The following is a 72,089-nucleotide window of genomic DNA, read 5'->3' on the forward strand; positions in this document are numbered from 1 at the left end:
TCCACGTTCCGTTTCTTTCCATTCCATAACAGTCCATAATCCATTCCATTCCATTCCATTCCATTCCACATTCCATTCCACATTCCATTACCTACCATTCCACATTCTTTTCCATTCCATTCCACATCCCATTCCATTCCATTCCATTCCACATTCCATTCCACATTCCATTACCTTACATACCACATTTTTTTCCATTCCATTCTACATTCCATTCCACGTTGCATTCCACATTCTTTTTCACGTTCCATTCCATTCCATTCCATTCCAGATTCGATTCCATTACATTCAACATTCTATTCCACGTTCCATTCCATTCTTCGCTGCATTCCACATTCCATTCCATTGCATTCCACTTTCCACTCCATTCCATTCCACATCCCATTCCACTCCATTGCACATTACATTCCACATTCTATGCCACCTTGCCTTTCACATTCCATTCCATTCCATTACAAATTCCATTCCATTCCATTCCACGTTCCATTCCACTTTCCAATCAATTCCATTCCACAGTCCATTCCATTGCATTCCACGTTTCATTCCACGTTCCATTCCATATTCCATTCCACATTCCATTCCACGTTCCATTCCACATTCCAATCCATTCCATTACACAGTCCATTCCATTGCATTCCACGTTTCATTCCACGTTCCATTCCATATTCCATTCCACATTCCATACCACGTTCCATGCTATTCCATTCCACATTCCATTCCACTTTCCATTCCATTACATTTCACATTCCATTCCAGATACCATTTCCCATGACATTCCACGTTCCACGCCACATTCCATTTCACGTTGCCTTTCACGATCCATTCGAAGTTCCATTCCATTGCAATCCACGTTCCATTCCACGTTCCATTCCATTTCATTCCTCTTTCCATTCCACATTCCATTCCTTTCCATTCCAGATTCTATTCCACATTCCATTCCATGCCATTCCACATTCATTTCCTTTCCATTCCACATTCCATTCCATTACATTCCATTCCACATTCCATTCCAAATTCCATTCCACATTCCATTCCATTCCATTCCACATTCCATTAAATTCCATTTCACATTCCACATCATTCCATTCCACATTCCTTTCCGTTCCATTCCACGTTACATTACACATTCATTTCAACCTTCCATTCCACATTCCATTCCCTTCCATTCAAAATTCCATTCCATTCCATTCCACATTCCATTCCACATTCCATTACATTGCATTCCATTCCACATTCCATTCCGCTTTACATTCTATTTCATTCCGCATTCCATTCCACATTTCATTCCATATTGCATTCCACATTCCCTTTCTGATTCCATTCCATTCCATTCCACATTCCATTCCACTTTCCATTCCATTCCATTCCACATCCGATACCACATTCCATTCCGCATTCCATTCCATTCCATTCCCCGTTGCATTCCATTCCATTCCACATTCCATTCCACGTTCCATTCCATTCCATTCCACGTTCCATTCTACTTTCCATTAGATGTTCCATTCCATTTCATTCCACGTTCCATTCTACATTGCATTAGTTGTTCCATTCCACGTTCCTTACCACGTTCCGTTTCTTTCCATTCCGTAACAGTCCATATTCCTTTCCATTCCATTCCATTCCACATTCCATTCCACATTCCATTACCTTCCATTCCACATTCTTTTCCATTCCATTCCACATCCCATTCCATTCCATTCCATTCCACATTCCATTCCACATTCCATTACCTTCCATTCCACATTCTTTTCCATTCCATTCCACTTTCCATTCCACGTTGCATTCCACGTTCTTTTTCGCGTTCCATTCCATTCCATTCCATTCCAGGTTCCATTCCATTCCATTCAACATTCTATTCCACATTCCATTCCATTCTTCGTTGCATTCCACATTCCATTCCATTGCATTCCACATTCCACTCTATTCCATTCCACAGCCCATTCCACTCCATTCCACATTACATTCCACATGCCATACCACCTTGCGTTTCACATTCCATTCCGTTCCATTACAAATTCCATTCCATTCCATTCCAAGTTCCATTCCACATTCCAATCCATTCCTTTACACAGTCCATTCCATTGCATTCCACGTTTCATTCCACGTTCCATTCCATATTCCATTCCACATTCCATTCCACGTTCCATTCTATTCCATTCCACATTCCATTCCACTTTCCATTACATTACATTTCACATTCCATTCCAGATTTCATTGCCCATGACCTTCCATGTTCCATGCCACATTCCATTTCACGTTGCATTCCACGTTCCATTCGAAGTTCCATTCCATTGCAATCCACGTTCCATTCCACGTTCCATTCGATTTCATTCCACTTTCCATTCCACTTTCGATTCCACATTCCATTCCTTTCCATTCCACATTCTATTCCACATTGCATTCCATGCCATTCCACATTCATTTCCATTCCATTCCACATTCTATTCCATTCCATTCAATTCCATTCCACATTGTAATCCACATTCCATACCATATTCTATGCCATTCCTTTAAACATTCCATTCCACATTCCATTCCACAGTCCATTCCATTCCATTCCACTTTCCATTCCACATTCCATTCCACATTCCGTCCCATTCCATTCCACGTTCCATTGCACTTTCGATTTCGTTCCATCCCAAGTTCCATTTCACATTCCATTGCACATTCCATTCCACACACCATTCCACATTCTGTTCCACGTTTCGTTCCATTCCATTGCAGGTTCCATTCCACATTCCATTCCGTTCCATTCCATTCCACTTTGCATTCCACTTTCCTTTTCACGTTCCATTCCACGTTCCATTCCATTCCATTCCACGTTCCATTCCTCTTTGCATTCCATTCCACGTTCCATTTCACATTCCATTCTACATTCCATTCCACATTGCACTCCGTTCCATTCCATGTGCTACTCCACTTTCCATTCCACATTCCATTCCATATTCCATTCCATTCCATTCCACATTCCATACCGTTCCATTCTATTCCATTCCACATTCCATTCCATTCCATACCATATTCTATTCCACATTACATTCCATTCCATTCCACATTGCATTCATCATTCCATTCCATTCCATTGCACCTTCCTTTCAATTTCACTCCACTTTCCATTCAATGTTCCATTCCATTCCATTCCACCTTTCATTCCACATTCAATTCAATGCTGCATTCCACATTACATTCCACGTTCTATTCCACGTTCCATTCCAAGTTCCATTCCACTTTCCTTTCACTTCCATTCCACGTTCCATTGCACATTCCTTTCCATTCCCATTCACGTTCTTTTCCACATTCCATTCCACGTTCCATTCCACATTCCATTCCGTTTCATTCCAAATTCCGTTCCATTCCGTTCCACATTCCAGTCCATATTGCCTTGCATTGCATTCCACATTCCCTTCCACATTCCATTCCACATTAAATTCCAATCCATTCCATATTCCATTTCACGTTCTGTTGCACAGTCCATTGTGCATTCCATTCCACGTTCCATTCCATTCCATTCCACATTCCACTCCGCTTTCCATTCCTTTCCATTCCACTTACCTTAACACATTCCATTGCACATTCCAATGCAAGGTCCATTCCACATTCCATTCCACGTTCCATTCCATGTTCTATTCCAACTTCCATTCCATTTCATTCCACGTTCCATTCAACATTCCATTCCATCCAATTCCACGTTCAATTTCATTCCATTCCACGATGCATTCAACATTCCATTCCACAATCCATTCTGTTCCATTCCATTCCATTCCACATTCCATTCCACATTCCTTTCCGTTCCATTCCACATTCCTTTCCACATTCCATTCCACATTCAATTCCATTCCATTCCCTTCCATTCCATTCCACTTTCCATTCCACATTCCTTTCCACATTCCATTCCATTCTGTTCCATTCCACTTTCCATTCCACCTCCCATTCCATTCCACATTACATTCCAGACTCCATTACATACCATTCCACACTCCATTCCACATTCCTTTCCATTCCATTCCATGTTCCATTCCACTTTCCATTCCACATTCAATTCCATATTTCATTCCACATTCCATTCCTTTCCATTCAATTCCACATTCCTTTCCACAATCCATTCCATTGCATTCCACATTCCATTCCACATTCCATTCCACTTTCCATTCCATAATCCATTCCACAGTCCATTCCATTGCATTCCACATTGCATTCCACATTCCATTCCTTTCCATTCCGCATTCCACTCCACATTCCATTCCATTCCATTCAACACTGCATTCAACTTTCCATTCCATTCCATTCAACATTCCATTCCACATTGCATTCCACATACCCTTTTTCATTACATTCCATTCCATTCCACATTCCATTCCACATTCCAATCCAATCTATTCCACAACCCATACCACATTGCATTCCACATTCCATTCCTTTCCATTCTACCTTCCATAGTACATTCCATTCCATTCCATTCCATGTTCCATTCCATTACATTCCATATTCCATTTCTCATTCCATTACACGTTCCATTCCATTCCATTCCACGTTCCATTCCATTCCATTCCACGTTCCATTCTACTTTCCATTAGACGTTCCATTCCATTCCATTCCACTTTCCATTCTACTTTCCATTTGAGGTTCCATTGCACGTTCCATTCCACGTTCCATTCCAATCCATTCCACGTTCCATTCCAATCCATTCCACGTTAGATTCCATATTCCATTCCATTCCATTCCACATTCCGTTCCATTCCATTCACCTTTCCATTCCATTTCATTCCACGTTCCATTCCACCTTCCATTCCACATTCCATTCCATGTTGCATTCCATTCCGCATTGCATTCCATTCCATTCCACGTTCCATTTCATTCCATTCCACCTTCCATTCCACATTCATTTTCACATTCCATTCCAGCTTCCATTCCATTCCATTCCATTCCATTCCACTTTCCATTCCACTCCATTCCACTTTACATTCCATTCAATTCAACATTCCATTGAATTCCATTCAATTCCATTCCACATACCATTCCATACCATTCAGCATTCCTATTCATTCCATTCCACATTCGATTCCATTCCATTCCCCCTTCCATTCCTTTCCATTCCACATTCCATTCCATTCCATTCCACATTCCAGACCATTCCATTCCATTCCACTTTCCATTCCACATTCCATTTGATTCCATTCCACATTCCTTTGCATTCCATTCTATTCCACTTTCCATTCCACATTCCATTTGATTCCATTCCACATTCCTTTGCATTCCATTCCACATACCATTCCATTCCATTCCATTTTCCATTCCTTTCCATTCCATTCCTATCCATTACACATTCCATTCTTCTTTCCATACCCTTCCATTCCACATTCCATTCCATTCCATTCCACATTCCATTCCGCGTTCCATTCCACGATCTATTCCACGTTCCATTCCATTCGATTCCAGTCCATTCCATTCCATTCCATTCGTTTCAATCCCATTCCGTTCGATTCCATTCCATTCCATTCTGGATTCCTTTCCTTTCCATTCCATATTATATTCGACATTCCTTTCCAATCTATTCCTCGTTCCATTCCATTTCATTCCACATTCCGTTCCATTTCATTGTACGTTCCATTCCTTTCCATTCCACATTACATTCAACTTTCCTTTCCACGTTTCATTCCACATTCCATTCCACCATCCATTGTACGTTCCATTCCATTCCATTCCACGTTCCATTCCACGTTCCACTAGACATTCCATTTCACGATCCATTCCACATTCCATGCCATTCCATTCCACGTTCCATTCCATGTTCCATTCCATAACAGTCCATATTCCATTCCATTCCATTCCATTCCTTTTCACATTCCATTCCACATTCCATTACCTTCCATTCCACATTCTTTTCCATTCCATTCCACATCCCATTCCATTCCATTCCATTCCACATTCCATTCCGCATTCCATTACCTTCCATTGCACATTCTTTTCCATTCCATTCCACATTCCATTCCATATTGCATTCCACGTTCTTTTTCACGTTCCATTCCATTCCATTCCATTGCATTCCAGATTCCATTCCATTCCAATGCACATTGTATTCCACATTCCGTTCCATTCTACGTTGCATTCCACATTCCATTCCATTGCATTTCACATTCCACTCCATTCCATTCCACATCTCATTCCACTCCATTCCAAGTTACATTCCACATTACATACCACTTTACATTTTACATTCCGTTCCATTCCATTACAAATTCCATTCCATTCCATTCAACGTTCCATTCCACCTTCCATTCCACTATCCATTCCATTCCATTACTCAATCCATTCCATTGCATTCCACGTTTCATTCCACGTTGCGTTCCATATTCCATTCCACATTCCAGTCCACGTTCCATTCTATTCCTTTCCACATTGCATTCCACTTTCCATTCCATTACATTTCACATTGCATTCCAGATTCCATTGCCCATGGCATTTAACTTTCCATGCCACATTCTATTTCACGTTGCATTCCATGTTCCATTCGAAGTTCCATTCCATTGCAATCCACGTTCCATTCCACCTTCCATTCCATTTCATTCCACTTTCCATTCCACATTCGATTCCACATTCCATTCCTTTCCATTCCACATTCTATTCCACATTCCATTCCATTCCATTCCACATTGATTTCCATTCCATTCCTCATTCCATTGCATTCCATTCCATTCCACATCCCATTCCACATTCCATTCCACATTGCATTCCACATTCGGTTTCACATTCCATTCCATATTCCATTCCAAATTCCTCTGAACGTTCCATTCCATTCCATTCCATGTTCCTTTCCGCTTTCCATTCCATGCCATTCCACTTTCTATTCCACATTCCATTCCACATTCCATTCCACATTCCATTCGGTTCCATTCCACATTCCATTACATTCCATCCCACATTCCATTCCACATTCCATTCCATTCCATTCCACATTCCATTCCATTCCATTCCATATTCCATTCCACAATCCGTTCTTTTCCATTCCACTTTCCATTCCACATTGCCTTGTATTCCATTCCACATTCCATTCCACATTCCATTCCATTCCATTCCACATCATATACCACATTCCATTCCACATTGCATTCCATTCCATTGCACATTCCATACCACATTCCATTCCATTCCATTCCACGTTCCATTCTATTACATTCCACATTCCATTCTACATTCCTTTCCACGTTCTTTTCCATTCCATTCCACTTTCCATTCCATTCCATTACACAATCCATTCCATTGCATTCCACGTTTCATCCCACGTTCCATTCCATATTCCATTCCACATTCCAGTCCACGTTCCATTCTATTCCATTCCACATTCCATTCCACATTCCATTCCATGTTCCATTACATAACAGTCCATATTCCATTCCATTCCATTCCATTCCTTTTCACATTCCATTCCACATTCCATTACCTTCCATTCCACATTCTTTTCCATTCCATTCCACATCCCATTCCATTCCTTTCCATTCCACATTCCATTCCGCATTCCATTACCTTCCATTCCACATTCTTTTCCATTCCATTCCACATTCCATTCCACGTTGCATTCCACATTCTTTTTCACGTTCCATTCCATTCCATTCCATTCCAGATTCCATTCCATTCCATTCCTCTTTCTATTCCACATTCCTTTCCATTCTACGTTGCATTCCACATTCCATTCCATTTCATTCCACATTCCAATCCATTCCATTCCACATCCCATTCCACTCCATTCCTAGTTACATTCCACATTCCATATCACTTTGCGTTTTACATTCCGTTCCATTCCATTACAAATTCCTTTCCATTCCATTCAACGTTCCATTCCACCTTCCATTCCACTTTCCATTCCATTCCATTACACAATCCATTCCATTGCATTCCACGTTGCATTCCACGTTCCATTCCATATTCCATTCCACATTCAAGTCCACGTTCCATTCTATTCCATTCCACATTCCATTCCACTTTCCATTCCATTACATTTCACATTGAATTCCAGATTCCATTGCCCATGGCATTCCACGTTCCATGCCACATTCCGTTTCACGTTGCATTCCACGTTCCATTCGAAGTTCCATTCCATTGGAATCCACGTTCCATTCCACGTTCCATTCCATTACATTCCACTTTCCATTCCACTTTCCATTCCACATTCGATTCCACATTCCATTCCTTTCCATTCCACATTCTATTCCACATTCCATTCCATTCCATTCCACATTGATTTCCATTCCATTCCTCATTCCATTGCATTCCATTCCATTCCACATTGATTTCCATTCCATTCCTCATTCCATTGCATTCCATTACATTCCACAATCCATTCCACATTCCATTCCACGTTGCATTCCACATTCCGTTTCACATTCCATTCCACATTCCATTCCAAATTCCTCTGAACGTTCCTTTCCATTCCATTCCACGTTCCTTTCCACATTCCATTCCATGACATTCCACTTTCTATTCCCCATTCCTTTCCACATTCCATTCCACATTCCATTCCTTTCCATTCCACATTCCATTACGTTCCATCCCACATTCCATTCCACATTCCATTACATTCCATTTCATATTCCATTCCACAATCCGTTCATTTCCATTCCACTTTCCATTCCACATTGCCATGTATTCCATTCCACATTCCATTCCACATTCCATTCCATTCCATTCCACATTCCATTCCATTCCATTCCACATTTCATTACACATTCCATTCCATTCCATTCCACATCATATACCACATTCCATTCCACATTGCATTCCATTCCATTGCACATTCCATACCACATTCCATTCCATTCCATTCCACGTTCCATTCTATTACATTCCACATTCCATTCTACATTCCATTCCACGTTCCTTTCCATTCCATTCCAATACACAATCCATTCCATTGCATTCCACGTTTCATTCCACATTCCATTTCATATTCCATTCCACATTCCAGTCCACGTTCCATTCTATTCCATTCCACATTCCATTCCTCTTTCCATTACATTACATTTCACATTGCATTCCAGATTCCATTACCCATGGCATTCCACGTTCCATGCCACATTCCATTTCACATTGCATTCCACGTTCCATTCGAAGTTCCATTCCATTGCAATCCACGTTCCATTCCACTTTCCATTCCATTTCATTCCACTTTCCATTCCACATTCGATTCGACATTCCATTTCTTTCCATTCCACATTCTATTCCACATTCCATTCCATTCCATTCCACATTGATTTCCATTCCATTCCTCGATGCACTCCACATTCCGTTTCACATTCCATTCCACATTCCATTCCAAATTCCTCTGTACGTTCCATTCCATTCCATTCCACGATCCTTTCCACATTCCATTCCATGACATTCCACTTTCTATTCCACATTCCATTCCACATTCCATTCCACATTCCATCCCGTTCCATTCCACATTCCATTACATTCCATCCCACATTCCATTCCACATTCCATTCCACATTCCATTACATTCCATTCCATATTCCATTCCACAATCCATTCCATTCCATTCCACATTCCATTCCACATTGCCTTGTATTCCATTCCACATTCCATTCCATTCCATTCCACATTCCATTCCATTCCATTCCACATTTCATTACACATTCCATTCCATTCCATTCCACATCACATAGCACATTCCCTTCCACATTCCATTCCATTCCGTTCCACATTCCAGACCATTCCATTCCATTCCACTTTCCATTCCACATTCCATTTGATTCCATTCCACATTCCTTTGCATTCCATTCCACATACCATTCCATTCCATTCCATTTTCCATTCCTTTCCATTCCATTCCAATCCATTACACATTCCATTCTACTTTCCATTCCCTTCCATTCCACATTCCATTCCATTCCATTCCATATTCCATTCCGCTTTCCATTCCACGATCCATTCCACGTTCCGTTCCATTCCATTCCATTCCATTCCATTCCATTCAATCCCATTCTGTTCAATTCCATACCATTCCATTCTGGATTCCTTTCCTTTCCATTCCACATTATGTTCGACATTCCTTTCCATTCTATTCCTCGTTACATTCCGTTTCATTCCACATTCCGTTCCATTTCATTGTACGTTCCATTCCTTTCCATTCCACATTACATTCCACTTTCCTTTCCACGTTTCATTCCACATTCCATTCCACGTTCCATTGTATGTTCCATTCCATTTCATTCCACGTTCCGTTCCACGTTCCACTCCACATTCCATTTCAAGATCCATTCCACATTCCATGCCATTCCATTCCACGTTCCATTCCATGTTCCATTCCATAACAGTCCATATTCCATTCCATTCCATTCCTTTTCACATTCCATTGCACATTCCATTACCTTCCATTCCACATTCTTTTCCATTCCATTCCACATCCCATTCCATTCCATTCCATTCCACATTCCATTTCGCATTCCATTACCTTCCATTCCACATTCTTTTCCATTCCATTCCACATTCCATTCCACGTTGCATTCCACGTTCTTTTTCACGTTCCATTCCTTTCCATTCCATTCCAGATTCCATTCCATTCCATTCCATTCCACATTCTATTCCACATTCCATTCCATTCTACGTTGCATTCCACATTCCATTCCATTGCATTCCACATTCCACTCCATTCCATTCCACAGCCCATTCCACTCCATTTCAAGTTACATTCCACATTCCATACCACTTTGCGTTTTACATTCCGTTCCATTCCATTACAAATTCCATTCCATTCCATTCAACGTTCCATTCCACCTTCCATTCCACTTTCCATTCCATTCCATTACACAACCCATTCCATTGCATTCCACGTTTCATTCCACGTTCCATTCCATGTTCCATTCCACATTCAAGTCCATGTTCCATTCTACTCCATTCCACATTCCATTCCACTTTCCATTCCATTACATTTCACATTGCATTCCAGATTCCTTTGCCCATGGCATTCCACGTTCCATGCCTCATTCCGTTTCACGTTGCTTTCCACTTTCCATTCGAAGTTCCATTCCATTGCAATCCACGTTCCATTCCATTTCATTCCACTTTCCATTCCACATTCGATTCCATATTCCATTCCTTTCCATTCCACATTCTATTCCACATTCCATTCCATTCCATTCCACATTGATTTCCATTCCATTCCTCATTCCATTGCATTCCATTCCATTCCACATTCCATTCCACGTTGCATTCCACATTCCGTTTCACATTCCATTCCACATTCCTTTCCAAATTCCTCTGAACGTTCCATTCCATTCCATTCCACGTTCCTTTCCACATTCCATTCCATGCCATTCCACTTTCTATTCCACATTCCATTCCACATTCCATTCCACATTCCATTCAGTTCCATTCCACATTCCATTACGTTCCATCCCACATTACATTCCACATTCCATTACATTCCATTCCATATTCCATTCCACAATCCTTTCCATTCCATTCCACTTTCTATTCCACTTTGCCTTGTATTCCATTCCACATACCATTCCACATTCCATTCCATTCCATTCCACATTCCATTCCATTCCATTCCACATTTCATTACACATTCCATTCCATTCCATTCCACATCACATACCACATTCCATTCCACATTCCATTCCATTCCATTGCACATTCCATACCACATTCCATTCCATTCCATTCCACGTTCCATTCTATTACATTCCACATTCCATTCCACATTCCATTCCACGTTCCATTCTATTCCATTCCACTTTCCATTCTACATTCCATTAGACGTTCCATTCCATTCCATTCCACCATCCATTCTACGTTCTATTAGAGGTTCCATTCCAAGTTCCTTTCCACGTTCCATTCCATTCCATTCCACGTTACTTTCCATATTCCATTCCATTCCATTCAACATTCCATTCCATTCCATTCAACATTCCATTCCATTGCATTCCACGTTCCATTCCATATTCCATTCCACATTCAAGTCCACGTTCCATTCTATTCCATTCCATATTCCATTCCACTTTCCATTCCATTACATTTCACATTCCATTCCAGATTCCATTGCCCATGACATTCCATGATCCATGCCACATTCCGTTTCATGTTGCTTTCCACGTTCCATTCGAAGTTCCATTCCATTGCAATCCACGTTCCATTCCATTTCATTCCACTTTCCATTCCACATTCGATTCCACATTCCATTCCTTTCCATTCCACATTCTATTCCACATTCCATTCCATTCCATTCCACATTGATTTCCATTCCATTCATCATTCCATTGCATTCCATTCCATTCCACATTCCATTCCACATTCCATTCCACGATGCATTCCACATTCCGTTTCACATTCCATTCCAAATTCCTCTGAACGTTCCATTCCATTCCATTCCACGTTCCTTTCCACATTCCATTCCATGACATTCCACTTTCTAATCCACATTCCTTTCCACATTCCATTCCACATTCCATTCCATTCCATTCCACATTCCATTACGTTCCATCCCACATTCCATTCCACATTCCATTCCGTATTCCATTCCCCATTCCGTTCCATTCCATTCCACTTTCCATTTCACATTGCCTTGTATTCCATTCCACATTCCATTCCACATTCCATTCCATTCCATTCTATTCCACATTCCATTCCATTCCATTCCACATTTCATTACACATTCCATTCCATTCCATTCCACATCATATACCACATTCCATTCCACATTACATTCCATTCCATTACACATTCCATAACACATTCCATTCCATTCCATTCCACGTTCCATTCTATTACATTCCACGTTCCATTCTACATTCCATTCCGCGTTCCTTTCCATTCCATTCCACTTTCCATTCCATTCCATTACACAATCCATTCCATTGCATTCCACGTTTCATTCCACATTCCATTCCATATTCCATTCCACATTCCAGTCTATGTTCCATTCTATTCCATTCCACATTCCATTCCACTTTCCATTCCATTACATTTCACATTGCAATCCAGATTCCATTGCCCATGGCATTCCACGTTCCATGCCACATTCCATTTCACGTTGCATTCCACGTTCCATTCGAAGTTCCATTCCATTGCAATCCACGTTCCATTCCACTTTCCATTCCATTTCATTCCACTTTCCATTCCACATTCGATTCCACATTCCATTCCTTTCCATTCCACATTCTATTCAACATTCCATTCCATTCCATTCCACATTGATTTCCATTCCATTCCTCATTCCATTCCACGTTGCATTCCACATTCCGTTTCACATTCCATTCCACATTCCATTCCAAATTCCTCTGAACGTTCCATTCCATTCCATTCCACGATCCTTTCCACATTCCATTCCATGACATTCCACTTTCTATTCCACATTCCATTCCACATTCCATTCCACATTCCATTCCGTTCCATTCCACATTCCATTACTTTCCATCCCACATTCCATTCCGTTCCATTCCACATTCCATTACTTTCCATCCCACATTCCATTCCACATTCCATTACATTCCATTCCATATTCCTTTCCACAATCCATTCCATTCCATTCCACTTTCCATTCCACATTGCCTTGTATTCCATTCCACATTCCATTCCATTCCATTCCACATTCCATTCCATTCCATTCCACATTTCATTACACATTCCATTCCATTCCATTCCACATCTCATACCACATTCCATTCCACATTCCATTCCATTCCTTTCCACATTCCAGACCATTCCATTCCATTCCACATTCCATTACACATTCCATTTGATTCCATTCCACATTCCTTTGCATTCCATTCCACATACCATTCCATTCCATTCCCTTTTCCATTCCTTTCCATTCCATTCTAATCCATTACACATTCCATTCTACTTTCCATTCCCTTCCATTCCACATTTCATTCCATTCCATTCCACATTCCATTCCGCTTTCCATTCCACGATCCATTCCACATTGCATTCCATTCCATTCCATTCCATTCCATTCCATTCAGTCCCATTCCGTTCGATTCCATTCCATTCCATTCTGGATTCCTTTCCTTTCCATTCCATATTATGTTCGACATTCCTTTCCATTCTATTCCTCGTTACATTCCGTTTCATTCCACATTCCGTTCCATTTCATTGTACGTTCCATTCCTTTCCATTCCACATTACATTCCACTTTCCTTTCCACGTTTCATTCCACATTCCATTCCACGTTCCATTGTATGTTCCATTCCATTCCATTCCACGATCCATTCCACGTTCCAATACACATTCCATTTCAAGATCCATTCCACATTCCATGACATTCCTTTCCACGTTCCATTCCATGTTCCATTCCATAACAGTCCATATTCCATTCCATTCCATTCCATTCCTTTTCACATTCCATTCCACATTCCATTACCTTCCATTCCACATTCTTTTCCTATCCATTCCACATCCCATTCCATTCCATTCCATTCCACATTCCATTCCGCATTGCATTACCTTCCATTCCACATTCTTTTCCATTCCATTCCACATTCCATTCCACGTTGCATTCCACGTTCTTTTTCACGTTCCATTCCATTCCATTCCATTCCAGATTCCATTCCATTCCATTCCATTTTCTATTCCACATTCCATTCCATTCTACGTTGCATTCCACATTCCATTCCATTGCATTCCACATTCCACTCCATTCCATTCCACAGCCCATTCCACTCCATTCCAAGTTGCATTCCACATTCCATACCACTTTGCGTTTTGCATTCCGTTCCATTCCATTACAAATTCCATTCCATTCCATTAAACGTTCCATTCCACCTTCCATTCCACTTTCCATTCTATTCCATTACACAATCCATTCCATTGCATTCCACGTTTCATTCCACGTTCCATTCCATATTCCATTCCACATTCAAGTCCACGTTCCATTCTATTCCATTCCACATTCCATTCCACTTTCCATTCCATTACATTTCACATTGCATTCCAGATTCCATTGCCCCTGGCATTCCACGTTCCATGCCACATTCCGTTTCACGTTGCATTCCACGTTCCATTCGAAGTTCCATTCCATTGCAATCCACCTTCCATTCCACGTTCCATTCCATTTCATTCCACTTTCCATTCCACATTCGATTCCACATTCCATTCCTTTCCATTCCACATTCTATTCCACATTCCATTCCATTCCATTCCACATTGATTTCCATTCCATTCCTCATTCCATTGCATTCCATTCCATTCCACATTCCATTCCACATTCCATTCCACGTTCCATTCTATTCCATTCCACTTTCCATTCTACATTCCATTAGACGTTCCATTCCATTCCATTCCACCTTCCATTCTACGTTCTATTAGAAGTTCCATTGCAAGTTCCTTTCCACGTTCCATTCCATTCCATTGCACGTTACTTTCCATATTCCATACCATTCCATTCAACATTCCCTTCCATTCCATTCAACATTCCATTCCATTGCATTCCACATTCCATTCCATATTCCTTTCCATTCCATTCCACATTCCATTCTATTGCATTCCACGTTCCATTCCACGTTCCATTCCACGTTCGATTCCATGTTCCATTCCACGTTCCATTTCATTCCATTCCACGTTCCATTTCATTCCATTCCACGTTCCATTCTACTTTCCATTCCCTTCCAATACATGCTCCATTCCACATTCCATTACTCATTCCATTCCACGTTCCTTTCCACATTACATTCCAAGTTCCCTTCCACCTTCCGTTCCACACTGCATTGCATGTTACATTCCTTTCCATTCCACGTTCCATTCAACATTCCATTCCGTTCAAAATTCCATTCCATTGCATTCCACGTTGCATTCCACGTTCCATTCCACATTGCATTCCATGTTCCATTCCACATTCCATTCCATTCCTTTCCATGTTCCACTCTACTTTCCATTCCTTTACATTACACGTTCCATTCCACATTCCATTGCACATTCCATTCCACGTTCCTTTCCACATTCCATTCCAAGTTCCCTTCCACCTTCTTTTCCACGTTACATTCCATTCCATTCCACGTTTCATTCCACATTCCATTCCATCCCATTCAACGTTCCTATCCATTCCATTCCACGTTCCATTCCACATTCCATTCCAAACTCCATTCCACAATGCATTCCGTACCATTCCATTCCATTCCACTTTCCATTCTACATTCCATTCCACATTAAATTCCACATTCCTTTCCTTTCCATTTCACATTCCATTCCATATTCCTTTCCACTTTCCATTCCACATTGCAGTCCATTCCATTCAATTCCCTTCCACGTTGTATTCCACATTTCATACCATATTCTATGCCATTCCTTTCCACATTCCATTCCACATTCCATTCCACAGTCCATTCCATTCCATTCCACTTTCCATTCCACATTCCATTCCACATTCCTTTCCATTCCATTCCACATTCCATTGCACTTTCCATTCCATTCCATCCCACGTTCCATTCCACATTCCATTGCACATTCCATTCCACATTACATTCCACATTCTGTTTCACGTTCCATTCCATTCCATTGCAGGTTCCATTCCACATTCCATTCCATTCCATTCCACTTTGCATTCCACTTTCCTTTTCACGTTCCATTCCACGTTCCATTCCATGTTCCATTCCATTCCATGTTCCATTCCATTCCATTCCACGTTCCATTCCTCTTTGCATTCCATTCCATGTTCCATTTCACATTCCTTTCTACATTACATTCTACACTGCACTCCGTTCCATTCCATGTGCTCCTCCACGTTCCATTCCACATTCCATTCCATATTCCATTCCATTCCACATTCCCTTCTGCATTCCATTGCATTCCATTCCACATTCCATTCAACATTCCAATCCATTCCATTCCACATTCCTTTCCATTCCATTCCATTCCTCATTCCCTTCCGCATTCCATTCCATTCCATTCCACATTCCATTCCACATTCCTTTGCATTCCATTCCACATTCCATTCAACATTCCAATCCATTCCATTCCACATTCCATTCCATTCCATTACACATTCCTTTCCACATTCCATTCCACGTTCCATTCCATACCATTCAACTCTCCATTCCACCTTCCATTCCACTTTCCATTCCACGTTCTATTCCACTCCATTCCACGTTCTATTCCATGTTGCACTCCACATTTCATTCTACATTTCATTAAATTTTCCATTCCACATTCCATTCTATTCCATTACACGTTCCATTCCATATTCCATTCCACATTCCATTCCACATTCCATTCCACTTTCCGTTCTATTCCATTCCACATTCCATTCCACTTTCCATTCCATTACATTTCACATTCCATTCCAGATTACATTGCCCATGGTATTCCGCGTTCCATGCCACATTCCATTTCACGTTGCATTCCACGTTCCATTCGAGGTTCCATTCCATTGCAATCCACGTTCCATTCCACGTTCCATTCCATTTCATTTCACATTCCATTCCACATTTGATTCCACATTCCATTCCTTTCCATTCCACATTCTTTTCCACATTCCATTCCTTTCCATTCCACATTCATTTCCATAGCATTCCACATTCCATTCCATTAAATTCCATTCCACATTCCATTCCACATTCCATTCCACGTTGCATTCCACATTCTCTTTCACATTCCATTCCACGTTCCATTACAAATTCCATTACGTTCCATCCCACATTCCATTCCACACTCCATTACATTCCATTCAATATTCCATTCCACAATCCATTCCATTCCATTCCGCATTCCATTCATCAGTGACTTGTATTCCATTCCTCATTCCATTCCACATTCCATTCCACATTCCATTCCAAACAATTCCCCGTTAAATTCCAAGTTCCATTCCATTCCATTCCATTCCACATTCCTTTCCCCATTCCATTCCACGTTGCATTCCACATACCATTGCACATTCCATTCCACGTTCCATTCCTCATTCCATTCCATGTTCCATTAAATGTTCCATTCCATTCCATTCCTCGTTACTTTCCATATTCCATTCCACGTTGCATTCCATATCACAATCCATTTCATTTCACATTCCATTCCATTCCTTTCCACATTCCATTCCATTCCATTCCATGTTCCATTCCACGTTGCATTCCACGTTCCATTGCACATACTTTTCTATGTTCCATTCCATTCCATTCCACGTTACATTACATTCCATTCCTTTCCATTCCACATTCCATACCAATCCATTCCACATTCCATTTCACATTCCATTCCAAATACCATTCCATTCCATTCCACTTTCCATTCTATTCCATTCCACATTCCAATCAATTACACATTCCATTCCACATTCCATTCCCTTCCATTCCACATTCCATTCCATTCCACATTCCATTCCACGTTCCATTGCAATTTCCATTCCACATTCCATTCCATTCCATTCTATTCCTTTTGATTACATTACACGCTCCATTCCACATTCCTTTCCCTTCTATTCCACATTCATTTCCATTCCATTCCACATCGCATTCCACGTTCCATTCCATGTTCCATTCCTCGTTTCATTCCATTCCTTTCTATTCCTTTCCATTCTGGATTCCTTTCCCTTCCATTCTACTTCATAACCTTCATTCCATTCCATTCCATTGCACATTCCATTCCATTGCATTCCACATTCCATTCCTTTCCATTCCACATTCCTTTTCACAATCCATTCCACGTTCCTTTCTGCTTTACACTCCATTTCATTCCACGTTCCATTCCACGTTACATTGCACATTCCATTCAACGTTTCATTCCACGTTCCATTCCATTCCATTCCACGTTCCATTCCAAGGTCCATTCCACGTTCCATTCCATTCCATTTCACTTTCCATCCACCTTCCATTCCATAACATTCCACATTCCATTCATTTCCATTCCATTCCACATTCCATTCCACATTCCATTACCTTCCATTCCACATCCTCTTCCGTTCCATTCCACATTCCATTCCATTTCATTCCACATTTGATTCCACATTCCATTAACTTCCATTCCATATTCTTTTCCATTCAATTCAACATTCCAATCTAGGTTTCATTCCACGTTGCATTTCGCGTTCCATCACATTCCATTCCATTCCATTCCGGATTCCATTCCATTCCATTCCACATTCTTTCACACATTCCATTCCATTCCATTCCACATTTCATCACGTGTTACATTCCATTCGATACCACTTTACACTCCATTCCATTCCACATTCCATTCCATTCCATTCCATTTCAGATTACCTTCCACATTCCATTCAGCCATCCATTCCACATTCTATTCCATTCCATTCCAAATTCCATTCCATACCATTCTACCTTCTATTCTACATTCCATTCCACATATCATTCCATTCCATTCCACATTGCATTCCATTCCATTCCACGTTCCATTCCACGTTCTATTCCAGATTCCATTCCACAGTCCATTGCAGGTTCCATTCCATTCCATTCAACATTCCATTCCACTTTCCATTGAATTACATTCCACGTTCCATTGTACATTTCATTGCCTATGCTATTCCACGTCACATGCCACATTGCATTTCAGGTTCCATTCCACGTTCCATTCCAAGTTCCATTCCATTCCATTCCACGTTCCATTCCACATTCCATTCCATTCCATTCCACATTGCATTCCACTTTCCATTCCACATTCCATTCTGTTCCCTTCCACTTTCAATTCCACATTCCATTCCATTCCATTCCACTTTCCACTCCCCATTTCATTCCATTCCATTCCACATTCCATTCCATTCCATTCCTCATTCCATTACACTTTCCATTGCACACTGCATTCCACATTCCATTACTCCTTCAATTCCACATTCCATTCCAAGTTTCATTCCACGTTCCATTCCATTTCATTCCACGTTCCATTGCACATTCCGTTCCATTCCACTGTCTATTCCACATTCCATTCCACAATCCATTTCGTGTTCCATTCCGTTCCATTCCACATTCCATTACATTACATTCCACATTCCATTGCATTGAATTCCACATTCCATTCCACATTGCCTTGCATTCCGTTCCACGTTTCATTCCACATTCCGTTCCATATTCAATTCCGATCCATTCCACTTTCAATTTCACGTTTCATTCCACATTCCATTCCACATACCAATCCATTCCACTCCACGTTCCACTCCACTTTCCATTCGTTTCCATTCCACGTTCCATTCCGCATTCCTTTATACATTCCATTCCACGTTCCATTCCATGATCCATTCCCCGTTCCATTGCATTCCATTCCACCTTCCATTCCAAATTCCATTCCATCACATTCCACATTCCATTCCATTCGTTTATGCGATCCATTCCACTTTCCATTCCACATTCCATTCCACAATCCATTCCTTTCCATTCCATTGCATTCCACGTTCCATTGCACATTCCATTCCACATTCCATTGCACATTCCATTGCACATTCCATTCCGTTTTGTTCCACATTCCATTCCATTCTATTCCAGATTCCATTCCACATTCCTTTCCACATTCCATTCTATTGCATTCTATTCCACATTCCATTCCACATTCCATTCTATTCCATTTCAGATTGCATTGCATTGTAGTCCTCATTCCATTCGACATTCTTTTCCATTCTATTTAAACATTCCATTCCATTTCATTCGACATTCCATTCCACCTTCCATTCTATTCCACATTCCATTCCACAGTCCATTCCATTCTATTCCACATTCCATTCCACATTCCATTCAATTCCATTGCATTCCATTCCACATTGCATTCCACATTCCATTCCATTCCATTCCACTTTCCATTCCATCTTCCCTTCCATTCCATTCCACATTCCATTCCATTTCATTCCACGTTCCATTCCATGCTCCATTCCACGTTCCATTCCACGTTCGAAGCCACGATCCATTCCACATTCCATTCCATCCCATTGCACATTAAATTCCACATTCCGTTCCACGTTCCATTCCAAGTTCCATTCCCTGTTCCACTCCACGTTCCCTTCCCATCCATTCCACTATACATTCCATGTTGTATTTCACATTCCATTCCATTCCATTCCACCTTCCATTCCACAATCCATTCCATTCTATTCCACCTTCCATTCCACATTCCATTCCATTCTGTTACACGTTCAATTCCATTCCATTCCCGGTTCCATTCCACATTCCATTCCACATTAAATTGCACATTCCATTCAACTTTCCATTCCACTCTCCATTCCATTCCATTCCACATTCTATTCTATTCCATTCAACATTCCATTCCACATTCCATTCATTCCATTCCACATTCAGTTCCACATTCCATTCCATTCGATTCCATTCCACATTGCATTCCATTCCATTCCACTTTCATTTCCATTCCGTTCCACATTCCATTCTTCATTCCATTCCATTTAATTCTACATTCCATTCCACATTGCATTGAATTCCATTCCACATTCCACTCCATTCCACCTTCCATTCCACGTTACATTCCACGTTCCATTTGACGTTCCATTCCACTTTCCATTCCATTCCTCTCCTAGTTCCATTCCATTCCATTCCACATTCCATTCCATTCCATTGCGCTCCACCCCATTCCAATCCATTCCACATTCCATTCAATTCCATTCAACATTCCATTCCATTCCATTCCATTCCACATTCCATACCTTTCCATTCCTTTCCACATGCCTCGCCTTTCCATTCCAAATTCCATTCCTATCCTTTCCACATTCCATTCCATTCCATTCCATTCCTTATACCATTCATTTCCATTCCACTTTCCTTTCCATTCTGTTCCACATTCCATTCCATTCCATTTCATTCCATTGCACATTTCATAAAATTCCATTCCATTCCACATTCCAATACTTTCCATTCCACATTCCATTCCATTCCATTTCACATTCCATTCCATTCCAGTCCACATTCCATTCCACTCCATTCCACTTTCCATTTGACGTTGTATTCTATTCCTGTACAAATTCCATACCACATTCCTTTCAATTCCCTTCCACATTCCATTCCATTAAATTCCATTTTCCATTCCACGTTCCATTCCACATTCCATTCCACTTTCCATTCCATTCCATTCCACTTAGCATTCCATTTTCCATTCCATTAAATTCCACTTTCCATTCCACATTCCATTCCCCTTTCTATTCCAAGTTCTATTCTACATTCAATTCCACGTTCCATTCCACATACCATTCCACGTTCCATTTCATTCCATTCCATTCCATATTTCTTTCCACATTCCATTCCACTCCTTTCCAATTTCGGTTCCACAATGCAATACATATTCAATTCCTTTCCTTTCCACATTGCATTTCAGTTTCCATTCCACATTCCATTCCTCAGTACATTCCACTATCCATTCCGCATTTCATTCCATTCCAGTCCATTCCACATTCCATTCCTGATTTCATTCCAAATTCCATTCCTCATTCCGTTCCATTCCTTTCCACATTCCTTTCCACATTCCTTTCCTTTCCATTCCATTCCATATTACAATCCACATTCTATTCCACATTCCATTCCACATTCTATTCCATTCCTTTCCACATTCCTTTCCCCATTCCATTCCATTCCTTTCCACATTCCATTCCATTCCATTCCACATTCCCTTCCACATTCCATTGCATTCCATTCAACTTTCCATTGCATTCCACATTCCATTCCACATTCCATTCCATTCCATTCCACGTTGCATTCCACATTCCACTGCACATTCCATTCCATTCTAATCCATTCCACATTCTATTCCACATTTCATTCCACATTACATTCTTCATTCCATTCCACATTCCGTTCCACATTCCATTCCACATTCCATTCTACATTTCATATCCACAGTCCATTCCTCTTTCCATTCCATTCCCTTCCACATTCCATTCCACAATCCATTGCATTCCACGTTCCATTCCATTCCACATTCCATTCCTCATTCCATTCCATTCCATCCGTTCCACTTTCCATTCCACTCCATTCCATCCCACATAACGTTCGAAAGCCTTGCACATTGCATCCCATTCCATTCCTTTCAATTCCGTTCCATTCCATTCCACGTTCCGTTACGTTCCATTCCATTCCAGATTCCGTTCCTTTCCATTTCATACCACTTTCCATTCCATTCCATTCCACTTTCCGTCCCATTACACATTCCATTCCACATTCCATTTCATTCCATTTCACATTCGTTTCCATTCCACATTCCATTCCACATTCCATTCCATTCCATTCCATTCTATCCCACATTCCATTCCATTCCATTTCACTGGAATGTGGAATGGATTGTTGAATGGAAGGGAAAGGAATGTGGAATTTAATGCAATGGAATGGAAGGTGGACTGGAATGGAATGGAATGTGGAGTGGAATGGAATGGAAACTGGAATGTAATGGAATGGAATGTGGAATGGAATGGAATGGAATGTGGAATTTAATGTTGAATTCAACGTGGAAAGAAATGGAATGGCATGTGGAATAGAATGCAGAATTCAATGGTGTTGAAAGGAATGGAATGTGGAATGGAACGTGGAATGGAACATTGAGTGGAACGTGGAATGGAATGTGGAATTCAATGGAATGGATTTTGGAGTTGAATGGAGTGGAATGGAATGGAAGGTGACGTGGAATGCCATGGAATAGAAAGTGGAATGCAACGTGGAATGGAACTTCTAATCGAAAGTGGAATGGAACGTGGAATGGAACGGAAAGGAAAGAGGAATGGAATGTGGAATGGAATGTGGAATATACTGGAATGGATTGTGGAATGGAACGTGGAATGGAATGGAATGGAATGTGGATTGGAAAGTGAATAGAATGGAATGTGGAATGGAAAGTGGAATGGAATGTGGAAAGGAAAAAGGAATGGAATGTACAATGAAATGTGGAATGGAAAGTGGAAGGGAATGGAATAGAAAGTGGAATGGAACGTGGAATTGAACGTGGAATGGAATGTACAATGGAACATGGAATGGAACTTTGAATGGAATGGAATGGAATGTGGAATGGAATGTGGAATGCAATGGAATTTAATGTGGAAGGGAATGCAATGGAATTGAGTGGAATGTGGAATGGAATGTGCAATGGAATATACAATGGAATGGAATGGAGTGTGTAATGGAAAGCGGAATGGAATGGAAGGTGGAATGGAATGTCAAATGAAATGGAATGATATGTTTAAATGGAATGGAATGGAATGTCGAATGAAATGAGGACTACAAAGCAAGGCAATCTGAAATGCAATAGAATGAAATGTGGAATAGAATGTGGAATGGAATGTGGAATGGAATGTGGATTGGAATGCAATGGAATGGAATGTGGTATGGAATGTGGAAAGGAATGTGGAATGGAATGTGGAATAGAATGGAAAGCAATGTGCAATGGAATGTGGAATGGAAAGTGGAATGGAATGTGGAATGGAATGTGGAATGCAGTGGAATGGAATGCAAAGTTTTGTGGAATGGATTGTGGAATGGAAAGTTGAATGGATCGTATAAAGGTACGGAATGGAATGTGGAATGTTATGGAATAGAATATGGAATGGAAGGTGGAATGGAATGCAATGGAATGTGGAATGGAACACGGAATGGAACGTGGAATGGAATGTACAGTGGAATGTGGAATGCAACGTCGAATGGAAACGAATGGAAAGTGGAGTGGAACGTGGAGAGGAATGGAATGGTACATGGAATTGAAAGTGGAATGGATCGTATAAAGATATGGAATGGAATATGGAATGTGATGGAATGGAATGTGGAATGGAAGGTGGAATGGAATGCAATGGAACGTGGAATGGAACATGGAATGGAACGTGGAATGGAATGTACAATGGAATGTGGAATGGAATGCATTGGAATTTCAAATGGAATGTGGAATGGAATGTGGAATAGACAGTGGAATGGAATGGAATGTGCAATGGAACGTGGAAGGAAATGGAATGGAACGTGGAATGAAACATGGAATGGAATGTGGAATTGAAGGAGTAATGGAATGTGGAATGCAGCATGGAATGGAAAGTGGAATGGAATGTGGAATGGATTGGAATGGAATGTTGAATGGATTCTGGAAAGTAATGGAATGGAATGGAATGCAATGGAATGTGGAATGGAATGAAATGTAATGTGGAATGGAATGCAATGGAACGGAATTGAATGTGGAATGGAATGGAATGGAATTTGGAAATGGAATGGAATGAATGAGGAATGGATTGGATTGGATAGTGGAATGGAATGTGAAATGGAAAAGAATGGAATGTGGAATGGAATGGAATGGAATGGAATGTGGAATGGAATACAATGGAATGTGATATGGAACGTGGAATGGAACGTAATCTTATGTGGAATGGAATGTCAAATGGAATGGAATGGAACGTGGAGTAAAATTTGGAATGGAATGGAATGGAATGTGGAAAAGAATTGAATGGAATATAACGTGGAACAGAATTGAATGAAATATGGAATGGAATGCGGAATGGAATGGAATGTGGAATGTAAATTAATGGAATGGAATGTGAAAAAGAGTGCAATGAAGATTGTAATAGAATGGAATGTGGAATGGCCTGGAATGTGAAATGGGATGGAATGATAAGTGGAATAGATGGAATGGAACGGAATGTGGAACAGAAAGTGGAAGTGAACGTAGAATGCAATGGAATGGAACATGGAATTGAATGTAATGTAATGTGGAATGAAATGGAATGGAAAGTGGAATGGAATGGAAGGGAATGTGGAACGCAATGTAGTGCAATGGAATGTGGAATTGAATGGAATGGAATGAAATGGAATGTGGCAATTGAATGTGGAACGGAATATAGTGTGGAATGCAATGGAATGGAATGGAATGTGGAATAGGATTTAATGGAATGGAATGTGGAAAGGAATGTGGAATGGAGTGGAATGGATTGTGGAATGCTTTGGAGTGGAATGGAATGGAATGGAATGTGCAGTGGTGTGTGGAATGGAATGGAATGGAATATGGAAAGGAATGGAATGGAATAGAACGTGGAATGGAGTGGAATGGAATGGAAGGTGGAACGGAACGTGGAATGGAAAGGAATGGAATTGAATGTGCAATGGAATGGAATGGAATGGATAGTTTAATGGAATAGAATATGGGTTGTAATGGATTGGAATGTGGAAAGGAATGGAATGGAATTAGGAATGGAAAGGAATGTGAAATGGAATGGAATCTAATGTGGAATGGAATGGAATGGAATGTGGAATGGAATGGAATGGAAAGTGAGACGGAACGTGGAGTAGAAACTGGAATGGAATGGAATGGAAAGTGGAATGAAATGTGGAATGGAATGTGGAATGTACTGGAACAGAATGTGGAATGGAACGTGGAATGGAAAGGAATGGAATGTGGAAAGGAACTTGGAATGAAATTTACAATGGAATGTGGAATGGAATGTGGAATGGAATGGAATGGAAAATGGAATGGAAAGTGGAATGGAATGGAATGGAACGTGGAAAGGAATGTGGAATGGACTGTCGAATGGAACGTGGAATGGAACATGGAATGGAATGGAATGGAATGTGGAATGGAACGTGGAATGGAATGGAATGGAATGTGGAATGGGGTGGATTGAAATGTGGAATTGAATGCGATGGAATGAGAATTGAATGGATTGGAATGTGGAAGGGAATGTGGATTGGAATGTGGAATGGAATGTGGAGTGTAATGTGGAATGGAATGGAATGGAATGTTGAATGGAATGTGGATTGGAATGCAAAGGAATGTGGAATGGAATGTGGAATGGAATGGAATGGAATGTGGAATGCAATGGAATGGAATGTGGAATAGAATGTGGAAAAGAATATGGAATGGAATGGAATGGATTGTTGAATGGAATGTGGAATGGAATGGAAAGGAATGTGGAAGGCAATGTGGAATGGAATGTGGAATGGAATGGAATGGAATGTGGAATGGAATGTGGAATGGAATGGAATGGAATGTGGGAAGGAATCTGGAATGGAATGCAATGGAATGTGGAATGGAAAGTGGAATAGAAAGTGGAATGGAATGGAATGGAATGGAATGGAATGTGGAATGGAATGGTATGGAATGTAGAATGGAATGTGGAGTGGCATGTGAAATTGAATGGAATGGAACGTGGAATGGAATGTGGAATGGAATGTGGAATGGAACGTACTATGGAATGGAATGGAATGTGGAATAGAACGTGGAATGGATCGTAGAATGGAGTGGAATGGAATGTGGAATATAACGTGGAATGGATCGTAGAATGGAGTGGAATGGAATGTGGAATGGAATGTGGAATGGAATGTGGAATGCATCGTGGAATGGAATGGAATGGAATGTGGTATGGAAAGAAGAATGGAATGGGATGGAAGGGAATGTGGAATGGAACGTGGAAAGAATGCGGAATGCATCGTGGAATGGAATAGAATTGAATGTGTAATGGAACGTGGAAAGGAATGGAACGGAATGTGGAATGGAACGGAATTTGGAATGAAACGTGGAATGGAACGTGGAATTGAATGGGTAATGGAACGTGGAATGGAATGGAATGGAAAGTGGGGTGGAAAGTGGAATGGAATGTGGAATGGATTGTGGAAGGGAACGAAGAATGGAATGGAAAGGAAAGTGGAATGGAGCATGGAATGGAATGTGTAATGGAATGTGGGATTGAAAGTAATGGAATGTTGAATGGAAAGGAATGGAATGGAATGTGGAATGAAATGTTGAAAGGAACGTGGAATGGAATGTGGAATACAACCGATGGAAAGTGGAATGGAATCAGAAATAGAAAATAGAATGGAATGGAATGGAATGTGGAATGGAATGTGAAATCGAATGAGGAATGGAATGCGTAATGCAACGTAATGGAATGTGGAATGGAATATGAAATGGAAAATAGAATGGAATGGAATGGAATGCGGAATGGAATGTGAAATCGAATGTGGAATGGAATGCGGAAAGCAACATAATGGAATGTGGAATGGAATGTGGAATGGAATCTGGAAAGTAAAGTGTAGTAGAATGGAATGGAATGTGGAATGGAAAGTGGAATGGAATGGAATGGAATGTGGAATGGAACTTGGAATGGAACGTGGAATGGAACGTGGAATGAATGTGGAATGGAACGTGGAATGAAATATGGAATAGAATGTGGAACGGAACATGGAATGGAATGCAATGGTACACGGAATGGAACATGGAATGGATTCCAACAGAACGTGGAATAGAATCTAGAATGGATCATGGAAAGGAAATTGGAATGGAATGGAATGGAACATGGATTTGAATGTGCAACGGAATGTGGGATAGAAAGTGGAATGGAATGTGCAATGGAAAGTTCAATGGAAAGGAATGGAATTTGGAAAGGAATGGAATGGAATGTGGAATGAAATGGAATGGAATGTGGACTGGAATGGTATGGAATGGAATGGAATGTGGAATGCATGATGGAATGCAACGTGCAATGGAATGGAATGGAACATCGAATGGAAAGTGAAATGGAATGTGTAATGGAAGGTGGAATAAAAGGTGGAATGTAATGGAATAGAAGGTGGAATGGAATGTGAAATGGTATGTGGAATGGAATGGAATGGAAAGTGGAATGGAATGTGGAAGGGAATGTTTAATGGAATGTGGAAAATAATATGGAATGCAATGGAAAGTAACGAGGAATGGAATTTGAAATGGAATGGAATGGAATGTGGTAGGGAATGAGGAATGGAATGTGTAATGTAATGTGGAATGGAATGGAATGTGGAATGGAACATGGAAAGGAATGTGGAATTTAAAGGAAAGGAATGTCGAATTCAATGTGGATTGGAATGGAATGGAATGTGGAATGGAATGTGGAATGGAATGGAATGGAATGTGGAATGCAATGGAAATTAAAGTGGACTGGAATGCGATGTGGAAAGGAATGTGCAATAGAATGTGGAATGCAATGGAAAGGAATGTGGAAAGGAATCTGGAAAGGAACGGAAATGAAGGTGGAATGGAACGTGCAAAAGAATGTGGAATGGAATGTGGAATGAAAGGTGGAATTGAATCGAATGGAATGAGGAGTGGAATGTGGAATAGAATATGGATGGAATATGGAGTGGCATGTGGAATTCAACGGAATGAAACGTGGAATGGAATGTGGAATGCAATATGGAATGAGAAGTGTTATGGAATGGAATGGAATGTGGAATGGAATGGAATGCAATGAGGAATGGATCTTGGAATGGAAAGTGGAATGGAAAGTGGAATGGAATGGAATGTGGAATGGAAAGTAGAACTGAATGAAATGGAATGTGGAAGGGAACGTGGAATGGAATGTGGAATGGATCGTGGAATGGAATGAAATGGATAGTGTAATGAATCGTGGAATGGAATGGAATGGAACATGAAATGGAACGTGGAATGGAACGTGGAATGGAATTTGGAATGGAATGTGGAATGGAATGTGCAAAGGAATGTGGAATGGAACGTGGAATGGACTGGAAAGTGGAATGGAACATGGAAAGGAACGGAAAGTATCGTGCAATGGAATGTGGAATGGAATGGAATGGAATGTGGAATGGAATGTGGAATGGAATGCGGAATGGAATGTGCAATGCAATAGAATGGAATGAAATGTGGAATGCAATGTGGAAAGGAATGTGGAATGGAATGTGGAATACAACGCAATGGAATGTGGAATGGAATGTGGAATGGAAAATAGAATGGAATGTAATGGATTGTGGAATGGAATGTGGAATGCAACAAAATGGAATGTGGAATGGAAAGTGGAATGGAATGGAATGGAATCTGTAATGGAATGGAATGTACTAGAAGGTGGAATAGAATGGAATGGAATTTGAAATGGAATGGAATGGAACGTGGAATGGAATGTGGAATGGAATGGAGTGGATTGAGGAATGGAACGGAAAGGAATGTGGAATGGAATGGAATGGAATGTGTGATGGAATGTGGAATGGAATGGAATGGATTGTGGAATGGAAAGTGTAATGGAATAGAATGGAATCTGCAATGGAAGGTGGAATGTAATGGAATGGAATGTAGAATGGAACTTGGAAGGAAAGGTATAAAAGAAAGTGGAATGGAATGTGGAATGGATCGTGAAAGGAATGTGGAATTTACTTTGGAATGGAACGTGGAAAGCAATGGAATGGAACGTAGAATAGAACATGGAATGGAATGGAACGGAACATGGAATGGAATGCGGAATGGATCATGGAATGGAAAATGGAATGGAATGGAATGCAACGTGGGTTAGAATGTGGAACGCAATCTGGAATAGAAAGTGGAATGGAATGTGGACTGGAATATGGAAGGAAGTGGAATGGAATGTGGAATGGAATGGAATGGAATGTGGACTGGAATGGTATGGAATGGAATGGAATGTGGAATGGAATTTGGAATGGTATGGAATGTAACGTCCAATGGAAATTGGAATGGAATGAGAAATTTAAGGTGGAATGAAACATGGAATGGAATGGAATGGAATAGAAGGTGGAATGGGGTGTGGAACAGAATGTGGAATAGAATGGAAAGGAATGTGAAAAGGAATGTAATCCAATGTTGAATGGAATATATAATGGAATGGATTCGAATGTGGAATGGAATGTTTAATGGAATGGAATGGAATGTGGAAGGGACAGTGGAAAGGAACGTGGAATGTAATGTTGAATGGAATTTAATGGAATGTGCAATGGAATGTTGAATGGCATGTGGAATGTAATGTTGAATGGAATGGAATGTTTAATGTAATGGAATGGAATGTGGAATGGAAAGTGGAAAGGAATGTGCAATGTAAAGTGAAATGGAATGGAATGGAATGTGGAATGGAATGGAATGGAAAGTGGAATGGAATGGAATGGAATGTGGAATGGAATGTGGAATGTAATTTGGAATGGAATGGAATGGAATGTGGAAGGGAATGTGGAATGGAATGTGGAATGTAATGTGGATTGCAATGGAATGTAACTTGGAATAAAATGTGGAATGGAATGTGGAATGGAACAAGGAATGCAACGATGAATGGAATGGAATGGATCGTTTAACGGAATGGAATGGAACGTGGAATGGAATGTGGAATGGAATGGAATGGAATATGGAAGGGAATGGAAAGGAATGTGAAATTGAAAGAATGCAACGTGGAATGGAACATAGAATTCGATGTTGAATGGAACCTGGAATGGAATGTGCAATGGAATGGAACGGAATCTGGAATGGAATGGAATGGAGTGAAATGTGGAATGGAATGGAATGGAATGGAATGTGGAATGCAATATATTGGATTGTGGAATGGAATGGAAGGGAATGGACTGCAATGGAATGGAATTTAATGTGGAATGGAATGGAAAGGAATGTGGAAATGAATGGAATGGAATGTGGAATGGAATGGATTGGAATGTGGAACGGAATGGAATGGAACGTGGAATGGATTGTGGAATGGAATGTGGAATGGATGGATTAATGTAATGTAATGGAATGTGGAATAGAATGGAATGGAATGGAATGGAATGCGGAATGGAATGTGGAATGGACCGTGGAATGGAATGGAATGGAATGTGCAATGGAATGGAATTGAACATGTAATGGAATGGAATGGAATGGAATGGAAAGTGAAATAGAATGTGGAACGGAATGTGAAAAAGTATGTGGAATGGAATGTGGAACGGAATGAAATGGAATGAGGAATGGAATGGAATGGAAAGTGGAATGGAATGGAATGAAACGTGAAATGGAACGTGGAATGGATCATGGAGAGGAAAGAGGAATGGAATGTGGAATGGAATGTGTAATGGAGTGCAATTGAATGAGAATGGAATGTGGAATGAAATGAAACGGAATGTGGAATGGAATGTTAAATGGAATGAAATGGAACGTGGAAAGTAAAGGAATGGAATGTAATGTGGAATGAAATGGAATGGAATGGAATGAAATGCGGAATGGAATATGGAATGGAATGTGGAATGGAATGTGGAATGGACTGTGGAATGAAATGTGGAATAGAATGGAATGGAATGTGGAATAGAAAGTGGAATGTAATAGATTAGAATGTGGAATGGAATGTGGAATGGATTGTGGAATGGAATGTGGAATGGAATGTGGAATAGAATGTTGAATGGACTTTAATGGAAAGTGGAATGGACTTTAATGGAATGTGGAATGGAAACTGGAATGGAATGTGGAATGGATTGTATAATGCAATGTGGAATGGAACGGTATAGAAGGTGGAATGGTATGTGTAATTTACTGCGTAATGGAACTTGGAATGAAATGCAATGTAATGTCGAATACAACGCGGAATGGAATGGAATGGGACGTGGAATGGTAAGTGGAAAGGAACATCTAATGGAATGGAATGGAATGGATTGTGGAATGGAATGTGGAATGGGAAGTGAAATGGAATTGAATGGAAAGTGGAATGGAACGCGGAATGGAACGTGGAAAGGAATGTGGAATTGAATGTGTTATGGAATGTGGAATGGAATGTACAATGGAATGGAACGGAACGTGGAATGGAATGTGGAATTCAGTGCGGAATGGAACGTGCAAAGGAATTTAATATAATATGTAATGGAACGTGCAATGGAACGTGAAATTGAATGGAATGGAATGTGGAATGGATTGTGAATTGGAATGCAACGGGATGTGGAATGTAATCTGGAATGAAATGCAAAGGAATGAGAATGGAATGTGGAATGGAATGTGGAATGGAATGGAATGAATTGTGGAATGAAATGTGGATTTGAATGGAATGGAATTTGGAATGGAATGGACTGGAATGTGGAATGGAATGTGGAACAGGATTTAATGAAAAGTGGAATGGAACATCGAATGGAATGGAATGGAATGGAATGTGGAATGGAAGGGAATTGAATGTGGAATGTAAAGCGAAGTGGAATGTGGAATGGAATGGAATCAAATGTGGAATGGAAAGTGGAATGGAATGGAATGGAATTGAATGGAATGTGGAATGAAATGTGGAATGAAATGTGGAATGGAAAGTGGAAAGAAATGCAATGGAATGAGAAGGGAATGTTGAATGGGATGTGGAATGGAATGTGGAATGGAATTTGGAATGGACTGCGGAATTAAATGTGGAATGAAACGTGGAATGGAATGTGGAATGGAATGGAATGAAATGGAATGTGGAATGGATTGTGAATTGGAATGCAATGTAATGTAGAACGGAATGTGGAATGAAATGCAAAGGAATGAGAATGGATTGTGGAATGGAATGTGCAATGGATCGTGGAATGGAGTGGAATGGAATGTGGAATGGAAAATGGAATGGTATGTGGAATGGATGGTGGAACGGAATGGAATGTGGAATGGAATGTGCAATGGAATATGGAATGGAACGTGGAATGGAATGAAATGGAAAGTGGGGTGGAACGTGGAATGGAACGGAAAGGAAGGTGGAATGGAATGTGCAACGAAATGTGTAACGGAACGTGGAATGGAACGGAAAGGAACGCGGAATGGAATGTTGAATGGAATGTGGAATGGAAAGTGGAAAGGAATGGAATCGAATGCGGAATGGAATGTAGAAAGGAATGTGGAAGGCAACGTGGAACAGAACGGAATGGAATGTGTAATGGATTGTGGAATGGAAAATAGAATGGAATGTGGAATGGAAAGTGAAATGGAACGTGGAATGGAATGTGGAATGGAATGTGGAATGGACAGTGTAATGGAATGGAATGGAATGTGGAATGGAACGTGGAATGGAATGTGGAATGGAACGTGGAATGGAACTTGTAATGAAACGTGGAATGGAACGCGGAAAGGAATATGAAAGGGAAAGTGGAATGGAAGGCGGAATGGAATGTGAAATGGAACGTGGAATGGAATGCAATGGAATGCGGAATGGAACATGGAATGGAACGGAATGGAACGTGGAATGGAATGTGGAAAGCATCATGGAAAGGGAAGTGGAATGAAGAGGAATGGCATGTGGATTTGAATGTGGAACGGAATTTGGAATAGAAATTGGAATGGAATGTGGAATGGAATGTTCAATGGAAAGGAATGGAATGTGGAAAGTAATGGAATGCAAAGTGGAATGTTTTGGTATGGAAGGGAATGGAATGTGGAATGGAAGTTGGAATGGAACGAGGAATGGAAATGAATGGAATGTCGAATGGAAAGTGGAATGGAACGTGTAATGGAAGGTGGAAAGAATCACGGAATGGAATGGAATAGAAGGTGGAAAGGAATGTAGAATGGAATGTGGAATGGAATGGAATGGAAAGTGGAAAAGAATGTAATGAAATGTGGAATGGAATGTGGAATGGAATGGAATGCAATGTGGATTGCAATGGAAAGGAATGTGAAACGGAATGGAATGGAATGTGGAATGGAATGTGGAATAGAATGTGGAATGCAATGGAATGAAATGTTGAATGGAATGTGGAATGAAATGGAATGGAATGTGGAAGGGAATGTGGAATGGAATGTGGAATTGAATGGAATGAAATGTTGAATGGAATGTGGAATGGAATGGAATGGAATGTGGAAGGGAATGTGGAATGGAATGTGGGATGGAATGGAATGGAATGTGGAATGGAATGTGGAATGGAATGGAATGGAATGTGGAAAGGAACCTGGAATGGAATGGAAGGGAATGTGGAATGGAATGTGGAAAAGAATGTGGAATGGAATGGAATGGAATGCGGAATAGAATGTGGTATGGAATGTGGACTGGAATATGGAATGGAATGTGGACTGGAATATGGAATAAAATGTGGAATGGAATGTGGAATGGAATGTGGGGTGGCAGGTGGAAATCAATGGAATGGAGCGTGGAATGGAACGTGGAATGGTATATGGAATGGAACATGTTATGGAATGGAAGGTAATCTGGAATGGAACATGGAATGGAATGTGGAATGGAAAGGAATGCAATGTCGAAAGGAACGTGGAATGGAAAGTGGAATGGAACGTGGAATGGAATGGAATGGAATGTTGAATGGAACGTAGAATGGAATGGGATGGAATATGGAATGAAACGTGGAATGGAATGTGGAATGGATCATGGAATGGAATGGAATGGATAGTGTAATGGAACGAGGAATGGAATGGAATGGATCATGGAATGGAACATGGAATGGAACGTGGAATGGAATGTGGAATGGAATGTGGAATGGAATGTGGAATGGGACGTGGAATGGAATGGAAAGGAACGTGAAATGGAATGTGGAAAGTTATGTGGAAAGGAACGTGGAATTGAATGGAATGGAATGTGGAATGGAATATGGAATGGAGTGGATTGGAATGATATGAGGAATGGAATGTGGAAAGGAATGTGGAAAGGAATGTGTAACAGAAGGGAATGGAAAGTGGAATGGAATGTGGAAAGGAAAATGTAATGGAATAAAATGGAATGTGGAATGGAATGTGAAATGGAATGTGGAATGGAATGTGGAATGGAACATAATGGAATTTGTAACGGAATGTGGAAAGGAATGTGGAATGGAAAGAGTAATGGAATGGAATGGAATGTGCAATGGAACGTATAATGGAATGGAATGGAATGTGCAATGGAACGTGGAATGGAATGGAATGGAACATGGAATGGAATGTGGAATTTAATGTGGAATGGAAAGTGGAATGGAATGGAACGGAACGTGGAATAGAACATGGAATGGAATGGAACATGGAATGGAAAGTAAAATGGATCGTGGAATGGAAAGGAATGGAACACGGATTTGAATGTCGAACAGAATGTGGAATAGAAAGGGGAATGGAATATGGAATGGAATGTAGAATGGAAGGGAATGGAATATGCAAAGTAATGGAATGGAATGTGGAATAGAATGGAATGGAATGTGGAATAGAATGGAATGGAATGGAATGTGGACTGGAATGGTTTGTAATGGAATGGAATGTTGAATGGAAGTTGGAATGGTATGGAATGCAACATCCAATGCAAATTGGAGTGCAACGTGGAAAGGAAGGTGGAATGAAACGTGGAATGAAATAGAATAGAAGGTGGAATGGAATGTGGAATGCAATGTGCAATGGAATGGAATGGAATGCGGAAAGGAATGTAATGAAATGTATAATGGCATGTGGAATGGAATGGAATGGAATAGGAATGGGAATGTGGAATGGAATGTGCAATGTAATGTAGAAAGGAATGGAATGGAATGTGGAATAGAATGTGGAATGGAATGGAATGGAATGCTGAAGGGAATTTGAAATGGAATGAGGAATGTAATGTGGAATGGAACGTGGAATGGAATGTGGAATGGAATGGAATGGAATGGAATGAGGAAGGCTATGTGGAATGGAATCTGGAACGCAGTGTGGAATGGAATGGAATGGAATGTGGAATGGAATGTAGAATGGAATGGAATGGAATGTCTAATGGAAAGTGAAATGGAATGGAATGGATTGTGGAATGCAATGTGGAATAGAATGTGGAATTGAATGGATTAGAATTTAGAATGGAATGTGGAATGGAAAGAAATGGAATGTGGAATGGAATGTGCAATGTTATGTGGAGTGGAAAGTGAAATGGAATGGAATGGAAAGTTGAGTGGAACGTGCAATGGAATGTAAAGAAACGTGGAAAGGAATGTGGAATGGAATTTGGAATGGAACGTGGAATGGAATGTAAAGGAACGTGGAATGGAATGAGGAATGGAATCTGGAATGGAACGTGGAATGGAATGGAATGGAATGTGGAATGGAATGTGGAATGGAATGTGGAAAGTAATGTGGAATGGAATGGAATGGAAAGGAATGTGGAATGGAATGTGGAAAGGAATGTGTTATGAAATGTGGAATAGAACAGAATGGAATATCGAATACAATGTTAAGTGGAATGTGGAATGGAATGGAATGAAATGTGGAATGGAACGTGAAATGGAATGTGGAATGGAATGGAACGGAACGTGGAATTGAGTGTGGAATTCAGTGCGGAATGGAACGTGTGAAAGGAGTGGAATAGAATATATAATGGAACGTGCAATGGAACGTGAAATTGAATGGAATGGAATGTAGAATGCATTGTGAATTGGAATGCAATGGGATGTGGAATGTAATGTGGAATGAAATGCAAAGGAATGAGAATGGAATGTGGAATGGAATCTGGAATGGAATGGAATGAATTGTGGAATGAAAAGTGGATTTGAATGGAATGGAATTTGTTATGGAATGGACTGGAATGTGGAATGGAATGTGGAACAGGATTTAATGGAAAGTGGAATGGAACATTGAATGGAATGGAATGGAATGGAATGTGGAATGGAAAGCGAAGTGGAATGTGGAATGGAATGGAATGAAATGTGCAATGGAAAGTGGAATGGAATGGAATGGAATTGAATGGAATGTGGAATGAAATGTGGAATGGAAAGTGGAAAGAAATGCAATGGAATGAGAAGGGAATGGTGAATGGGATGTGGAATGGAATGTGGAATGGAATTTGGAATGGACTGAGGAATTAAATGTGGAATGAAACGTGGAATGGAATGTGGAATGGAATGGAATGAAATGGAATGTGGAATGGATTGTGAATTGGAATGCAATGGAACGTAGAATGGAATGTGGAATGAAATGCAATGGAATGAGAATGGAATGTGGAATGGAATGTGGAATGGAATGAAATGGAATGTGGAATGGAATGTGGAATGGATTGTGGAATGGAGTGGAATGGAATGTGGAATGGAACGTGGAATGGAATGTGCAATGGATCGTGGAATGGAATGTGGAATGGAATGTGGAATGGATTGTGGAATGGAATGTGTAATGGATCGTGGAATGGAATGTGGAATGGAATGTGCAATGGAATGTGGAATGAAACGTGGAATGCAATGAAATGGAAAGTGGGGTGGAACGTGGAATGGAACGGACTGGAATGTGGAATGGAATGTGCAACGAAATGTGTAACGGAACGTGGAATGGAATGGAAAGGAATGCGGAACGGAATGTGGAATGGAACGTGGAATGGAATGGAATGGATTGTGTAATGGAATGTAGAAAGGAATGTGGAATGCAATGTGGAATAGAACGGAATGGAATGTGTAATGGAATGTGGAATGGAAAATAGAATGGAATGTAATGGAATGTGGAATGGAAAGTGAAATGGAATGTGGAATGGAATGTGGAATGGAACGTAACAGAATGTGGAATGCAATGTGGAATGGAATGTGGAATGGAAAGTGTAATGGAATGGAATGGAATGTGGAATGGAACGTGGAATGGAATGTGGAATGGAACGTGGAATGGAACTTGTAATGAAACATGGAATGGAACGTGGAATGGAATATGAAAGGGAAAGTAGAATGGAAGGTGGAATGGAATGTGAAATGGAACGTGGAATGGAATGGAATGGAAGTGGAATGGAACATAGAACGGAATGGAATGGAACGTGGAATGAAATTTGGAAAGTGTCATGGAAAGGGAAGTGGAATGACGAGGAAAGGAATGTGGATTTGAATGTGGAACGGAATTAGGAATAGAAATTGGAATGGAATGTGGAATGGAATGTTCAATGGAAAGGAATGGAATGTGGAAAGTAATAGAATGGAATGTGGAATGGAATGGTATGGAATGGAATGAAATGTGGAATGGAAGATGGAATGGAACGTGGAATGGAATGGAATGGAATGTCGAATGGAAAGTGGAATGGAACGTGTAATGGAAGGTGGAATGAAACGTGAAAGGGAATGGAATAGAAGGTGGAATGGAATGTGGAATGGAATGTGGAATGGAATGGATTGGAAAGTGGAAAAGAATGTAATCAAAGTGGAATGGAATGAAATGAAATGTGGATTGCAATGGAAAGGAATGTGGAAAGGAATGGAATGGAATGTGGAATGGAATGTGGAATAGAATGTGGAATGGAATGGAATGAAATGTTGAAAGGAATGTGGAATGGAAAGCAACGGAATGTGGAAGGGAATGTGGAATGGAATGTGGGATGGAATGGAATGGAATGTGGAATGGAATGTGGAATGGAATGAAATGGAATGTGGAAAGGAACCTGGAATGGAATGGAAGGGAATGTGGAATGGAATGTGAAAAATAATGTGGAATGGAATGGAATTGAATGTGGAATAGGATGTGGAATGGAATGTGGACTGGAATATGGAATGGAATGTGGACTGGAATATGGAATGAAAAGTGGAATGGAATGTGGAATGGAATGTGGGGTGGCATGTGGAATTCAACGGAATGGAGCGTGGAATGGAATGTGGATTGGAATATGGAATGCAACGTGTTATGGAATGGAATGAAATTTGGAATGGAATGTGGAATGGAATGTGGAGTGGAATGGAATGCAATGTCGAAAGGAACGTGGAATGGAAAGTGGAATGGAACGTGGAATGGAATGGAATGGAATGTGGAATGGAATGTGGAATGGAACGTAGAATGGAATGGGATGGAATATGGAATGAAACGTGGAATGGATCATGGAATGGAATGGAATGGATAGTGTAATGGAACGAGGAAAGAATTAAATGGATCATGGAATGGAACGTGGAATGGAACGTGGAAAGGAATATGGAATGGAATGTGGAATGGAATGTGGAACGGAACGTGGAATGGAACGGAAAGGAACGTGAAATTGAATGTGGAATGGAATGTGGGAAGGAATGTGGAATTGAATGGAATGGAATGTGGAATGGAATGGATAGGAATGATATGAGGAATGGAAAGTGGAAAGAAACGTGGAAAGGAATGTGTAACAGAACAGAATGGAATGTGGAATGGAATGTGGAATGGAAAATATAATGGAATGTAATGGAATGTGGAATGTAATGTGAAATGGAATGTGGAATGGAATGTGGAATGCAACATAATGGAATGTGGAATGGAATGTGGAATGGAAAGTGTAAAGGAATGGAATGGAATGTGCAATGGAATGTGGAATGGAATGGAATGGAATGTGCAATGGAACGTGGAATGGAATGGAATGGAATGTGGATTTGAATATCGAACAGAATGTGGAATAGAAAGTGGAATGGAATGTGGAATGGAATGTTGAATGGAAAGGAATGGAATATGCAAAGTAATGGAATGGAATGTGAAATAGAATGGAATGGAATGTGGACTGGAATGGTTTGGAATGGAATGGAATGTTGAATGGAAGATGGAATGGCATGGAATGGAAGATGGAATGTTATGGAATGGAACATCCAATGAAAATTGGAGTGGAACGTGGAATGGAAGGTGGAATGAAACGTGGAATTAAATGGAATAGAAGGTGGAATGGAATGTGGAATGTAATGTGCAATGGAATGGAATTGAATGTGGAAAGGAATGTTAGCAAATGTGGAATGGCATGTGGAATGGAATGCAATGGAATGTGAATGGGAATGTGGAATGGAATGTGGAAAGTAATGTAGAATGGAATGGAATGGAATGTGGAATGGAATGTGGAATGGAATGGAATGGAATGTGGAAGTGAATGTGAAATGGAATGTGGAATGGAATGGAATGGAATGGAATGGAATGTTGAAGGGAATGTGAAATGGAATGAGGAATGTAATGTAGAAGGGAAAACGGAATGGAATGTGGAAGGGAATGAAATGTAATGGAATGAGGAAGGCTATGTGGAATGGAATCTGGAAGGCAGTGTGGAATGTAATGGAATGGAATGTGGAATAGAATGTAGAATGGAATGGAATGGAATGTCTAATGGAAAGTGGAATGGAATGGAATTGATTGTGGAATGCAATGTGGAATAGAATGTGGAATTGAATGGATTAGAATTTTGAATGGAATGTGGAATGGAATGAAATGGAACGTGGAATGGAATGTGCAATGTAATGTGGAGTGGAAAGTGAAATGGAATGGAATGGAAAGTTGAATGGAACGTGAAAAGGAATGTAAAGAAACGTGGAAAGCAAAGTGGAATGGAACTTGGAATGGAATGTAAAGGAACGTGGAATGGAATGAGGAATGGAATGTGCAATTGAACTTGGAATGGAATGGAATGGAATGTGGAACGGCATGTGGAATGGAATGTATAAAGTAATGTGGAATGGAATGGAATGGAAAGGAATGTGGAATGGAATGTGGAAAGGAATGTGTTATGCAATGTGGAATAGAACGGAATGGAATATGGAATGGAATGTGAAATGGAATGTGGAATGGAATGGAATGGAATGTGGAATGGAACGTGAAATGGAATGTGGAATGGAATGGAATGGAAAGTGGCCTTGAATGTGGAATGGAATGGAACGGAATGTGGAGTAGAATGGAGAATCAAATGGAATGGAATGCGAAATGGAATGAATGCAATGGTAAGGAATATGGAATGGAATGGAATGGAATGCGGAATGGTATGTAGAATGGAATGTGGAATGGAATGTGGAATTTATGGAGGAATGGAATGGAAAGGAAAGTGAAATGCAACGTGGAATGGAATGTGGAATGGAACGTGGAATGGAATTTGGAATGGAATGTGGAACGGAAATGAATGCAACGTTCAACGAAATGGAATGGAATGTGGAATCAAAATGAATGGAATGTGGAATGGAATGGAATTGAATGAGGAATAGAATGTGGTATGCAATGGAATGCAATGCGGAATGGAAAAGTATGGAATGGAAAGTAGAATGGAATGGAATGGAAAGTGGAATGGAATTGAATGGAAAGTGGAATTGAATATCGAGTGGAATGGAATGGAATCTGGAATAGAACGTGGAACGGTATGGAATGGAATGGTATGGAATGTGGAATGGAATGGAATGCAATGAAATATGGAATGGAATGGAATATGGAATGGAATGTGGAATGGAATGTGGAATGTGGAATTTAATATGTAATGGACAGGAATGGAATGGAATGGAATGGAATGTGGAATGGAATGTGGAATGGAATGTGAAATGGAATGGAATGGAATATGGAATGTAATGAAATGGAATGGAACGTGGAACGAAATGGAATGGAATGGAATGGAATGCGGAATGCAATGTGGAATGGAAAGTGGAATGGAATAGGTAATGGAATGTGGAATGAAATGTGGAATGGAATGGAATGGGATGTGGAATGGAATGTGGAATGTAACAGATTGGAATTTGGAATGGAACGTGGAATTGAACGGAATGGAATGTGGAATGGTAGGTGGATTGGAATGTGGAATTTAAAGTGGAATGGAATGGAATGGAAAGTGGAATGGAACATGGAATGAAATAGAAGGTAACACGGAATGGAAAGTGGAATGAAATGTGGATTGGAATGTGGAAAGGAACGTGGAAAGGAATGGAATCGAATGTGGAATGGAATGTGGAAAGAAGAGAAGAATGGCATGGAATGGACTCTGGAATGGAATATGGAACGGACTTTAACGGAATGTGGAATGGAAAGTGGAATGGAACATGGAAGGGATTGTGGAATGGAATGTGGAATGGAACGGAATGGAAGGGGGAATGGATTGTGTAATATAGTGTGGAATGGAACTTGGAATGGAATGCAATGTAATGTCGAATGCAAGGTGGAATGCAATGGAATGGAACGTGGAATGGAACGTGGAATGGAATCTTTAATGGAATGTGGAATGGAATATATGGAATGTGGAATGGAATGGAATGGAATGTGGAATGGAATGGAATGGAATGTGGAATGGAATGGAATGGAATGTGGAATGGAATGGAATGGAATGTGGAATGGAATTGAATGGAATGTGGAATGAAATGCAATTGAATGTGGAGAAGAATTTGGAATGGAATGGAATGGAACGCGGAATGGAATCGAATGCAATGGACAGGAATATGTAATGCAATGTAATGGAACGTGGAATTGAATGTGGAATGGAATGTGGAATGGAACGTGGAATGGAAGGTGGAATGGAATGGAATGGAAAGTGGAATGAAAAGTGGAATGGAATGGGGAATGGAACGTGGAATGGAATGTGGAATTGAATGTGGAATGGAAATGAATGGAATGTGCAGTGGAATGGAATGGAAAGTGGAATGGAATGAAATGGAATGTGGAATTTAATGTGGAATGGAATGGAATGGAATGAGGTATAGAATGTGGAATGCAATGGAAAGGAATGCGGAATGGAATGGTATGGAACGGAATGTGGAATGGAATGTGGAATTTAATGTGGAATGGAATGAGGAATAGAATGTGGAATGCAATGGAATGGAATGCGGAATGGAATGGTATGGAGCGGAATGTGGAATGGAAAGTGAAATGGAACGAAATGGAATGTGGATTGGATTGTGGAATTGAGTGTGGAATGGAACGTGGAATGGAATGGAATGGAATGTGGACTGGAACATGGAATTCAACGTGGAATGGAAAGGAATGGAATGCGAAATGGAATGTGGAAGGAATGGAATGGAATGGAATGTGGAATGGAATGTGGAATGGAAAGTGTAATGGAAAGTGAAATGGAATGTGGAAAGGAATGGAATGGACTGTGGAATGGAATATGGAACGGAATTTGGAATGGAATTGAATGGAAAGTGGAATGGAATGTGGAATGGGCTTTAATGGATTGTGGAATGGAAAGTGGAATGGAATGTGGAATGGATTGTCAAATGCAATGCGCAATGAAGTGGAATGTATTGTGGAATGGATAGTGGAATACAATTGAATGCAATTTGGAAGAGAATGTGGAATGGAATGTAGAATGGAACTGAATGGAATGTGGAAGGGTATGTGGAATGGAATGTGGAATGGAATGGAATGAAATGCTGAATGAAATGTGGATTGGAATGGAATGGATTCTGGAATGGACTGGACTGGAATGTGGAATGGAATGTGGAATAGAATTTAATGTAAAGAGGAATGTAACGTGGAATGGAATGGAATGGAATGGAATGTGGAATTGAATGGAATGGAAAGTGGAATGGAATATGGATTGGAATGTGGAAAGGAATGGAATGAAATGTGGAATGGAATGTTGATTGGAATGGAATGGAATGTGGAATGGAAATGAATGGACTGTGGAATGGAATGTGGAATGGAATGTGGAAAGGAATGTGGAATATAATGGATTGCAACTTGGAAGAGAATATGGAATGGAATGTGAATTGGATGGCAAAGGAATGTGGAACGGAAAGTGGAATGAAATGCCTTGGAATGAGAATGGAATGTGGAATGGAATGTACAATGGACTGCGAAATGGAATGTGTAACGGAATGGGGCATCTAATGTGGAATGGAATGGAATGGAATGGAATGTGGAATGGAATGTCAGTTGGAATGCAATGAAATGTGGAATGGAATGTGAAATGGAATGCAAAGGAATGAGAACGGAATGTGGAATGGAATATGAATTTGGAATACAATGGAATGTGGAATGGAATGTGGAACGGAATGGAATGGAATGTGGAATGGAATGTGAAATGGAATGTGGAACAGAATGGAAAGGAATGTGGAATGGAACGTGGAATGGAATGTGGAATGGAATGGAATGTAATATGGAAAGGAATGTGGAATGGAACGGATAGGAATGTGGAAAGGAATGGAAAGTGGAATAGAATGTGGAATGGAACGGAATGGAATGTGGAATGAAATATGGAATGTAATGTGGAATGGAAAGTGGAATGGAATGGAATGTGGAATGGAAAGTGGAATGGAATGAAGGGGGAATGGAACGTGGAATGGAAAGTGGAATGGAACATGGAATGGAACGCAGATTGGGATGTTCAATGGAATGTGGAATGGAATGTAGAATGGAATGGAATGGAACTTGGAATTGAACGTGGAATTGAATGGAATGGAACATGGAATGGAATGTGTAATGGAACGTGGAAAGGAATGTGGAATGGAACATAGAATGTAATGTGGAATGGAATGTGGAAGGAAATGTGGAAAAGAGCAGAATGGAATGGAATGTGGAATGGAACGTGCAATGTATCGTGGAATTGAATGTGGAATGGATCTTGGAATGGAAGTTGAATTGGAATGTGAAATGGAATGTGGAATGGAATATGTAATGGAACGTGAAATTGAATGGAATGGAATTTTGAATGGAAAGTGGAATGGAATGGAATGGAATGTGGAATGAAATCTGAAAGGAAAGTGGAATGGAATGGAATAGAATCTGGAAAGGAATGTGGAATTGAAAACGGAATGAAAGGAGGAATGGAATGTGGATTCGAATGTTTAATGGAATGTGGAATGGAATGGAATGGAAACTGGAGTGGAACTTGGAAAGAGTGAAGTGGAACGTGGACTGGAAAATGGAATGGAATGTGGAATGGAACATGGAATGGAATGGACTTGAATGTGGAAAGGAATGGAATGGATCGTGGAATGCAGTGTGTAATGGAATGTGGAATGGAAGGTGGAATTGAACATGGAATGAAATGGAATGGAACGTGGAATGGAATGTGGAATGGAATGGAAGGGAATGAGAAATGGAATGAAATGGAACGTGGAATGGAAAGGAATGGAACATGGAATGGGACGTGGAATGGAACATGGAATGCAACGTGAAATGGGACGTGGAATGGAACATGGAATGAAACGTGGAATGGAACGTGGAATGGAATGTGGAATGCAATGGAATGGAATGTGGAATGCAATGGAATGGAATGTGGAATGGAAAGGAAAGGGAGATGGAAAGAACGTGGAATGGAACATGGAATGAAATGGAATGGAACGTGGAATGGAATGTGGAATGGAATGGAAAGGAACTTGGAATGCAATGTGAAATGGAATGCTAAAAGGAACGTGGAAAGGAACGTTGAATAGAATGGAATGGAACGTTGAAGGGAATGTAATGGAACTTGGAATGGAATGTGGAATGGAATGGAATGGAATGTGGAATGGAATGGAATAGAATGTGGAAAGGAAAGGAATGGAATGTGGAATGGGACGTGGAATGGAATATGGAATTCGATGTGGAATGGAACGTGGAATGGAATGTGGAATGGAATGGAATGGAATGTGGAATGGAATGGAATGGGTTGGAATGCAGAGTGGAATGGAATGGAATGGAATGGAATGTGGAACGCAATGGATTGGAATGTGGAATGGAATGGAATGGAATGGAATGGAATGGAATGAAATGGAACGTGGAATGCAATAGAATGGAATGTGGAATAGAATGGAATGGAACGTGGAATGGAATGGATTGGAATGTGGAATAGAATAGAATGGAATGCGGAATGGAAAGTGGAATGGAATGAGGAAAGAAATGTTGAAAGGAATGTGGAATGAAATGTGGAGTGGAATGCAAAGGAATGTGGAATTTAATGTGGAATAGAATGTGGAATGGAATGAAATGGAATGTGGAATGTTATGTGCAATGGAATGTGGAATGGAAAGTGGAATGGAATGGAAAGGAATGTGGAATGGCATGTGCAATGGAATGTGGAATGGAATGGAAAGGAATGGAATGAAATGTGGAATTGTATGCAATGGAATGAGGAAAGGAATGGATTGGAATTTGGAAAGCAATGGAATGGAATGTGGAATGGAAGGTGTAATGAAATGTGGAATGGATTGTGCAATGGAATGGAACGGAATGTGGAATAGAATGGAATGGAAAGGTATGTGGAATAGAATGTGGAAAGGAATGTGGAATGGAATAGAATGGAATGGAAAGGTATGTGGAATAGAATGTGGAAAGGAATGTGGAATGGAATGGAATGGAATGTGGAATGGAATGGAATGGAATGTGTAATGGAATGGAATGGAATGTGCAATGGAATGTGGAATGGAGTGTGGAATGGATTTGAATGGAAAGTGGAATTGAATGAGGCAGGGAATTTAATGGAATGAGGAATGGAATGTGGAATGGAATGTGGAATGGAATGGAATGGAATGGAATGGAATGTGTAATGGAATGGAATGAAATGGAATGTGGATTGACATGTGAATTGGAATGCAATGGATTGTGAAATGGAATGTGGAATGAAATGCAATGGAATGAGAATGGAATGTGGAATAGAACGTGTAATGGAATGTGAAATAGAATGTGGAATGGACTGCGGAATGGTCTGCGGAATGGAATGTGGAATTGAATGTGGAATATAACGGAATGGAACAGAATGTGGAATGGAATGTGAATTGGAATGCAATGGAATGTGGAAAGGAATGTGGAATGAAATGCAATGGAATTAGAATGGAATGTGGAATGGAATGTGGAATGGAATGTGGAATTGAATGTGGAATGGAATGGAAAGTGGAATTGAATGTGGAATGGAATGGAATGTGGAATTGAAAGTGGAATGGAATGGAATGGAATGAGGTATGGAATGTGGAATGGAATGTGGAATGGAATGGAATGGAATGGAAAGTGGAATGGAATGAGGAATGGAATGTGGAATGGAATGCGTAATGGAATGGAATGGAATGTTTAAAGGCATGGAATGGAATGTGGAATGGGAGGTGGACTGGAATGGAATGCAATGTGGAATGGAATGTGGAATGTAATGTGCAATGGACCGCAATGGAATGTGGACTGGAATGTGGAATGCAATATGGAAAGGAACGGAATGGAGTGTGTAATGAAATGTGGAATGGAACGTGGAATGTAATGGAATGGAACGTGGAATAGAAATTGGAATGGAATGGAATGGATCGTGGAATGGAATGAAATGGAATGTGGAATGGAATGGAATGGAATGTGGAAGGCAACGTGGAATAGAATGTGGAATGGAACGTGGAATTGAATGGAATGGAATGCGGAATGGAATGGAATGGAATGCGGAAAGGAATGTGTAATGGAATCGAATGGAATGTGGAATGGATCAGAATGGAATATGGAATGGAAGGTGGATTGTAGTGCGGAATGGAAAGTGGAATGGATCAGAATGGAATGTGGAATGGAATTTGGAATCGAAGGTGGAATGGAGTGGAATGGATTGTGGAATGGAAGGGTATGGAATGGTATGGAATGTGGAATGTAATGGAATGGAATGTGGAAAAGAACGTGGAATGGAATGTGGAGTGGAAAGTGGAATGCAACGCGCAATGAAGTGGAATGGAATGTGGAATGGAATGTGGGATGGAATGGAATGGACCGTTTAATGGAATGTGAAATGGAATGGATTGGAATGACGAATGGAATGTGAAATGGAATGGAATGGAATGTCAAAGGGAATGTGGAATGGAATGTGGAATGTATCTTGGAAAGGAACATGAAATAAAATGCAATGGAATGTGGAAAGGAATGGAACGAAATGTGGAAGGGAATGTTTAATGGAATGTGGAATGTAATAGAGTGGAATTTGGAACGTAATGTGGAATCGAATGGAATGGAATGTGGAACAGAATGTTGAATGGAATGTGCAACGGAATACGGAATGCATTGGAATGGGATGAGGAATGGAATGTGGAATGGAAATTGCAATGGAAATGTAGTATGGAAATGCAGTATGGAAAGGAATGTGGAATGGAATGTGTAAAGGAAAGTAGAATGTAGTCGAATGTAATGTGGAATGAAACGAAGAATGGAATGGAATGGAAGGTGGAATGGAAAGCGGAGTGGAACGTGGAATGGAACGTCTAACGGAATGTGGAATGGAGTTTGGAATGGAATGGAGTGGAATCTGGAATGGAATGCGGAATGGAATGTGGAATAGAAAGTGGAATGGAATGGAATGTGGAATGAAATGTGGAATGGAAGGTGGAATGGAATGTGCAATGAAATGTCGAGCGGAGTGTGGAATGGAATGTGGAATGGAAAGCAATGGAAAGTCGAATGGAATATGTAATGGAACTTGGAAGGGAAGTTGAAATGGAATAGAATGGAATGTGCAATGGAACGTGGAAAGGAATGGAGTGGAACATGGAATGGAAAGTGAAATGGAATGGAATGGAACGAGTAATATAATGTGAAATGGAATGTGGAAATGAATGGAATGTGGAAAGAAATGGAATGGAATCTGTAATGAAATGCAAAGGAATGTGGAATGGAATGGTATGTGAAATGAAATGTGGAATGGAATGTGAAATGAAATGGAATGAAAAGTGGAATGGAATGGAATGGAACGTGGAATGAAATGTGGAGTGCAATGGAATGGAATGTGGAATGGAATGTGGAAATGAATGGAATGGAATGTGGAATGGAATGTGGAAAGGAATGTGAAACGGAACGGAATGTAATGTGGAATGGAATGTGGAATGTTAAGAGGAATGCAATGGAATGGAACATAGAATGGAACGTCGAATGCAATGGAATGGAATGTGGAAAGGAATAGAATGGAAAATGAAATGGAATGTGGAGTGGATCGGAATGTAATGTGGAAAGAACCTGGAATGGAATGGAATGGAAGGTGGAATGGAATGTGGAATAGAATGTGGAATGTAATGTTGAATGGAATGGAATGGAAAGTGGAATGGAATGGAGTAGAATGTGGAAAGGAATGCGGAATAGAATGCAAATGAATGAGGAATGGAATGGAATGGAATGTGGAATGGAATGTGGAATGGATTGTGGAATGGAATATGGAATGTATTGTGGAATGGAATGTGGAATGGACCGGAATGGAATATGCAATGGAGTGTGGAATGGAATGGAATGGAATGTCGCATGGAATGGAATGGAATGTGGAATGGAAAGTGGAATGGAATGTGGAATGGAAAGGAATATAACGTGGAATGGAATGTGGAAAGGAAAGTGGAATGGAATGGAATGGAATGTGAAATGGAACGTGGAATGGAATGGAATGTGGAAAGGAATGTGGAATGGAATGTGGAAAGGAATGTGGAATTGAATGGAATGGCATGTGGAATGGAATGTAACGGAATATGGAATGAAATGGAATGGAACATGGAAAAGAATGTGGAATGGAATGTGGAATGGAATGTGGATTGGAATAGAATGGAGTGGAATGGAATTGGAATGGAATGGAATGGAAAGTGGAATGCAATGTGATGGAAAGAAATAAGCAATTGAATGGAATGGAATGGAATCAGGAATCGAATGGAATAGAATGTGGAAAGGAATGTGGAATGGAATGGAATAGAATGGAATGTGGAATGAAATGGAATGGAAATTGGAAAAGAACGTGGAATGCAATGGGGAATGGAGTGTGGAATGGAATGGAACGCAAAGTGGAATGGAATGGAATGGAATGTGGAATAGAAGGGAATGGAATGTGGAATGGAACGTAGAGTGGAATGGAATGGAACGTGGAAAGAAATGCGGAATGGAATGGAATGTGTAATGGAATTTGGAATTTAATGTGGAACAGAATGGAACACAATGTGCAATGGAATGTGAAACGTAATTTAATTGAAAGTGGAATGGAACAAAATGGAATGAGAAATGGAATGTGGAATGGAATGAAGTGGAATATGGAATGGATTGTCGAATTGAATGTGGAATGGAATTTGGAATGAAATGGAATGGAATGTGGAATGGAATGTTGAATGGAAAGTGGAATTGAATGGAATAGAATGTGTAATGGAATGTGGAATGGAATGGAATGGAACATTCAATGAATAGTGGAATGGAACACGGAATGAAACGTGGAATGGAATGTGGAAAGGAATGGAATGCAATGTGGATTGGAATGGAAAGCAGAGTGGCATGGGATGTGGACTGCAATGGAATGCAATGTGGAATGGAATATAGAATGGAATGTGGAATGGAATGGAATGGAATGTGGAATGGAATGTGGAATGGAATGGAATGGAATGGAATGCGGTTTGGAATCTGGAATAGAATGGAAAGAATGTCAAATGTAAAGAAATGGATTGTGGAATGGAATATGGAAGGGAATGGAATTGAATGGAATGGAATGTGGAATAGAATGGAATGGAATGGAATGAGAAACAGAATGTGGAGTGGAAAGTGTAATGGAATGCAGTGGAATGTGGTATGTAATGGAATGGAATGATGAATGGAATGGAATGGAATGGAAGGTGTAATGGAATATGGAATGGATTGTGAAAAGGAATGTGGTATGGAATGTGGAACGGAATGAAATGGAACGTGGAATGGAATGGAATGGAAGGTGCAATGGAATGTAATGGAACATGCAATGGAACCTGGAATGGAACATGGAATGGAAGTTGGAATGGAATGTGTAATGGAATGTGGAAAGCAATGGAATGGAATGTGGAAAGAAATGTGGAATGGAATGGAATGGAATAGAATACACAATGAAATGCAATGGATTGTGGAATGAAATGTGGAATGGAATGGAATGGAAGGTGGAAAGAAATGGCAAGTGCAGTGTAACGGAACGGAACATGGAATGGAACATGGAATGGAACGTCTAATGGAACCTGGAATGGAACCAAGAATGGAAAGTGGAATGGAATGTGGAATGGAGGGGAATCGAATGTGTAATGGAATGTGAAAAGGAATGGAATGAAATGTGGAATGCAATATGGAATGGAAAGGAATGGAATGTGGAATAGAATGTGGAATGGAATGGAATGGAATGTGGAATGGAATGTTGAGTGGCATGTGGAATGGAAAATGCAATGGAATGGAATGGAATGTGGAATGGATTTTGTAATGGAATGTGGAATGGAAGAGATTGTAATGTGGAATGGAAAGTGGAATGGAATGTGGAAAATACAGTGGAAAGAAATGGAGTTGAATGGAATATGGAAAGGAACGTGCAATTGAACGGAAAGGAATGTGGAATGGAACGTGGAATGGAACGTGGAATGGAACGAGGAATGGAATATGGAAAGGAACATGGAATGGAAAGTGAAATGGAATGAGGAATGCAGTGGAAAGGAATGTGGAATGAAACGGAATGGAATGTGGAATGGAAAGGAATGGAATGTGGAATCCATTGTGGAATGGAATGGAATGGATTGTGGAATGGAATGGAATGGTATGGAAGGTGGAATGGAACACAATGGAATGTGTAATGGAGTGTGGAATGTAATGGAATTGAGCATGGAATGGAACGTGGAATGTAATGGAATGGAATGTGAAATGGAATGGAATGGATTGTGGAATGGAATGTGGAGTGGAATGGAATGCAATGTGGAATGGAATGGAATGGAACGTTCAATGGAACGTGGAATGGAATGTGGAATGAAATGTGGAATGCAATGCTATGTGGAATGGAATGGAATGGAATGCAATGAAATGTGGAAATGAATGGAGTGGAATGTGGAATGGAATGGAAAGGAATGTTGAAAGGAGTGGAAAGGAATGGAATGTGGAATGGAATGGAATAGAATGCCATGGAGTGGAAAGCGGAATGGAATGTATTGGAATGTGGAATGGAATAGAATGTGGAATGGAATGAAATGGAATGGAATGTGGAATTGAATGGAATGGAATGTGGAATGGAATGGAATGGAATGGAATGAAATGTGGAATGGAATGAAATGAAATGTGGAATGGAATATAATGTGGAATGGAAAGGAAAGGAATGGAATGGGGAATGGAATGGAATGGAATTGAATGGAATGTGGAATGGAATGGAAAGTAATGGAATGGAATGGGGAATGGAATGGATTGGAACTGAATGGAATGTGTAATGGAATGGAATGGAATTGAATGGAATGTGGGATGGAATGGAATGGAATGTGGAATGGAATAGAATGTGGAATGGAACGAAATGGAATGGAATGTGGAATGGAATGGAATGGAATGTGGAATGGAATGGAATGGAATGTGGAGGTGAATGGAATAGAATGGAATGTAGAATGGTATGTGCAATGGAATGGAATGAAATGGAATGGAGTGGAATGGATTGGAATGGAATGTGCAATGGAATGGAATGTGGAATGGAATGGAAAGGATTAGAATGTGGAATGCAATTTGGAATGCAAAGCAATGGAATATGAAATGGAATGTGGAATGGAATGGATAGGAATGCAATGAAATGTGGAAGTGAATGGAATGGAATGGAATGGAATGTGGAATGGAATGGAATGGAATGTGGAATGGAATGCAATGGAATGTGGAATGGAATGTGCAATTGAAAGGAATGGAAAGGTATGGAATGTGGAATGGAATGGAATGGAATGGAATGTGGAATGGAATGGAATGTGGAATGGAATGGAATGCAATATGGAATGGAATAGAATGGAATGTGGAATAGAACACGGAATGGAATGGAGTGGAACATGGAATGGAACGTGGAAAGGTACGTCTAAAGGAAGGTGGAATGCAAGTTGGAATTGAATGGAATGGAACATGGAATGGTATGTGGAATGGAATGTGGAATGTAATGGAATGGAATGTGGGACAGAATGAAATCGAATGTGGTATGGAAAGTGGAATGTAATGGAAAGGAATGTGTAATGGAATGCGAAATGCAGTGTAATGGAATGTGGAAGGGAATGTGGAATGGAATGTGGAATGAAATGGAACGGAATGTTGAATTGAATGTGGAATGGAATGTGGAATGGAATGGAATGGAATGGAATGCGGTTTGAATGTGGAATAGAATGGAAAGAATGTCAAATGGAAAGAAATGGATTGTGGGATTCAATATGGAAGGTAATGGAATGGAATGGAATGTGGAATATAATGGAATGGAATGGAATGAGGAATAAAATGAGGAATGGAATGTGTAATGGAATGCAGTGGAATGTGGTATGGAATGGAATGGAATGTGGAATGTAATGGAATGGAATGGAAGCTGAAATGGAATGTGGAATGGAATGTGAAATGGAATGTGGCATGGAATGTGGAACAGAATGAAATGGAACGTGGAATGGAATGGAATGCAAGGTGCAATGGAATGCAATGGAACGTGCAATGGAAGCTGGAATGGAACATGGAATGGAAGTTGGAATGGAATGTGGAAAGCAATGGAATGGAATATGGAAAGAAATGTGGAATGGAATGGTATAGAACGCGGAACGGAATGCAATGGATTGTGGAATGAAATGTGGAATGGAATGGAATGGAAGGTGGAATGAAATGGCAAGTGGAATTTAACGGAATGGAACATGGAATGGAACATGGAATGGAACATGGAATGGAATGCCTAATGGAAGCTGGAATGGAACGTGCAATGGAATGTGGAATGGAATGTGGAATGGAGTGGAATTGAATGTGCAATGGAATGTGAAATAGAATTCAATGAATTGTGGAATGAAATGTGGAATGGAATGGAATGGAATGTGGAATGCAATGTGGAATGTAATGGAATTTAATGTGGAATAGAATGTGGAATGGAATGGAATGGAATGTGGAATGGAATGTTGAGTGGCATGTGGAATGGAAAATGGAATGGAATGGAATGGAATGTGGAATGGATTTTGGAATGGAATGTGGAATGGAACAGATTGTAATGTGGAATGGGAAGTGGAATGGAGTGTGGAAAAGACAGTGGAAAGGAATGGAGTCGAATGGAATGTGGAATGGAACGTGGAATTGAACGGAAAAGAATGTGGAATGGAACGTGGAATGGAACGTGGAATGGAAAGAGGAATGGAATGTGGAAAGGAACGTGGAATGGAAAGTGAAATGGAATGTGGAATGCAATGGAAAGGAATGTGGAATGGAATGGAATGGAATGTGGAATGGAGTGGAATGGAATGTGGAATGCTTTGTGGAATGGAATGGAATGGATTGTATAATTTAACGGAATGGAATGGTATGGAAAGTGGAATGGAACCGAATGGAATGTGGAATGGAGTGTGGAATAAAATGGTATTGAACATGGAATGGAACGTGGAATGGAATGCAATAGAATGTGGAATGGAATGGAATGGAAGGTGGAATGGAATGTGGAGTTGAATGGAATGGAATGTGGAATGGAATGGAATGGAACACGGACTGGAATGTGGAATGGAATGTGGAAGGAAATGTGGAATGCTATGCTATGTGGAATGGAATGGAATGGAATTCAATGAAATGTGGAAATGAATGGAGTGGAATGTGGAATGGAACGGAAAGGAATGCGGAATGGAATGCAAAGGAATGGAATGTGGAATGCAATGGAATAGAATGCAATGGAATGGTAAGGGGAATGGAATGTATTGGAATTTGGAATGGAATAGAATGTGGAATGGAATGAAATGGAATGGAATGTGGAATGGAAAAGAATGCAATGTGGAATGGAAAGGAATGGAATGGAATGAAATGTGGAATGGAATGAAATGGAATCTGGAATGGAATAGAATGTGGAATGGAAAGGAAAGGAATGGAGTGGGGAATGGAATGGACTGGAATTGAATGGAATGTGAAATGGAATGGAATGGAAAGGAATGGAATGGGGAATGGAATGGAATGGAATTGAATGGAATGTGGAATGGAATGGAATGGAATTGAATGGAATGTGTGATGGAATGGAATGTGGAATGGAATAGAATGTCGAATGGAACGAAATGGAATTGAATGTGGAATGGAATGGAACGGAAAGTGGAATGGAATGGAATGGAATGGAATGTAGAGTGGAATGGAATGGAATGGAATGTGGAATGGTATGTGCAATGTAATGGAATGAAATGGAATGGAGTGGAATGGAATGGAATGGAATGTGGAATGGAATGGAATGGAATGTGGAATGGAATGGAATGGATTAGAATGTGGAAAGCAATGTGGAATGCAAGGAATGGAATATGAAATGGAAAGTGGAATGGAATGGATAGGAAGGCAATGAAATGTGGAAGTGAATGGAATGGAATGGAATGGAATGTAGAATAGATTGGAATGAAATGTGGAATGGAATTGAATGTGGAATGGAATGGAATGGAAAGTGGAATGGAATGGAATGGAAGGTGGAATTGAATGGAATGGATTGTGGAATGGAATAGGATGCGGAAAGGAATGAAATGGAATGAAATGTAGAACGGAATTGAATGGAATGTGGAGTGGAGTGGAATGGAATGAAATGGAATGTGGAATGGAATGGAATGAAGAATGGAATAGATTGAGGAATGCAATGGAATGGAATGGAAATTGGAATGGAATGTAATGTAATGGATTGGAATAGAATGTGGAATGGAATGGAATTGAATGTGGAATGGAATGGAATGGAAAGGAATGTTGAATGGAATGTGGAATGGAATGGAGTGGAATAGAATTAAATGTGGAATGCAATGGAAGGGAATGTGGACTGGAATGTGGAATGGAATGTGCACTGCAGAGTGGAAAGGAAAGGAATGGAATATGGAATGGAATGGAATGGAATGTGTAATGGAACTTGGAATGGAATGGAATGGCATGTGGAATAGAACGTGGGCTGGAACATCAAATGAAACATGGAATGGAACGTGAATGGATTAGAATGGAACGTGGAATGCAATGGAATAGAATGGAATGGTAGGTGGAATGGAATGTGGAGTGGAATTTAATGGAATGCGGAATGGAATGTGGAATATAATGGGAAGGAATGTCAAATGGAAAGAAATGGATGGTGGAATGGAATGTGGAAAGGAATGGAATGGAATGGAATGTGGAATGGAATGTGGAATGTAATGGAGTGCAATGTGGAATGGAATGTGGAAAGGAATGGAATGGAATGCGGAATGGAATGTGAAATGGAAAAGAATGTGGAATGGAATGTGGAATGGAATGGAATGGAATGTGGAATGGAACGCGGAAAGGAATGTGGAACGGAACGTGGATGGGAACATGGAATGGAATGTGGAATGGAATGTGGGATGGTATGTGGAAAGGAATGAAATGTGGAATGGATTGTGGAATGAAATGTGGAATGGAATGGAATGTTGAATGGAATGGAGTGGAATGGAATATGGAATGGAATGGAGTGGAATGGAATGGAATGGAATGTGGAATGGAATGGAATGGAATGGAATGTGGAATGCAATCTGGAGTGCAATTCAATGGAATATGAAATGGAATGTGGAAGGGAATGGAATGGAATGCTATGAAATGTGGAATAAATGGGATGGAATGTGGAATGTAATGGAATGAAATGTGGAATAGAATGGAATTTAATATGGAATTTAACGGAATGGAATGGAATGTGGAATGTAATGGAATGAAATGTGGAATAGAATGGAATTTAATATGGAATTTAACGGAATGGAATGGAATGTGGAATGGAATCGAATGGAATGGAATGGAATGTGGAAAGGAATGGAATGTGGAATGGAATGGAATGTAATGTGGAATGGAATAGAATATGGAATGGAATGAAATGGAATGCATTGTAGAATGGAAGGGAATGGAATGTGGAATGGAATGGAATGGAATGGAATGGAATGTGGAGTGGAATGGAATGGAATGGAATGTGGAGTGTTATGTGCAATGCAATGGAATGAAATGGAATGGAGTGTAATGGAATGGAATGGAATGTGGAATGGAATGGAAAGGAATTGAATGTGGAATGAAATGGAATGGATTAGAATGTGAAATGCAGTGTGGAATGCAAAGCAATGGAATATGAAATGGAAAGTGGAATGGAATGGATTGGAATGCAATGAAATGTGGAAGTGAATGGAATGGAATGGAATGGAATGTAGAATACATTCGAATGAAATGTTGAATGGAGTTTAATGGAATGGAATGTGGAATGAAAAGTAATGAAATGGAATGGAAGGTGGAATTGAATGGAATGGATTCTGGAATGGAATAGGATGCGGAATGGAATGAAATGGAATGAAATGTAGAACGGAAATGAATGGAATGTGGAGTGGAGTGGAATGGAATGAAATGGACTGTGGAATGGAATGGAATGAGGAATGAAATGGATTGAGGAATGCAATGGAATGGAATGGAAATTGGAAAGCAATGTAATGTAATGGATTGGAATGGAAAGTGGAATGGAATGGAATTGAATGTGGAATGGAATGGAATGGAAAGGAATGTGGAATGGAATGGAATGGAATAGAATTAAATGTGGAATGGAATGGAAGGAAATGTGGACTGGAATGTGGAATGGAATGTGCACTGCAGAGTGGAATGGAAAGGAAAGGAATGTGGAATGGAATGGAATGGAATGTGTAATGGAACCTGGAATGGAATGGAATGGCATGTGGAATAGAACGTGGAATGGAACTTGGAATGAAACATGGAATAGAACGTGGAATGGATTAGAATGGAACGTGGAATGCAATGGAATGGAATGGAATGGCATGTGGAATGGAATGAGGAGTGGAATGTAATGGAATGCGGAATGGAATGTGGAATGGAATGGAAAGGAATGTCAAATGGAAAGAAATGGATTGTGGAATGGAATGTGGAAAGGAATGGAATGGAATGGAATGGAATGTGAAATGGAATGGAAGGGAAAGTGGAATGGAATGTGCAAAGGAATGGAATGGAATGGAATGTGGAATGGAATATGGAATGGAATGGAGTGGAATGTGGAATGGAATGTGGAATGGAATAGAATGTGGAATGGAGTGTGGAATGGAATGGAATGGAATGGAATAGAATGTGGAATGGAATATGGAATGGAATAGAATGTGGAATTGAATGTGGAATGGAATGGAATGGAATGTGGAATGGAACGCGGAAAGGAATGTGGAACGGAACGTGGAATGGAACGTGGAATGGAATGTGGAATGGAATGTGGAATGGTATGTGGAATGGAATGCAATGTGGAATGGAATGTGGAATGAAATGTGGAATGGAATGGAATGTGGAATGGAATGGAATGGAATGGAATATGGAATGGAATGGAATGGAGTATGGAATGGAATGGAGTGGAGTGGAATGGAATGGAAAGTGGAATGGAATGGAATGGAATGGATTGTGGAATGCAATCTGGAGTGCAATTCAATGGAATATGAAATGGAATGTGGAAGGGAATGGAATGGAATGCTATGAAATGTGTAATAAATGGGATGGAATGTGGAATGTAATGGAATGAAATGTGGAATAGAATGGAATGTAATTTGGAATTTAAAGGAATGGAATGGAATGTGGAATGGAATCGAATGGAATGGAATGGAATGTGGAATGGAATGGAATGTGGAATGGAATGTAAAGTAATGTGGAATGGAATAGAATATGGAATGGAATGAAATGGAATGCAATGTTGAATGGAAGGGAAAGGAATGTGGAATGGAATGAAATGGAATGGAATGTGGAATGGAATGGAATGTAAGGTGTAATTGATTAGAATGTGAAATGCAATGGAATGGAATGGAATGTGGAATGGAATGGAATGGAATGTGGAATGTAATAGAATGTGGATTGGAATGAAGTGGAATTGAATGAGAAATGTAACGGAATGTAATGTGGAATGGAATTGAACGGAATATGGAATGGCATGGAACGGAATGTGGAATGGGATAGAATATGGAATGCAAACGAATGGAATGAAATGTGGAATGGAATGGAATGGAATGGATTGGAATGGAATGTGTAGTGAAATGCAATGGAATGTGGAATGGAACAGATTGTGGAATGGAATGAAATGGAATAGAATGTGGCATGGAATGGAGTGGAATGTGGAATGTAATGTAATGGAATATGGAATGGAATGAAATGGAATGTGGACGGAATGTCGAATGGAATTTGGACTGCAATGTGGAATGGAATGGAATGGAATGTGGAATGGAATGTGAAATGGAATCTGGAATGGAATGTGGAATGGAATGTGGAATGCAATGTGGAATGGAATGGAATGGAATGTGGAATGGTATGCAATGGAATGTGGAATGGAATGGAATGGAATGTGGAAAGGAATACAATGTGGAATGGAATGAAATGGAATGGAATGTAGAATGGAATGGAATGGAATGTCAAGTGGAATGGATTGGAATGTAATGGAATGTGGAATGGAATGGAATGGAATGGAATGTGGAATGCACTCATCCCAAAGACGTTTTTCTGTGAAGATATTTTCTAGACAGAAGCATTCTCAGAAACTTCTTTGTCATTTGGGGATTGTACTCACAGAGATGAAACTTCCTTTTCATAGAGCACTTCTGCAACACTCTTGTTGTGAAAACTGCAATTGGATATTTAGTGCGATTGCTGCATCTAGTGGAAAAGCAAATACATTCAGATGAAAACTAGATAGAACCGTTCTCTAGAAACTTCTTTGTGATGTGTGCATTCTACTCACAGAGTTGAACCTTCCTTTTGATAGAACAGTTTTGAAACACTCTTTTTGTGGAGTCTGCAAGTGGATATTTGGAGTGCTTTGAAGCCTATGGTGGAAAAGGAAACATCTTCATATAAAAACTAGATAGAAGCATTCTCAGAAACTTCTTTGTGATGTGTGCATTCAACTCACAGAGTTGAACCTGCCTTTTGAAAGAGGAGTTTGGAAACAGCCTTTTTGTAAAATCTGAAAGTAGATATTTGGAGCCATTTGAGGCCTATGCTGCAAAAGGAAATATCTTCACAGAAACCCTAGACAGAAGCAGTCCCAGGAACATCTGTGTGATGAGTGCATTCAACTCAAGGAAGTGAACTTTCCTTTTGATAGAACACTTTTGAAACACTCCTTTTGTAGAATCTGCAAGTGTTTATTTGGAGTGCTTTGAGACCTATGATGGAAAAGGAAATATCTTCACATAAAAACGAGACAGAAGCATTCTCAGAAGCTTCTGTGTGATGAGTGCATTCAGTTTACACCTGTGAACTTTTCTTTTGATAGAGCAGTTTTGAAACACACTTTTAGTAGCATCTGTAAGTGGATATTTGGAGGGCTTTTATGCCAATGCTGGAAAACGAAATATCAACACATAAAAACTAGGCAGAAGCATTCTCAGAAACTTCTTCGTGATGAGTGCATTCAACTCACAGAGTTGAACGTTCCTTTTGATAGAACAGTTTTGAAACACTCCTTTTGTAGGATCTGCAACTGTTTATTTGGAGCGCTTTGAGGCCTATGTTGGAAAAGGAATTATCTTCACATGAAAACTAGACAGAAGTATTCTCAGAGACTTCCCTGTGCTATCTGCATTCAACCCACATAGCTGAACCTTCCTTTTGATAGAACAGTTTTGAAAATCTCTTTTCATAGAATCTGCAAGTTGACATTTGGAACGCTTTGAGGCCTATGCTGGAAAAGGAAATATCTTCACATAAAAACGACATAGAAGCATTCTCAGAAACTTCTTTGTGATGTGCGCATTCAACTCATAGAGTTGAAGCTTCCTTTTGAAATAGCTGTTTAGAAACACTCGTTTAGCAGAATCTTCAAGTGGATATTTGGGGTGTTAAGAGGCCAAAACTGGAAAAGGAAATATCTTCACATAAAAACTGGACGGAAGCATTCTCAGAAACTTCCCTGTGCTTTATGCATTCAAGTCACAGAGAGAAACCTTCCTTTCGAAAGCGCAGTTTTGAAACACTCTTTTTGTAGAATATGTTAGTGGATGTTTCGAGGGATTTGAGGCCTATGCTGGAAAACGAAATATCTTCCCATAAAAACTAGACAGAAGCATTCTCAGAAGCTTCTTTGTGATGAGTGCATTCAACACACAGGCTTTAACTTTCCTTTTGAAAGAGCAGTTTTGAAACAGTCTTTTTGTAGAATCTGCAAGTGGATATTTTGAGGGTTTTGAGGCCTTTGCTGGGAAATGAAATATCTTCATCTGAAAACTAGACAGAAGCATTCTCAGAAACTACTATGTGGTATGCGCATTCAACTCACATAGTTGAAGCTTCCTTTTGATATAGCTGTTTTGAAAACCTCTTTCAGTAGAACCTGCAAGTGGATATTTGGAGTGTTAACAGGTCAACACTGGAAAAGGAAATATCTTCACATAAAAACTAGACGGAAGCATTCTCAGAAACTTCCCTGTGCTTTATGCATTCAAGTTACAGAGAGGAACCTTCCTTTTGAAAGCACAGTTTTGAAACACTCTTTTTATAGGATTTGCAAGTGGATCTTTGGAGCGATTTGAGGCCTATGCTGGAATACAAAATATCTTCACATAAAAACTAGACTGAAGCATTCTCAGAAACTTCTTTGAGATGAGTGCATTCAACTCACAGACTTGAACCTTCATTTTGAAAGAGCAGTTTTGAAACACTCTTTTTGTAGAATCTGCAAGTGGATATTTAGGGCGTTTTGAGGCCTTTGCTGGGAAATGAAATATCTTCACCTGAGAACTACACAGAAGCATTCTCAGAAACTTCTTTGTGATGTGTGCATTCAACTCACAGAGTTGAACCTGCCTTTTGATAGAGCAGTTTGGAAACAGCCTTTTTGTAAAATCTGCAAGTGGATACTTGGAGCGATTTGAGGCCTATGCTGCAAAAGGAAATATCTTCACAGAAACCCTAGACAGAAGCATGTTCAGGAACTTCTTTTTGATGAGTGCATTCAACTCACGGACTTGAACCTTCCTTTTGATTGAACGGTTTTTAAACACTCTTTTGTAGAATCTGCAAGTGTTTATTTGGAGTGCTTTGAGGCCTATGATGGAAAAGCAAATATCTTCACATTAAAAACGAGACAGAAGCATTCTCAGAACTTTCTGTGTGATGAGTGCATTCAATTCACACACTTGAACTTTCCTTTTGATAGAGCAGTTTTGATACACTCTTTTAGTAACATCTGTAAGCGGATATTTGGAGGGCTTTTATGCCAATGCTGGAAAACGAAATATCATCACATAAAAACTAGGCAGAAGCATTCTCAGAAACTTCTTCATGATGAGTGCATTCAACTCACAGAGTTGAACGTTGCTTTTGATAGAACACTTCTGAAACACTCCTTTTGTAGGATCTGCAACTGTTTATTTGGAGCTCTTTGAGGCCTATGATGGAAAAGGAAATATCTTCACATAAAAACGAGACAGAAGCATTCTCAGAAACTTCTGTGTGATGAGTGCATTCAACTCACAGAGTTGAACCTTTGTTTTGATAGAGCAGTTTTGAATCCCTCTTTTAGTGGCATCTGTACGTTGAGATTTTGAGGGTTTTTATGCCAATGCTGGAAAACGAAATATCATCACATAAAAACTAGACAGAAGCGTTCTTAGAAACTTCTTAGTGAAGAGTGCATTAAACTCACAGAGTTGAACGTTACTTTTGATAGAACAGTTTTGAAACACTCCTTTTGTAGGATCTGCAACTGTTTATTTGGAGGGCTTTGAGGACTATGTTGGAAAACGAAATATCTTCACATAAAAACTAGACAGAAGCATTCTCAGAAACTTCCCTGTGCTTTCTGCATTCAACCCACATAGCTGAACCTTCCTTTTGATAGAACAGTTTTGAAAATCACTTTTTGTAGAATCTGCAAGTCGACATTAGGAATGCTTTGAGGCCTATGCTGGAAAAGGAAATATCTTCACATAAAAACTAGATAGAAGCATTCTGAGAAACCACTGTGTGATGTGCGTATTCAACACAGAGATTTGAAGCTTCCTTTTGATATAGCTGTTTTGAAACACTCTTTCAGTAGAATCTGCAAGTGGATATTTGGAGTGTTCAGAGGCCAACACTGGAAAAGGAAATATCTTCACATAAAAACTAGATGGAAGCATTCTCAGAAACTTCCCTGTGCTTTATGCATTCAAGTCACAGAGAGGAACCTTCCTTTTGAAAGCACAGTTTTGAAACACTCTTTTTGTAGAATTTGCTAGTGGATGTTTGGAGTAATTTGAGGTCTATGCTGGAAAACGAAATATCTTCCCATAAAAACTAGACAGAAGTATTTTCAGAAACTCCTTTGTGACGAGTGCATTCAACTCACAGAATTGAAACTTCATGTTGAAATAGCAGTTTTGAAACACTCTTTTTGTAGAATCTGCAAGTGGATATTTGGAGCGTTTTGAGGCCTTTGCTGGGAAATGAAATATCTTCACCTGAGAAATACACAGAAGCATTCCCAGAAACTTCTTTGTGATGTTTGCATTCAACTCACAGATTTGAACCTGCCGTTTGATAGAGCAGTTTGGAAACAGCCTTTTTGTAATATCTGCAAGTGGATATTGGGGCGATTTGAGGCCTATGCTGCAAAAGGAAATATCTTCACAGAAACCCTAGACAGAAGCATTCTCAGGAAATTCTGTGTGATGAGTGCATTCAACTCATGGACTTGAACCTTCCTTTTGATAGAACAGTTTTGAATCACTCCTTTCGTAGAATCTGCAAGTGTTTATATGGAGCGCTTTGAGGCCTATGATAGAAAAGGAAATATCTTCACATTAAATACGAGACAGAAGCATTCTCAGAAACTTCTTTGTGCTGTATGCATTCAACTCACAGAGTTGAACCTGCGTTTCGATACAGTAGTTTGGAAACAGCCTTTTTGTAAAATCTGCCAGTGGATATTTGGAGCGATTTGAGACCTATGCTGCAAAAAGAAATATCTCCACATAAACCCTAGACAGAAGCATTCTCAGAAACTTCTTTGTCATTTGGGGATTGAACAGACAGAGTTGAACCTTCCTTTTCATAGAGCAGTTCCCCAACACTCTTGTTGTGGAAACTGCAAGTGGATATTTGGTGCGATTGCAGAATCTAGTGGAAAATGAAATACATTCAGATGAAAACTAGATAGAACCGTTCTCAGAAACTTCTTTGTGATGTGTGCATTCTACTCAAAGAGTTGAACCTTCCTTTTGATAGAACAGTTTTGAAACACTCTTTTTGTGGAGTCGGCAAGTGGACATTTGGAGGGCTTTGAGGCCTTTGCTGGGAAATGAAATATCTTCACCTGTAAACTAGACAGAAGCATTCTCAGAAACTTCTTTGTCATTTGGGGATTGAACTCACAGAGTTGAACCTTCCTTTTCGTAGAGCAGTTCTGCAACACTCTTGTTGTGGAAACTGCAAGTCGATATTTCGTGCGATTGCGGAATCTAGTGGAAAAGGAAATACATTCAGATGAAAACTAGATAGAACCATTCTCAGAAACTCCTTTGTGATGTGGGCATTCTACTCACAGAGTTGAACCTTCCTTTTGAAAGAACAGTTTTCAAACACTCTGTTCGTGGAGTCTGCAAGTGGACATTTGGAGCGCTTTGAGGCCCTTGCTGGGAAATGAAATATCTTCACCTGAAAACTAGACAGAAGCATTCTCATAAACTTCTTTGTGATGTGCGCATTCAACTGACAGAGTTGAAGCTTCCTTTTGATATAGCTGTTTTGAAACACTCTTTCAGTGGAATCTGCAAGTGGATGTTTGGAGTGTTAAGAGGCCAACACTGGAAAAGGAAATATCTTCACATAAAAACTAGACGGAAGCATTCTCAGAAATTTCCCTGTGCTTTATGCATTCAAGTCACAGAAAGCAACATTCCTTTTGAAAGTGCAGTTTTGAAAAACTCTTTTTGTAGAATTTGCTAGTGGATGTTTGGAGCGATTTGAGGCCTATGCTGGAAAACGAAATATCTTCCCATAAAAACTAGATAGAAGTATTCTCAGAAACTTCTTTGAGGTGAGTGCATTCAACTCACAGACTTGAACCTTCATTTTGAAAGAGCAGTTTTGAAACACTCTTTTTGTAGAATCTGCAAGTGGATATTTTGAGCATTTTGAGGCCTTTGCTGGGAAATGAAATATCTTCACCTGAAAACTACACAGAAGCATTCTCAGAAACTACATTGGGATGTGTGCATTCAATTCAGAGATTTGAACCTGCCTTTTGATAGAGCAGTTTGGAAACAGCCTTTTTGTGAAATCTGCAAGTGGATATTTTGAGGGTTTTGAGGCCTATGCTGCAAAAGGAAATATCTTCATAGAAACCCTAGAGAGAAGCATTCTCAGAAACTTCTGGATGAATGATGCATTCAATTCACAGACTTGAACCTTCCTTTTGATAGAACAGTTTTGAAACACTCCTTTTGTACAATCTGCAAGTGTTTATTTGGAGCGCTTTGAGGCCTATGATGGAAAAGGAAATATCTTCAAATTAAAAAGAGACAGAAGCATTCTCAGAAACTTCTGTGTGATGAGTGCATTCAACTCACACATTTGAAATTTCCTTTTGATAGAGCAGTTTTGGAACACTCTTTTAGTAGCATCTGTAAGTGCATATTTGAAGGGATTTTATGCTAATGCTGGAAAAAGGAATATCATCACATATAAACTAGGCAGAAGCATTCTCAGAAACTACTTCATGATGAGTGCATTCAACTTACAGAGTTGAAAGTTCCTTTTGATAGAACAGTTTTGAAACACTCCTTTTGTAGGATCTGCAACTGTTTATTTGGAGGGTTTGAGGACTATTTTGGAAAACGAAATATCTTCACATAAAAACTAGACAGAAGCATTCTTAGAAACTTCCCTGTGCTTTCTGCATTCAACCCACATAGTTGAACCTTCCTTTTGATAGAACAGTTTTGAAAATCACATTTCGTAGAATCTGCAAGTTGACATTTGGAACGCTTTGAGGCCTATGCTGGAAAAGGAAATATCTTCACATAAAAACTAGATAGAAGCATTCCCAGAAACTTGCTTGTGATGTGCGCATTCAACTCACAGAGTTTAAGCTTCCTTTTGATATAGCTGTTTTGAAACCCTCTTTCAGTAGAATCTGCAAGTGGATATTTGAAGTGTTAACAGGTCAACACTGGAAAAGGAAATATCTTCACATAAAAACTACACGGAAGCATACTCAGAATCTTCCCTGTGCTTTATGCATTCAAGTCACAGAGAGGAACCTTCCTTTTGAAAGCGCAGTTTTGAAACACTCTTTTTGTAGAATTTGCTAGTGGATGTTTGGAGCGATTCGAGGCCTATGCTGGAAAACGAAATATCTTCCCATAAAAACTAGACAGAAGCATTCTCAGAAACTACTTTGTGATGAGTGCATTCAACTCACAGACTTGAACCTTCATTTTGAAAGAGCAGTTTTGAAACACTCTTTTTGTAGAATCTGCAAGTGGATATTTGGAGCGTTTTGAGGCCTTTGCTGGGAAGTGAAATATCTTCACCTACAAATTGAACAGAAGCATTCTCAGAAACTTCTTTGCATTGTGTGCATTCAACTCACAGAGTTGAACCTGCTTTTTGATAGAGCAGTTTGGAAACAGCCTTTTTGTAAAATCTGCAAGTGTATATTTGGAGCAATTTGAGGCCTATGCTGCAAAAGGAAATATCTTCACAGAAACCCTAGACAGAAACATTCTCAGGAATTTCTGTGTGATGAATGCATTCAACTCATGGACTTGAACCTTGCTTTTGATAGAACAGTTTTGAAACCCTCCTTTTGTAGAATCTGCAGGTGTTTATTTGGAGCGTTTTGAGGCTTATGATGGAAAACGAAATATCTTCACATAAAAAGGAGACATAAGCATTCTCAGAACCTTCTGTGTGATGAGTGCATTCAACTCACACTCTTGAACTTTCCTTTTGATACAGCAGTTTTGAAACACCCTTTTAGTTGCATCTGTAAGTGGATATTTGAAGGGTTTTTATGGCAAAGCTGGAAAAGGAATTATCATCACATAAAAACTAGGCAGAAGCATTCTCAGAAACTTCTTCGTGATGAGTGCATTCAACTCACGAATTTGAACGTTCCTTTTGATAGAACAGTTTTGAAACACTCTTTCAGTAGAATCTGCAAGTGGATATTTGGAGTGCTAAGAGGCCAACACTTGAAAAGGAAATATCTTTTTGTAGAATTTGCTGGTGGATGTTTGGAGCAGTTTCAGGCCTATACTGGAAAACGAAATATCTTCCCATAAAAACTAGACAGAAGCATTCTCAGAAACTTCTTTGTGCTATGTTCATTCAACTCACAGAGTTGAACCTGCCTTTTGATAGAGTAGTTTGGAAACAGCAATTTTGTAAAATCTGCAAGTGGATATTTGGAGCGATTTGAGAGAAATGTTGCAAAAAGAAATATTTCCACGTAAAACCTAGACAGAAGTATTCTCAGAAACTTCTTTGTTATTTGGGGATTGAACTCACAGAGTTGAACCTTCCTTTTCATAGAGTAGTTCTGGAACACTTTTGTTGTGGAAACTGCAAGTGGATATTTGGTGTGATTGCGGCATACAGTGGAAAAGGAAATACATTCAGATGAAAACTAGATAGAACCGTTCTCAGAAACTTCTTTGTGCTCTGTGCATTCAACTCACAGACTTTAACTTTCCTTTTTAAACAGCAGTTTGGAAAACACTCTTTTTGTAGAATCTGCAAGTGAATGTTTTGAAAGTTTTGAGGCCTTTGCTGGGAAATGAAATATCTTCACCTGAAAACTAGACAGAAGCATTCTCAGAAACTTCTTTGTGATGTGGCATTCAACTCACAGAGTTGAAACTTCCTTTTGAGATAGCTGTTTTGAAACACTCTTTCAGTAGAATCTGCAAGTGGATATTTGGAGGGCTAAGAGGCCAACACTGGAATAGGAAATATCTTCATATAAAAACTAGACGGAAGCATTCTCAGAAACTTCCCTGTGCTTTATGTATTCAAGTCACAGAGAGGAACCTTCCTTTTGAAAGAGCAGTTTTGAAACACTCTTTTTGTAGAATTTGCTAGTGGATGTTTGAAGCGATTTGAGGCCTATGGTGGAAAACGAAATATCTTCCCATAAAAACTAGACAGAAGCATTCTCAGAAACTTCTTTGTGCTGTGTGCCTCCAACTCACAGACTTTAACTTTCCTTTTGAAAGAGCAGTTTTGAAAACACTCTTTTTGTAGAATCTGCAAGTGGATATTTTGAGCGTTTTGAGGCCTTTGCTGTGAAATGAAATATCTTCACCTGAAAAGTAGAGAGAAGCATTCTCAGAAACTTCTTTGTGATGTGGCATTCAACTCACAGAGTTGAAGCTTCCTTTTGATATAGCTGTTTTGAAACACTCTTTCAGTAGAATATGCAAGTGGATATTTGGAGGGCTAAGAGGCCAACACTGGAAAAGGAAATATCTTCACATAATAACTAGATGGAAGCATTCTCAGAAACTTCCCTGTGCTTTATGCATTCAAGTCACAGAGAGGAACCTTCCTTTTGAAAGCACAGTTTTGAAACACTCTTTTTGTAGAATTTGCTAGTGGATGTTTGGAGCGATTTGAGGCCTATGCTGGAAAACGAAATATCTTCCCATAAAAACTAGACGGATGCATTCTCAGAAACTTCTTTGTGCTGTGTGCATTCAACTCACAGAGTTGAACCTGCCTTTTGATAGAGTAGTTTGGAAACAGCCTTTTTGTAAAATCTGCAAGTGGATATTTGGAGCGATTTGAGACCTATGCTGCAAAAAAAAATATCTCTACATAAACCCTAGACAGAAGCATTCTCAGAAACTTCTTTGTCATTTGGGGATTGAACTCACAGAGTTGAACCTTCCTTTTCATAGAGCAGTTCTGGAACATTCTTGTTGTGGAAACTGCAAGTGGATATTTGGTGCGCTGCGGCATCTAGTGGAAAGGGAAATACATTCAGATGAAAACTAGAGAGAACCATTCTCATAGACTCCTTTATGATGTGTGCATTCTACTCACAGAGTTGAACATTCCTTTTATAGAACAGTTTTGAAACACTCTTTTTGTGGAGTCTGCAAGTGGATATTTGGAGCGCTTTGTAGCGTATGCTGGAAAAGGAAACATCTTCACATAAAAACTAGATAGAAGCATTCTCAGACACTTCTGTGTGATGTGTGCATTCAACTCACAGTGTTCAAGCTTCCTTTTGATATAGCTGTTTTGATACACTCTTTCAGTAGAATCTGCAAGTGGATATTTGGAGTGCTAAGAGGCCAACACTGGAAAAGGAAATATCTTCACATAAAAACTAGACGGAAGCATTCTCAGAAACTTCCCTGTGCTTTATGCATTCAAGTCACAGAGAGGAAACTTCCTTTTGAAAGTGCAGTTTTGAAACTCTATTTTTGTAAGATTTACTAGTGGATGTTTGGAGCGATTTGAGGCCTATGCTGGAAAATGAAATATATTAACATAAAAACTGGACAGAAGCATTCTCAGAAACTTCTTTGTGATGAGCGCATTCAACTCACACACTTGAACCTTCATTTTGAAAGAGCAGTTTTGAAACACTCTTTTTGTAGAATCTGCAAGTGGTTATTTTGAGCGTTTTGAGGCCTTTGCTGGGAAATGAAATACCTTCAGCTGAAAATTACACAGAAGCATTCTCAGAATCTTCTTTGTGATGTGTGCATTCAACTCACAGAGTTGAACCTGCCTTTTGATAGAGCAGTTTGGAAACAGCCTTTTGTAAAATCTGTAGGTGGATATTTGGAGCGATTTGAGGCCTATGCTGCAAAAGGAAATATCTTCACAGAAACCCTAGACAGAAGCATTCTCAGGAACTTCTGTGTGATGGGTGCATTCAACTCATGGACTTGAACCTTCCTTTAGATAGAACAGTTTAGAAACACTCTTTTGTATGATCTGCAAGTGTTTATTTGGAGCGCTTTGAGGCCTATGATGGAAAAGGAAATATCTTCACATAAAAAGGAGATAGAACCATTCTCAGAACCTTCTGTGTGATGAGTGCATTCAACTCACACACTTGAACTTTCCTTTTGATAGAGCAGTTTTGAAACACTCTTTTAGTAGCATCTGTAAGTCAATATTTGGAGGGGTCTTATGCCAATGTTGGAAAACGAAATGTCATCACATAAAAACTAGGCAGAAGCATTCTCAGAAACTACTTCGTGATGAGCGCATTCAACTCACAGAGTTGAACGTTCCTTTTGATAGAACAGTTTTGAAACACTCCCTTTGTAGGATCTGCAACTGTTTGTTTGGAGGGCTTTCAGGCCTATTTTGGAAAAGGAAATATCTTCACATAAAAACTAGACAGAAGCATTCTCAGAGACTTCCCTGTGCTTTCTGCATTCAACTCACATTGTTGAACCTTCCTTTTGATAGAACAGTTTTGAAAAACTCTTTTCATAAAATCTGCAAGTCGACATTTGGAACGCTTTGAGGCCAATGCTGGAAAAGGAAATATCTTCACATAAAAACTGGATAGAAGCATTCTCAGAAACTTGCTTGTGATGTGTGCATTCAACTCACAGAGTTTAAGCTTCCTTTTGATATAGCTGTTTTGAAACACTCTTTTAGTAGAATCTTCAAGTGGATATTTGGAGTGTTAAGAGGTCAATACTGGAAAAGAAAATATCATCACATAAAAACTACACGGAAGCATTCTTAGAAACTTCCCTGTGCTTTATGCATTCAAGTCACAGAGAGGAACCTTCCTTTTGAAAGTGCAGTTTTGAAACACTCTTTTTGTAGAATTTGCTAGTGGATGTTTGGAGCGATTTGAGGCCTATGCTGGAAAACGAAATATCTTCCCATAAAAACTAGACAGAAGCATACTCAGAAACTTCTTTGTGATGAGTGCATTCAACTCGCAGACCTGAACCTTCATTTTGAAAGAGCAGTTTTGAAACACTCTTTTTGTAGAATCTGCAAGTGGATATTTTGAGCGTTTTGAGGCCTTTGCTGGGAAATGAAATATCTTCTCCTGCAAACTACACAGAAGCATTCTCAGAAACTACTTTGCAATGTGTGCATTCAAGTCACAGGGTTGAACCTGCTTTTTGATAGAGTAGTTTGGAAACAGCCTTTTTGTAAAATCTGCAAGTGTATATTTGGAGCAATTTGTGGCCTATGCTGCAATAGGAAATATCTTCACAGGAACCCTAGACAGAAGCATTCTCAGTAACTTCTGTGTGATGAGTGCATTCAACTCACGGACTTGAACCTTCCTTTTGATAGAACAGTTTTGAAACCCTCCTTTTGTGGAATCTGCAGGTGTTTATTTGGAGTGCTTTGAGGCCTGTGATGGAAAACGAAATATCTTCACATAAAAACAAGACAGAAGCATTCTCAGAAACTTCTGCATGATGAGTGCATTCAACTCACACACTTGGACTTTCCTCTTGATAGAGCTGTTTTGAAACACTCTTTTAATAGCATCTTTAAGTGGATATTTGAAGGGTTTTTATGGCAATGCTGGAAAAGGAAATAATATCACATGAAAACTAGGCAGAAGCATTCTCAGAAACTTCTTCGTGATGAGTGCTTTCAGCTCACAGAGTTGAACCTTCCTTTTGATAGAGCAGTTTTGAAACACTCTTTCAGTAGAATCTGCAAGTGGATATTTGGAGTGCTAAGAGGCCAACACTGGAAAAAGAAATATCTTCACATAAAAATCTAGACAGAAGCATTCTCAGAAACATCCCTGTGCTTTCTGCATTCAATACACATAGTTGAACCTTCCTTTTGATAGAAAAGTTTGAAAATCTCTTTTCATAGAATCTGCAAGTCGACATTTGGAACGCTTTGAGGCCTATGCTGGAAAAGGAAATATCTTCACATAAAAACTAGATAGAAGCATTCTCAGAAACTTCCCTGTGCTTTATGCATTCAAGTCACAGAGAGGAAACTTAATTGTGAAAGTGCAATTTTGAAACACTCTTTTTGTAGTATTTGCTAGTGGGTGTTTGGAGCTATTTGAGGCCTATGCTGGAAAACGAAATATCTTCCCATAAAAACTAGACAGAAGCGTTCCCAGAAACTTCTTTATGATGAGTGCA

The sequence above is a fragment of the Pongo pygmaeus genome, chromosome 12 (genome assembly GCF_028885625.2).
Source record: "Pongo pygmaeus isolate AG05252 chromosome 12, NHGRI_mPonPyg2-v2.0_pri, whole genome shotgun sequence".
Lineage (NCBI taxonomy): Eukaryota > Metazoa > Chordata > Mammalia > Primates > Hominidae > Pongo > Pongo pygmaeus.